The 71445-nt window shown below is 41.7% G+C and overlaps 3 protein-coding genes across 4 annotated transcripts in view; 1 reads left to right on the top strand and 2 right to left on the bottom strand.

The window, feature by feature from the left end:
* sema4ga (sema domain, immunoglobulin domain (Ig), transmembrane domain (TM) and short cytoplasmic domain, (semaphorin) 4Ga) overlaps positions 1 to 15838 on the bottom strand; it is a 26602-nt gene extending 10764 nt beyond the window's left edge. The window contains exons 1-8 of the mRNA XM_069144641.1: positions 15739 to 15838; positions 9591 to 9917; positions 4588 to 4736; positions 2884 to 2946; positions 2664 to 2762; positions 2418 to 2511; positions 2221 to 2334; positions 786 to 940 (exon numbers count right to left, since the gene is read on the bottom strand). Of these exons, the coding sequence (XP_069000742.1) occupies positions 786 to 940; positions 2221 to 2334; positions 2418 to 2511; positions 2664 to 2762; positions 2884 to 2946; positions 4588 to 4736; positions 9591 to 9777 (861 nt within the window). The 5' untranslated portion in view covers positions 9778 to 9917; positions 15739 to 15838. The remainder of the gene's footprint in view (positions 1 to 785; positions 941 to 2220; positions 2335 to 2417; positions 2512 to 2663; positions 2763 to 2883; positions 2947 to 4587; positions 4737 to 9590; positions 9918 to 15738) is intronic.
* A 6502-nt stretch (positions 15839 to 22340) lies between these two features.
* On the bottom strand, positions 22341 to 51452 carry tp53bp2a (tumor protein p53 binding protein, 2a). Its single transcript, XM_069144640.1, has 23 exons — positions 51381 to 51452; positions 50874 to 51029; positions 39988 to 40135; positions 38783 to 38896; positions 37224 to 37294; positions 36372 to 36473; positions 35160 to 35334; positions 34750 to 34931; positions 34476 to 34640; positions 34259 to 34297; positions 32600 to 32647; positions 31264 to 31447; positions 30919 to 30972; positions 29465 to 29515; positions 28484 to 28606; positions 28187 to 28308; positions 27652 to 28060; positions 25705 to 26546; positions 24703 to 24840; positions 24366 to 24499; positions 23955 to 24121; positions 23630 to 23829; positions 22341 to 23530 (listed from the first exon to the last, which is right to left on the bottom strand). The coding sequence occupies exons 2-23, from the start codon at positions 50898 to 50900 to the stop codon at positions 23489 to 23491; spliced, it is 3537 nt and encodes a 1178-aa protein (XP_069000741.1). The 5' UTR covers positions 50901 to 51029; positions 51381 to 51452; the 3' UTR covers positions 22341 to 23488.
* A 1638-nt stretch (positions 51453 to 53090) lies between these two features.
* On the top strand, positions 53091 to 68522 carry LOC138195327 (exportin-5). 2 transcript variants are annotated; one of them, XM_069144638.1, is made up of 33 exons: positions 53093 to 53316; positions 53738 to 53859; positions 53973 to 54045; positions 54138 to 54275; positions 54900 to 55082; positions 55172 to 55198; positions 55289 to 55474; positions 56260 to 56336; positions 56427 to 56471; positions 56597 to 56687; positions 56854 to 56937; positions 57069 to 57194; positions 57278 to 57368; positions 57462 to 57590; positions 57982 to 58097; positions 58215 to 58370; positions 58625 to 58666; positions 58764 to 58853; positions 58949 to 59148; positions 59244 to 59346; positions 60170 to 60351; positions 60481 to 60581; positions 60714 to 60810; positions 60905 to 61041; positions 61229 to 61326; positions 61466 to 61512; positions 62493 to 62605; positions 63339 to 63398; positions 63495 to 63586; positions 63687 to 63794; positions 65450 to 65587; positions 66046 to 66210; positions 66482 to 68522. In XM_069144638.1, the coding sequence occupies exons 1-33, from the start codon at positions 53215 to 53217 to the stop codon at positions 66626 to 66628; spliced, it is 3666 nt and encodes a 1221-aa protein (XP_069000739.1). In that variant the 5' UTR covers positions 53093 to 53214; the 3' UTR covers positions 66629 to 68522. The 2 variants fall into 2 exon arrangements, with proteins under 2 accessions (XP_069000740.1, XP_069000739.1); XM_069144639.1 differs by lacking the exons at positions 63687 to 63794; positions 65450 to 65587; positions 66046 to 66210; positions 66482 to 68522 and having other exon boundaries at positions 53091 to 53316; positions 63339 to 63419; positions 63495 to 63575.
* The last annotated feature ends 2923 nt before the right edge of the window (positions 68523 to 71445 follow it).

Here is a 71445-nt window from a genome sequence, read left to right as displayed (position 1 = left end):
TGAAAAAAACGACAAATAAATTGAACACTGGGCTCGAGGTGGCACACAAGAGGATGTGAACCTCCTGAAGAGCACAACAGATGGTAAGGGGAAGCAATAATGATATCTTCAATAAGGTTATGACTCCCCACCGTAGTCTACAGGTTCGTGTGGAAACACAACACAACACTTATTCCTGATAAAACGGCAAAAAATGTCTGACGGCTTCACAGTTAAAAGCTTTAACTCAAGGCCATGATTCTTTTGAAAATCCAGCAATTGGCATCACCTTGCCTTTTGATATTAACTATTAAATGTATCCAGCATGTGGCAAATTGAGAATGTCACATACGCCGCCACAAGGCATTTCTATTGAGATGAAAACAGAAATGTGTTTCCGCGATTTCAACCCTGTGAGCTGACTTCATTTAAAGGTGCCAAAAGAGAAAAACAACAAGGTTATACCGCTGTACAGCTGGCTCTCGTCACTCTTAACTCCGTCCCGGGCAGCAGAAAATGGAAATCATTCACATGTCAGGCAGCAAGAGGATGCTGAATATTCTGTGTCTCACCTGCAGTCATCCATCCCTCTCACTCTGAGCCACACTGACTCTGCTACCAATTCATCAGCTACACCGTCTGCTCCTTCTAATTACACTGGGGCCTTGTTCTAAATGCATTCCCCATCCAGACCCTCATCTATTACAGTACCTTCATCTATCATCAATTCACTTAATTTAGCCTGATGCAAGCTTTCACTCCCCGTTTCAAAATATCTCCTATGTCTCTTTTTAATCTGCGCTCACCTTACAAACCCGAGCTAGTCGTGCCACCCTGCTGTGGCTGTAGGTTGTTGTCTGCTCCTGGCTCCTCTCGGTGAAGAAGAAGTAGATCTTGTCATCATCGCCGGTCCTGCTGCCCAAACTCTCCCTCACGAGGGCTGAACCCACGAACTCTGCCTCTGCAAAGGGAAGGAAGAGACTCATACTGTGGGTTTTTTTTCCCCCATGTTGAATGTACCCACAAAATCCTTTTCCCCTCATGTGAAGCGTTCAGGTCATCTGCTGACGTAAACCTTTACTACTATGGAACTGGGTACTACAGGAGCTCTGATACCGATGACAACAAAGTATTCTATCGGCATCTCGCCGAAAGGTTAAGTAAGGCGAGGAAAGATGGCGCTGCCAGTAAACATCTAGTACCGAGCAGTTGGCTACTTGTAAGAAGAGAGGGAACGGCGTGGTACCCCGGAGCTCCGGTACAGACGCTGAAAGCAAAAAGATTGTTGAAGCAGAAGATGCTCATATGCTTTAGAAACTTGCACAACATCAGAGTGAGCCAAGTATCTCAATAAGGGTTTGGATCATTTCAACAAAAAAAATATATTATATTCAGTCAGTCAGAATTTTTGCGTATCTGATCAGAATCAGATTTTCGCGATTACATCTTTTACACTACCGCTAATGTCGGCATGCCAACAAGCACACAATGTCAACTCTATCATGCAGGTGTTTAGAAGGTATAATGTTTACCAAGTTGAGTATTTAGATTTTGACCTGATAACGATGCTGGTTAAACAGACAGGGGATTACCAGAATGAAATGTCTAAACCCAATTTCATGCCCAATACATCAATTAGTTGTCAAGATATTTTACTTAGAAACACACGTCAGATCTCCTGGTTTGGCTCGGTTGACTTTACCTTTCACCTTAAACGCTTGCATACATATTTCTCACCCCTCCATGCATTCACCACTGATGCTGCTCATCTTCACACCTCATCTTTCTTTTATAGTTACAGTTTGTTGATTTTACAATAAATCTGAACGTTGGCATTTCAACCCGTCTCGCCTCCCCTCCTCTTTGTCGCATGCGTTGAGCTGGTTTGTGACACTGTACAAAATGTCGTGACGATCTGTGCGGCAACTGTTGGAGTTATTTAAGTCTGGATTTAAGTGTTCAGCTGACAGATTGAGACTAAAAAACAGAATTGTCAGTACAAATAAGTTGTAATGCCTTAGGAATTAAATTGGAGCAATCGGTGGCAGGTGCAATGAAATTTAAATGGATTATTGATCCATTGAAGCTGAAGCAGTACGCACACGTTAAATCCAGAAGAATAGATGACGTGGAAGTTTAAACCGCTGTTAGCTGGTTGTCGAACCAAACTTCTGTCCACTTGTCCCATCCTGCTACCCAAACACGCTGAGGAGCTTTTATCATTCCTGGAGATGAACTCACCATTCAGCCAGCGCGTGGGAGCGTCTTCTGTCTTCAGCGTGGGAGATGGAGAGTTGCGGCGGATATCTGGAAAGCTCCTAAATTCATACTGGGAAGCCGTATACATCTGCTGGTCTGCAGGAAAAACAACTTATCAGGTCACTCGGTTATTAAATGAAACTCTGGATGTGACTGACAAGTGTTTTAATGTGACCTACCAATAATGAGGCCGGTGTAACCTGTTGTCGGACCGTACGGACATTTGTTTTTGCCTTCTTCAGGCTGAGATGACATCACAAACCTCTCCTCATCCTAAACAGGAAAAAAAAAAAAAAAAAAATTAACAGAACACAGTTTTTCCCAGCTGTGCTCGAATCTATACGTCTCAAAAGTTTTGTCCTAAATGCAAACAAACTGTATTTCACCGCAATACAAAGAAATATATGTTTTATGCATGAACATACTATGTATGCACAAAGGGGTCTGAAGGCGTGAGTCCCACACATGTAGAGATGAGTCGAGTTGAACCTCTGGAGGAAGCGGATGTGATTAAAACACTCCGTCTGAAAGAGGAAGAGAAAGATGGAAAAATATATTGTGGTGAGGGAACGAATATTAATACAGAACCGAAAAGGAAAAGATGAAAAGAAAGGACTGAGGGAGAGAGAACAACCAAATACCCACCTTATTGTCTTTTCCCTTGGACAGGCACTGACGTTTTTGCTCGGTGGAGGCCTCCCACTCAATCTATAACACACCAGATAACATACAGTACAGCGAGACAGAAAGAGAACACTAAGAGTTGGCGGTTTTATATCACAGACTTCCATAAATTCCACAGATATGACAGCAGATCAGCACAGTAATATCTTTTTTTGGTTTAATAATTCATAGTTAAGGATTTTTTTCTTTTTCTGAATTCACTGTGTTGCTGAACAGCAGCATGTTTTTTTTTTTTAATTTTATTAGACTCATAAAAAAAAGTAAGTTGATTTGCATTTATTGTGAAGCAGGAGGCAGAGGTGTGGTTGGACAACAGCGTTGTCCACACAAACACGCAATTATACCTCATGACATACTCCACTGCTGTATGAATGTAATTCGCATAACTTAGCTTAGCTTGGTTTAGCTTAATGTCAGGTTGTCACCAGGTAACAAACAAGGTGGCACGACAGGGTGAACAAGGTTTTTAAGTTTCTATTGGTACTTAAACGGACGGACAACTTTAATGATTTTATCCTACAACTTGCAAATATTGAGGACTAGACTCAATAAATCAAAGCAACGCTGCTGGCAATTAGAAAAACACAATGTTGTCACAAGTTGATTTTAAAGTTATTATCCTCACTATTTTAGCTCCTCGTGAACCATTTTTACCGAAAGTAATTCTAAGTCTTTGGTGTTGTGTTTGAAAGGACACGTTTATTGATAACTAAGTGCAGGTAAACCACTTTCAGCAGCTTTCAAATATGATGTCTTCTTCATAAATTTCAGAAGTGATAGTTGTATCAAAGCAAATTTTTTTCCTTTTTCAAAATACCGACAGTTCTGCTTTTATGGATTTCATGACAACTTGACATATGCACATACGTGGTTTCCTGTAAATGCTTCGTGCATGTTCACACCATTTCAAACCAGCGGTGTATTCTGCATCGTGACTGTGGCGGACACAGTCACGATGCAGAATACTGCACACTAATGAGTGGAGATACATTTTTAATGACAACAGCTGAATAAACTCTAGCCGTCGTAAACAGTTTAAAGAATTTGGTTTTGGCATTAAGAAAATAACAACATTATCACTGAAAATAAAAAAAGGGGGCAAATGTCCTTTTAAAATCACCAGGTAATATTAACCTGGGATATTATCATGAATTTGCCTTTTTGACCAAACAAACCGTGTTGGAATGATTAACACGAGAAACCCACAAACTTTGGTGAAAAGAAAAGATTACAGAGTTGAGACAAAACTGGGCACAAAATTATGAACTTTTAAATGTTGCATCTGGCACAGTTGTAAAGCTATTTCTCTGTCAACATGTGTGAATGATATAAATATGAATTCTGTGTCTACTCAAAGTTACATTGGAAAGAAACAGTAGACGATTCTTCACTCTTTTTTTTCCCTCATTAATAAATCAATTTATGCAGCAAGATGCTCCTGTGGTGTGCGAGTTATTGTGTTAAAAATAATACGACTACACACATAAACACACACACAAACATTCAGGAGGGGGTGACAGGGGAATAAATACTTTTGCCTCAAATTGAAATATCGTTGCCTCCAAAGGTTCCTGCTTTGCGGAATGCAAATGAAGCCGTGACGGCGTTAAAGATACGGCAGCGGAGGAACACAACATCCAGCAACACCCAAACAAACAAACTCACGGTGAGAGCAGAGCTGGCTGAGATGTCAGAGGCATTGAGAGCGAACGCAGCCCCCCGGGCCCCGACGTAGAGACGCTCACTGTCAGCCTCCAGCAACATGGTGCTGTAGCTGACTGCAGAGGACTGGAAACGCCTGCAGCCCTGGAGACCTGGGTGAGGAAGAGGAGGAGGAGGAGGAGGAGGAAGAGGAGAGGAGAGAAGAGAAGAAAGGAGAGGAGGAAGGAGAGGAGAAGGTGTTAATGAAGGTGACCTTTTGTAACCCCCTGACACTTCTTCAGCTACATATATTTATGCAAACCAGCTCCTGATAGTCTCATAAAAACACACCACGTACATTGATATGCCACACATGCTCTTTAGTGGCTCAGTCAGCTCTATTACATCGAGTATAATTTACCATTCATTGGAGGATTGGGGAAATTTTGCAGACGGTACTCAAAATTAGTGGAGGGAAAACACCAACGAGGACAACCCGCTTTATCCTTCTTCTGTTCTTGAACTGACTGATCATCTCAGTAACGCGTCCCCTGTGTGATACTGGACAATACAAGTAGTTAAAAAGAGGTGGATCTTTGGTATGGGTACACACATTACCACCTGGCTATATCTCACTGTCCACTGCTGCTACCGATTGTGGTCTGTCTCGATGGGAACAACTGTAGGTTCACAAATAAGCCATTTTAGAGAAAAAGCTTCCTCTGTTCACAATCAGATTTTTTTCAAATACTCCAGTCATTGATTTATTTTCCCTAGTGATTTTTGGACTGATTACTGTTGTGTACATCTCAATACAAGCTGTTTTTTTGTTGTTATCTGGATGTTTATGTGATCATTTGAACAAGTGATAATGAAAAAAAAAAAATCCACCCCGGCTGCTATTCGTACACGATAACATCTCCCTAAATCTCTGTAGAAAGCCGCAGACATCAGGGTGGGGCACATTAAAAGCTCCGGAGTGAGAGCTTTTTAAATTAAACTCGACAGTACGAGAATAAAGGCCGAAACAGAATTTGATCGTCTCTGATGGATTTCTCGCCGTATGATTTTCGAACCCTGGTGAAAAGTGGTAAGAGGGCCTTGTTCTTTGTTTCTGAGGGATTTTGTTGTAAAAGATTCTTTTTTTAGACTGGGAGAGAAAAATCTTTTCTGTTAAACAATAATCATCTATAAAACAATCTTAAAGACATTCTTTTTTTACGTGTTCGACGAGAAAAAAAATAAAAGTCTTTAAGATTGCTTTTCTACTGACATTCCTTTGCTCATTTTCAGTGTTTAAATGATTAGCCAATGGTCGATTAGTTATGAATTAATCTTCAACGATTATGATGATTTTTAAAAAACTAATTCCTCAAACAAAAAGCCTTAAAATGTGCAGGTTTTTGAGTTAGATAGTTTGGTCAACTGAATTTACGAAGAACTAACAACAATTTTAACAACAAATCTTATAATGCATTTTTTGATTAATCAATTAATTGTTTTGTCCATAAAATGCCACAGAACAGTGAACAAGGTGAAAAGTTCACAGGCGTGCTTTGAGCTAAATGCAAATGATAGCATAGCAACATGCTCACAATGAGAATGCTAACACACTGATGTTTGCCCTGGTCATTGTCTTAGTTTAGCCCGTTTGCATGGACACATTTGCTTACGAGCAATAAACACAAAGCACAGCGGAGGGCGATGGAAATATTCCGACTGTTTTGCAGGAATCCGATCATAAACAGAGCACCAGACTGATTATATGAAAAGCGAGAGGTAAGATAGTTAAACATAACAAGAGCGCAGCACAGCATCTGGGCGATGCGTCCGCCGGTTTCACTCAAAACCACAAACGTCAACGTCACCGAAAATTCAAGGTCGTTGGAGCTGAAGACATTTCGGTCTCGACCAAAAGTGTCGGACCGACAGCACACCGCGGAGTCTCGTCACCGGTGTCACCGACAGTACCACTAATATTGAAGCTCCATCATCAGAAGCTTTTCTTAGATGTAGAAACAGCAGCGCTGATCAGACTTCTCATTTCATCTCCAACCGTGGACCGTAACATAATTATGCTTATCTGACACAGCTCTGCTGATAAAGAAGAAAACACAGAACATCAGATTTCAGACCTTCACTGCTTTCGGTGGATTTTTCCAGGCTATATTGGGATCGATCTGTTTGACAGGGCAAGATACTAATAAGGTTCAATGAGACAGACACTCAGCGAGGAGACATATTGTACAGCTCACACTCACTCACTCACTCACTCACCCCATGTCATGAGATGCTGGAGAGTTATGTAACGTCTGAGCATACAATCTATCAGGAGTCCACTTAGCTTGGGTAAACATGACACCACCATCAACACACACACACACACACACACACACACACACACACACACACACGGGCAACCTGTCGGCATTTTACATCCACAACAATATCTCCATTTGATTTGCAGCTCGGTTGTATTTCAAATGTTTTTTTATCAAAATATCCGACGTGACTGTTGCCTTGTAAGTTTTACCATCAGCTGTGATGCAGTTCTGACCACAATAAAGCCACGTAAGCACAAACACGAGCCATTTTTTTTTCATGCCTATCTTTGGGTGCAGTAGCCAAACAGTAAAGGTGTCAGACTTCCTGCATCCTCAGCCAATCCACTTTCCCCTCAAGACTGTATAGTTATCAAGTAAGCTGTCATTAAGATTCCTATCAGCTGCTGCAAAACCTAATCCACTCTGCTCACTTCAGCAGCAGCAGTCGGTTTCCATCCTGAGCTGCTCCGGGCTGATCAGGTGTCTACTTTTCTTCCTTATTCTCAGCCGGAGGACCAAAAGTATTGCGTAAGGGATTTTCGGAACAAAACTTTCCCTACGTGACATGAGTGTCTCATTGTGGTCGAGTCAATGCATTATAGCAGATACAATGCCTGCGTTTCCTCGGTGTAATCCAAGCATTAGGGCACACAATAGCCTCTGTCTGTGCGTGGGAGGAGGGCCTGACAAGCTGAGGTGAGGTAACTCAAAACAAAGCTAGCCGTGAACCTGACGCAGCAGAGGGAAATTTATCTGGGCTACATTATGGTGAAATAACATCCCGGAGTACATTTTAGCCCCAGCTTACGAGACCATGTGCGAAAGGGCACGTCCGAGTTCGCATGTGGGGAAGGAAAAGGTGCGAGCGAGGCGGCGAGAGGAGCCCAGATGAGATTATTTACTGAGCAAACACTTGGGAGGGACCTCAGCTGATCGGCACAGTACACCGTGTTCAGGGACACCCACACCAGCGCACGCACACACTCACTGACCCTCCAGCAAGGCACCGGTCTGTGACGTAACAGCCTTGCATACAAACTCACGTCAGGTCTGTTTACGCTTCAGAACATTCTGACGTGCAAACAATCTGAACCAAAAGAAAGTTAAATCTGCTGACTGTCATAGTGAGGCAAGTTCTAAAAAGAAAAAAACACCAGATAATCAGGGCGTGTACTAAAAACATATTTGGATGTATCATTGGGTTTTTAGTCTCTTTCGCAACCCGCTCTCTCTTTGTTTTGCCAGCTTTTTCACCGTTGAGCCGTTCAAAAAAAACTGAACGCTGAAATTCATCAAATAAATCATCTTTAACAGCCTCCCTTCTAAAAAATGATTCACCTTGTTTCAGGATGGGAGATGTGGGGGAGAGCAAAGTTGCAATGTAGAGAAAACACAATGTGAGTGTGTGTCTGCATGCATGTGTAATTTCTCAACCCCACACAGGTTTGGAGGCATTACCTTCAGGTTGCTAAGGAACACAGAGATTAAAGAGCTTTGAGGTAAGTTTGCATATCGAAGTGCTGCCCATCATGAGAAGGGAAGCAGAAGAAACAAAGACTAGAGCTCAAGGCAAGAAACAAAAGAGGACAGTTCAGCTACGAGAAGTACAAACCAATGAAGAAAAAAAAACAAAAAAAAAACAGTAAAAGAAACAGAGTTTAAGTGCAAAGGTAGAGAGATGGAAGGCTGGAGGAGGGGGAGTGGATGAGAGAGAGTGACGGGGCGGCAGACAAGGAGGTGAGCAGTGTAGGAGGACATGTGGGCTGGACTGAGCACTAACTGATGATTTAAAGAAACTCAAGGTAACAGCGTTGAGAGAGGTTCAATATCAAGAGGAGCGACGGAGGAAAACAAAAGACGAGTAATGACTTTAAGTAGGCGACGTACTGTAAGAACGACAGCTGTTTAAAAGATAGACCGAGAGAAGAGGGATATTGTTCCACTTGATCTAGTAGAAGCAAATTTGGGCACAAGTCAAACTTGACGTGAGAAATTTTCTTTCACACGTCGGCGTATCAACAGACAAAATCCAAGATCAGATCATGCTAAAAAAAGGATGCAAAACGTACAAATGAGGAAGAAAAATTAAATACTGTACATCTTGGGCCATACTACAACAGTTGTCACGGTTACGGTGCTTCTCAACTACATACAGTGGTGTCAGACTCCCTGAATGCTCCGCAGGGATCCGAATGCAAGCACTTCAGTCATCTGCTTCTGTCTCTGCAGCACCTCGGGCTACATGCCATCACTCACAAGGTAGGTAAATAATAATCACAGCAGCGCCATAAAAAATAAAATCATTACAGCTAAAAACAGAGGAGGGAAGTGACGGAGGCAGACGAGTGTATGTTCAAGTCAGTGTGTACACCAAGGTGAGATAAAGCAGGATGAGGGGAAGTGAAAGAGAAGAAGAAAACAAAGGAAACTGGACAAAGACGGATCCTGTGACTGCGGTGTGACAGAAAGAAAGAAAATGAATGAACGCAAAGTGCTTGTAAAAGTCTGTTTTCAAAAACTCAACAGCTTCTACAGCAAAGAGGATTGTTGTTTGTGTGTGGAGCTGTATAAATTCAGAGTTGTGAGTCATCTTCAGGTATTTAAATGCTTAAAAAATGAAAAAAAAATCTGTGTTTGACGGCAGAATCAAACACTTGACAGGAATTAGATTGACCCCCGAACCATATGCGTGTCTGTCCTTACCGCTGCTCAACACGGTGACACGCGGGGTCACATCCAGGTCCAGGGGCGTTCTGAACGGGTAGCCGCCCGCCGCCACCAACAAGCAGCTCAGCAGCAGGAGGAGCTGCACCGCAGAGACCCGAGCTCCCTGCATCTCCGCCGAGCGCCTCGCGGGACGAGCACTCTCCGACCAGGTATACGAAGGCATTCACGCAAACATTCACCCTATGACTCACATACACCCCGACATATATATATATATTTATACACACACACACCAACACACCCACACGCTGAGACAAACACTGGCAGCTTCTTTCACCGTGCTGGAGAGAGGACTGAAGGCACCTGAGGAAAAGAAACACACAGAATGATCGGCGTTAGAAGTCACACCTGCACGAGGAGAAACACAAAGTGACTGAAAATGAAATGGCGAAAAAAAAAAAAAAAGTCAGAAGTTGGAGAAGAAGAAAAGCTGCTGAAACGCACATTAAATAAGCTGATCTGGAGGATTTCACAGGGATGACGACAGAGATATGAAACGGATACAAAGTGAATTTGCTCAATGAAATATTGGGGAAGGAGGTTTGTTTTGTAGATCTGCGAGACTGGGCGGGCTTAACATGTTGCAAAGTCTCGCAGTGTGTAGTTGTGTGAGCAGCAGCTGCCGAGTCCAAACACAAGACTGAAAATATCATTAATCAAACAACGACCGTCAAACAGAGCTACGTGCCGATATCACGAACAAACACTTGAGGATTAAACTGCGATGTGGAGCAATCCAGATCGATAGGGTGTGAAACCAGTTCAAACAGCAGACGTACCTGAGAGGAGCCAAATCCACGAGTGGAAATATGAAATATATGAAATATGATCATCTCTAAGATGCGCGCGTGTGTGTGTGTGTGATATGAATGCCAATTTTGTTCCAGCAGAAGAAGACTCTGTTTTGGAGGAGTGAAAGGAGTGATGGTGAGAGGAGGGGAAGGAGGAGATGTGTGTATGTGTGTGTGTGTGTGTGTGTGTGTGTGTGTGTGTGTGTGTGTCCCATGCACCAGTGCACACAACAACAACTGAGAATACACTGACAGCCACTCTGTGGAGCATCGCCAACCTTTCCCAGTTTTATTTGGGGGTGTGGCGACATCTCTTTTTCTCTCAGTCGTTAGCTGTGTTTCTCTGTCTTTTGAACACACACACACACACACACACACACACACACACACACACACCTTCCAACTGCTCTCCCAGCTCCAAATGGAAACAGTCACACTCTTTAGCGCTTTCCACAAACAAAGCATTTCTTCAGCAACCTAAAGAGCTGAACGTCCAGGGAGCCTGCTTGATCCTTCAGTTACAAGCACATAAACATACACACACAAATGCACACAGCCGAGATACACACACACACACACACACACACACACACACACACACACACACACACACACACACACACACACACACCAGGAAGAAGGGTGAAGCCATTAGCACAAGAGTCTGTGACAACACGCTCCCTGAAAGTCCCAGCCGTCCCTGGGGGCTGACACCATGACAGCGGCTGGCTTGAGCGTTGCATAATGTTACGGACGAACACAGCAGCATGCAGCAGTGGACAAGAGACATACTGCACTCACTGTGATTTTATCAGTAGGTAGTAAAGGTACGACGGGGAATCACAGGCTCAGGTTGCATATATATACGAATACCGTTACAGCCACAGGACATCGGGGCTACCTACGACTTACACAGACTGCTAGTGCTACAGAAAGTTACATAATTATTGCTCTAAGCATGTAACGTCAACTCTAAAAGATAACTGAATGTAACTGAACCCTTTAAACTATGGTGTCTCCAGGTTGGTGGGTGTCATTTATTGTTTTAATATTTTAAATGGACCATTGCCGTGCTTTTGCATGGTTTAGCCGTCTAACAAACTACATTTACAGTACTTCATCGCTGAACATTACCCAAAACAAACAAAGTGAATTTCTAGATTCATTTCTATCTTCCTGCAGGATTCAGTTGGCGTCATCCCGGCAGAGAGATGGGGAAACTTACAGGAGATGTAGGTTAAGTAAAGGTGTGACGGGTTATACATCCCACTGGACATTTATTACGCTTTATTTTCTGAATAAAATTGCGAGGTAATGCACTTGTGAGTAAGGACTGTTTTGAAAAATAGTCTGTGCTGGGCCAGCTCCAAAAAAAAATGATTCTAGTTGTAAATGATGTTGTCAGGAGGAGAGTGAAAGACAATAAAAACAAAAGGTAAACATGAATGTCCAGGAAAAGGTCACATTAATTTGCAAAATCAGCATCTGAAATGTGAGGATTTGGTCTTTTCTAAAAAAAAAAAATAAAAAAAAAGAAATTAGGAAAAGTATTCAACACAATCCCTGATGGCAAATTCATTACTTTGACAAAAAAAGAGTTGGAGGTAAAAGTGAAGTTATGGAGTGATAGATTTCAGGTCTCATATTTCTACCGTCCCTGACACAAAAATTAAAGCAGAAGCTAATGGTTTGGAAATGTAAAGTATACGAGACTTGTATAAATCATGTACAGCCCCTCCCCCCCTCCGCCTCCCCCCGGCCTTCGACACTGAAAGCAGAGATGCTTTTACGAGTTCCTGAAGTGAAGCCATTTGTGAGCTACTGCATTTGCACTAATGTTAACAACATTTACAGGGTTTTATGACTATTTGGCTGCCAGGACTTGGAGACACCAAATTATATCAGTTGTTCGTCTCTCTGAAGACGTGCTGCCTCTCGTGCAGCCTGTCAAACACAGTGTCAACTGCCCTCCCAGTCCTGTCTAAGCTCCTCTTAAAGAGGTGGCAGAGGAGGTGCACCCAGGGGTTCTTTATAAGTCATTTATCTGACTCGTACACACCAAATCACTCAAAATGGGCTGTCATGGTCTAAATCCCTTCAGTCAGTCAGCCAGCCATAGAGGGCCTGACGTGGTCTTATCATCTTTGGAGGAAGTAGGGGTCTATCCACATGGAAATGGAAAAGCGCTTACGACAGAAAGAAAATATGAAGGAGGGGAGCGAAAGGAACAAGCAGGGAGGTAAAATACTTTCAGAAGGTCCAGCAGTGCAGAGGAAAAGCCGGTAAATGTCACGTTCCCAATTCTCTGTTATCTAAAATCAATTATTCCTTCCTTGATCCAAGTACCTCAGACCTCTGGATGTAAAACCTTTAAATTGTTAATTGGCCACTGAGCACACAGTTAAAACTGTGAGAAAATGTAAAGACAGAGATGCTGAAAATAAAATAGTGCGTTTACCACTCCCGACCTCCTAAACTCAGTGCCAGCTCTCTGTCCCGTGACATTCATCCAGGCAAATGGATTTTATCAGGCAATTATAAAGTGTCTTGAAACCTGCGTGAATAGAAGAGACTGGAGCACAGCGGTGACAGCTCCATCAACAGATAACACTTGTCCCAAAGGACTCCAAATTCACTGTTTTTGAGTTGGATGTGTGTGTGTGTGTGTGTGTGTGTGTGTGTGTGTGTGTGTGAGACAAGTGGTAGAAAAGATTACAGTCAAAGCCATTGAGCTGACAGACTGCTTTAAAACACTCTGGTTTCACAGACAGACAAACGGAAGCCAAATGAACTGAACTCCGTTTGTTGGCCGGACTGAAGCTTTATAGTTTGTACAGTCACTTTGTGAATGGAACACTGGGCTCTTTAAACCCACCTTTCACACTGGAGTTATTCTGACAATACGACGCAAGAAACAATGCTGTGTACGGTCAGTGTACGACTGAAGAGCTGTGTGCCATCATTCATAATTGTGCAGTCTAATTTCTGAGACACTTTACGCTCCCCGTCTTCGGTTTAGACGACAGCCCAAAACTGTTTAGAGTCTAAAGTCTGAAATTCATCAATTCGGAGGCTCTAGAGAACCAACAACCATTGCAAATCTCATTTAAGAAGACGACAGGCTCACAGTCAGTTTAGACGTGTTTCAAAATGGTTTAAGGGGAAGAAAACTCTCCAGTCAAGTAAATATTATTTACATCATACACCTCAAAATCCCAAATTTGCCTTAGCGGACTTGAGAATTTCTGATGTGCACAAGAACTGCTGTCGTACAGACGCTCGATTTGATGAATGAAAGAGGAAAAGGGATGCATGTCGGAAAGAACAACCGAGGAGGAAACTCTCTTCCAGGAAAGATAGATGGTGCAAAAACAGCAGAATGACAGTGACGGGTAAATAGAGTGCAAACATACGGCCCCATCCAGACAACGTCTCTTTCAGGGAAGGCTTTGCTTATTTCAGCAAAACAAGGCCAAACTGCATTACAACAGCATGAAGAGTTGGGTGATAAACTAACCTGCCTGTAGTCTAGATGCGTCCCCCCAATTAAAACGTTTGGAGCTTCATGAAATGAAAAATATGACAAGGGAGACCCCGAGTTGTTGAGCAGCTAAAATCCTTTATCAGGCAAGAACAGGCGACATTTCACTTTCAAAACTCCTCAGTTCCAGTTGTTTTTTTTTTTAAAACAAGAGGTGATACAAGCACCTTGGTAAACATACCCCTGTCCCAGCTTCTTTTTTTTTTTAAGTATTCCTGCCATCAATTTCAAAACGAGCTTCCGAAAAACAATACACTTTTCAGTTTCAACATTTGATATGTTGTCTTTGGTCTAATTTCAATTAAATATGGGTTTACAGAATTTGCAAATAATCGTATTCTGTTTTTTTATTTACATTTTACACAGCGTCCCAACTTTTTTTGGGGGGGGGGGAAATGGGCGTGTACTCTCCATGTACACCATAAAGAACTAATTATGGGTCTCTCTTTCGCACGAACATTTAGTATGTTTGCAGTGTTCAAGAGTAGATGCAGCCAGGAGACTAACTAATAGCACTTTTCATGGACAGAGCCTGGAGACTTCACTTTCATAACAGTTTCTCATGGTTGCCCTTTTGGACAGTGTGAGAGGCTGCAGCCAAATACTGAGCCACTCAAGGTTAAAAAAAAAAAAAAAAGCACCGGTGTAGTCATTATAAAAGTACGACTATAAAATGACCAAAACCAACGTTTGAACTAATGCAGCGAAGCCTTCGTTTGAAAGACTGGGTGAAATACAAAGAAAGAGAGCACCGAGGACGCCATCTACGTAACGGACGCACACTTTCTGTTAAATTACCACATCTTTTGCACGGCTATAACAAGCGTTTCCTCCCACTCGTCGTGCCACTCTGGTCATGCATTTTTATGAGCAGATAGATAAGCGGGTTCACCGAGTTCTGCGGGCGTAATGTACTCATTACAAACACCTTCACTGGACAGGAGATGGCTGGTTTACCCATCCTTAAAAGGATCAATCATGCTCCTCAATCCCCTCCGCCAACATCAGTGTGTGTTTACACTTCATTCAGTCTAATTAGAGCTAATCAGCTGACATCTAACAAAGTGTTCTCCATATGAATTACAGGCTCTGTCCACTGATATCTGACAGATTGAAAGTGACTCCACCAGTGCAGCAACAGATGATATATATATATATATATATATATATATATATATATATAAATATATATAGAATATTATAATGCAGCAAGGCACATAATGAGTCACTGGGTGTTTTCAGTTCAGATATCATCCAGTTTTGCACACATTTATGATGTCAGTGATGACGTTTGCTGATATCTTACACCTATTTATGCAGTAATGCAGGTAAGCAAGTCACCAGCAAATATTCAAAAAGCTGCAACGATTGGTCCATTAATTGACGAGCTGATGAGACAGAAAACTGTTTTAAAAGACCAACGAGATGATTGAATAATCGATAAAATAGTCGAGACATTAATAGTAAATCAAAAATAATGTTCTCATGCCACATCGCCTATTTATTTATTTTTTTTTAAATTTAAAGAATATTTATTACAGGCTACAAATGTTTCAGGAAGGCTGTTTGCCTCTGTATGACCAATTGTATGAAATATTTTTGGTAGATAAATACACTCGAAGACACAGAAAAAAAATACACTTTTATGTCACACTAAGAGCCACTGTAGAAATCCTCAAAAGTACCAGAGCAGAATAAAGACATCAAGATTAGCTCACAGTGAACTGAATGTTCTGTAGATTATATATATATATATCTACGCAGTGGTCGTGTAATGTCCCGCGTGTTTTACCTGAATTCGTGTAAATATCTCCGTTTCCTCGAAGTCGAGATAATCCAGCTGGACTTTAGACGCCGGTCTACACTCTCAAACATACAAACAGCCACTGAAACGCACAGTACGAATACTGGCACGACTCGGAGCTCGTCACAGGTGGCCCGCCCTCCCAACACCACGCTCACTTTTGTTTCCTCCTCCAGCCTCTGGATGAGTCCTTCTTTTTTTATTTATTTATTTATTTATTTATTTATTTATTTATTTATTTATTTATTTATTATCATCAGCTCTGATGATGAGACGCTTCCTGGTTCATTGTCCCACTTTTATCCGTTGTATTAAGAGGTCCAGAATGAGCAGGGACTTTTGCGGTAAGAAAGCAAAGTGAAAAAACGTGGGCGACATAAAGCAACCTGTCCCGGTCAATGCTGCAGGGCGGCGTCACACTGACACCTAGCGGGCACAGAGGGATTTACACTCAACCCGGTTATGAACGGCTATAAATATTATTTCAAAACTTTTAAACTTACAAATCACTTGGAAAATTTGATGAATAACCCTTAAAAAGAACTCTGAGGTATTATATATATATATATATATATATATATATATATATATATATATATATATATATATATATATATATATATATACCGTTTCATAACGATGTTTCTGCAGTGTCTGTCTTTATGCAGCCTCTTGACGTCTTTCGTCAGGATAGATCCACCAAGGGTGGCGGCGTGGCTTTATTTGTAAAAGACCATTTGCAATGTTCTGTTACGCTGTCTAAATCAGTCCCCAAACAATTTGAACTGTTACTGTTAAAACTTAAACTATCAGCAAATTTCACTCTGTCTGTAGCTGTTTGCTACAGACCACCCTCTGCTCCAGCATGCACATTAAGAGCTCTCGGTTTACTGTTGGCCCCTCACATTTCCTCTGAGTTTGTCCTTCTGGGTGACCTAAACTGGAATATGATCAACCCCCCTGATTTAGTTACACAGCAATTTGATGCTTTAAACCTCTTTCAAATTGTATCTGAGCCAACCAGACATAATTTGAAATCACCATCGTCTGCCACACTGATCGATATCATTCTCACTAACACTCCATCAAACTACCGATCTGGAGTCTTCAGTCAAGACTTGAGTGACCACTGTGCCATTGCATGCGTTCGCTCCGGCCTCTCTGTCAAACGTCCACCGGTGATTGTGACCAAGCGCTCATTGAAAAACTTTGACAATCAGGCCTTCCTGCATGATGTTTCAGCTGTGTCTTGGGAAAGAATCAATCTTATCCCCTCAGTGGAAGACGCCTGGTCTTATTTCAAAAACACCTTTAGCCGAATCATTGAGAAACACGCCCCATTGAAACAATTCCGGACGAAGAATCGATACAGCCCCTGGTTTAGTCATGATTTGGCGGCTCTGATCCGCCTAAAAAACACCTCATGGCGGAGAGCGAGGTCTTCCCAGTCTGCTGCTGACTGGCTGGCCTTCAGACAATACAGGAATAAGACAACACAGGCGATCAGGAAGGCCAAAATCAGTTATTACAAAGAAGAATTCTCAGCCAGTGGCTCTGACGCCAAGAAATTTTGGAAAACAGTAAAATCCATGGAAAACAAACTTGCTTCTCCGCATCTACCCACTTCTTTGATCTTTGATGACATTGTCGTTACTGATAAACAGCGCATGGCCACACAACTCAACCAACATTTCGTGAACTCGTCTAATTTCCTTGGTGCAGCTGCCCCTGTAACAGATTCACCTAACACCCCTATTTCATCACCCAGCGTTAACAGCTTCTCCCTTCAACCTGTTAAGGTTTCAGAAGTCCTGGATGAGCTCATTAAATTAGATTCAAACAAGTCAGCTGGATCTGATGGGCTTGACCCCGTGTTTTTAAAATCAGCGGCTCATATTATTGCTTCCCCTATTACAAGACTGTTTAACCTATCATTTTATTTGTCTGTTTTCCCCCTTGACTGGAAATCGGCTACGATTCTTCCCCTCTTTAAAGGAGGCTCTGGCTCTGACCCGAACTGCTACAGGCCGATTTCCATCTTGCCCTGTTTGGCCAAAGTCTTAGAGAAACTGGTATATAAACAACTAATTCACTTCATTGATTTAAATCATATTTTGTCTGACCTGCAGTCTGGGTTTAGGAAAGGCCACGGATGTACCACCACTACACTAAAGGTCCTTGATGATGTCATCTCCGCCATGGACAACAAACAGACTTGTGTAGCTGCCTTTATAGATCTAGCCAAGGCTTTTGACTCGGTCAACCATAACATTCTCCTGCATAGACTTACCAGCATTGGCTTGTCCAGTAGATGTTGCAACTGGTTTGCTAGCTACTTGGCTGGTCGTGTCCAGCGGGTGAAGACCGAAAACATCATGTCTGAACCTCTTACCATCTCTAAAGGTGTGCCTCAAGGCTCCATCTTAGGCCCTATTTTGTTCTCCATTTATATTAACGATGTAGCCAAAGCTGCAGGAAATTCCAGGATTCATCTGTATGCTGATGATACCATCTTATATTCAGCTGGTCCTTCACTCCACTCTGCTGTATCCACTCTTCAACTAAGCCTCACCTCCATCCAACAGTCTTTCCACAACCTCCATCTGCTCCTCAACTCTAAAAAAACCAAATGTATGCTGTTTGACCGGAAAAACCTCATCATCCCCAGCCTCCCCAACATCTACAGTGCTGATGGCTCAGAGCTGGAGTTTGTCAGCTCCTACAAATACCTTGGCTTCTGGTTGGACTCATCTCTCTCATTTAATATACATATCAATAACCTTCTGGCTAAAGTCAAAGCTAGACTGGGTTTCCTGTATCGAAACAAGGCCTCCTTCACACACTCTGCCAAACTCACCCTTGTGAAAATGACCATCCTTCCTCTATTTGACTACGGCGATATAATTTATAAAATGGCATCTAAGACCACCCTCAGAAAACTGGACACACTCCACCACTCAGCAATCCGTTTTGCCACAGGTGCCCCCTTCACCACCCACCACTGTGATCTCTACAGACTGGTGGACTGGCCCTCCCTTCACACCAGGCGGCTACAACACTGGCTGCTTTTGGTCTACAAATCCCTTTTGGGAATGACCCCTCGCTACCTCTCAAATCTTCTGCACATCTCGGACAGCAATCGCCATTTAAGATCAAGTGACTTCATTAGGCTCATCGTTCCAAAAGTCCGTACTGTGTTTGGTCATAACGCCTTTCATTTTGCCTCTGCAAATGACTGGAACTCACTTCAAAACACACTCAAACTAACAGCTCTCACCTCTCTCAACATGTTCAAACTAAAGCTGCAGCAAATCATAGTTGACTGCTGTACCTGCTGACCAGCCCTTGCTTTTCTCTCTCTCTCTCTCCCCTCTCTCTTTTTCTCATTTTTATAAAGAAAATCCAGTAATCTGCCTTTCTCATTTTATTTATTTATTTTTATTACTTGTATTGTTTATTTTGGTACATAGTATTTATTCATTTACCCATGTTGTCTTTAGCCTTTTCCTCGTGTTTGTTATACTGTTTTGTATCTGTGCTGTTTGTGTCACTGTGTGGACTGTGCTGACAGGTCATCATTGTAAATGAGAATTGGTTCTCAATTGATTTTACCTGGTTAAATAAAGGTCATATACATATATATTATTGAAACCAGTGTTGCTTTGCTGACAAAAGAGAGAAAAAAAAATATTCAATCAAGTAAACATGCTGCTGCAGCATTTCATTGTCATTTGATGTGACTCTCTAAATTCAATCAATACGTTGTTTATTTTCAAGCCCCCAAAAACTTTGCTCAAATTGGCTTTTCTTGATAATATTGTAGTCAGGAGAAGTGATTTATTGTATTTGTAAGCAGGAGTGGCAAAGTTTCACCAGCAGTTCAGAGTGTCTCTAAACAGAGACACTTCAGAATCAGGACATTGATTATACGGTCTGTAATACAAAATAAAAACCGTTTCATACAGACATAATCATTGGACTAGCCTATATAATGCTGGTTATATTATTGCAAGGTTACATTTGAGTTACAACGTTTATTCCAACTTTAACCAAAGAGATGTTTTAATTTCTCTCAAACAATCGCCTGGTGAGCCGAAATGGTAAACTTAGTAGATATGAGGCAGAATTAGCATTTACTTGGAATAATTTTTTTCAGGCCTCCTAGAAAATGTAAGCTCGGTACATATTATCTTTTCGCTCACTAACTTTGTCTGTCTGCCGTTTGGTGCTGGATACGTAATTTCACGGAGGGGTCTCGCTACCGACTGCTTCTGAAATTGATGCCACGAGGGTGATTGAATTTGGACCAAAACAGTTGAGTCGAAAGAATAAAAAAAAATCTAAATACGGAGCTGAAAGATGCTACAAAATCTCTGGAGAGGTGTGGGGGTTGTTACTGTGAACAGCCCTTTTCATCTACAAATAATAACGTGATCTATAAATGTAGATACTGATTATAGGTGATTAAGTATTCTTTAGTTTGACACATAAATTTTTTTTTTTTTAAAAATCACCCACCAACTGTGATCAGATTGTATTTTCATGTTCAATTTTGACCACAGAAGTGAGAAATATCCTTTTTCCAACCGAATCTTAACTAATTTAAGACTGATGAGGACATCAGAGACAAAACAAGTGAGGTAGGAACCTCTCACGTGAAATACATCTATTCTGTGGGTATTTTTAAAAACTAGTAGAAAAAAATAATCTTTTTTTTAGTTTTTTTTTTATTATATAGACTTTTGAATGATTGAGTTAGCACAGATTTAAAGGTCAGTATCATCTGATATATTCTTACTGCAGGATTAGGATAGCAGATTCTTTGAAAGACAAACAAGTGCAGCCTTTGCTTTGGTTTTTGTTTTTTTTTCAAATGAAAACACTTTTTGGTTGCTTGTGTAAGAATCACATTACTCATATCCAGGCACTGCTATAATTGCAGCTGTGTCCACTTGTCTCTTTATTTGCCTCCCTGTGCTTCTTTTCCAAACTCCTGGGTAGAAATAAGATATTTCACATTTCTAGATGAGGTGAGATTCACGGTGAAACAGACCTCTCTCTTGCCCAGAAAACGTGGAAGTTGTTGTGTACACAGGAGCTCTGTACTTAATGAAGGAGCCTGTGAGGAAAACTGGTTCCATTACTCTCCCCCCGTTTCTTTTTCCAGAGATGCACAGACCCAATGAAATAAGATCGCCAGAAGGGACACACTGGGGGACATTAGTTATTGTACTGCGCAAGGCAACAGTAAACAGATCAGACCTTTATCTGAGTGCACACCCTGCAGTGCTCGTGGAAACACAAAGGGCTCCTGCTAGTGTACTGCAGAGATCAATGACAGCTCCGATTCAAAAAAAAAAGGAAGCGGCAGTTTTCGGTCATGTCACATTTGATCGCTTTTCTCATTTATACAGAACTTTTAATCCATCCTAAATGTATGCATCAATAACGAATGCGGACAGTTGCGTTCAGTGGGCGGTGCTGAGGTTGAATTCAGTCTTTTATCTCAACTCGTTATTATCAATCCAGCAGGGGATTCGTGCAGCGGAGGGATTACGTCTCAAACATCCAGCTCCATTAACCCCGTTCAGCTCACCAGAGAAGAACTTCACTGAAGCCCATGTAGGAAGGAGAGTCACCGATTACCGTGGCAACAGTGGTACCCAAAGAATATGTAGGAATACAGTTTTCTGTGGGTGTTAACAGTCACATCGCAAGATGCAGCGCTTTTCTTCGAGCATGTCCAATTAAATCTGTCAGCTCTGTACCGGCTTTAATAATTGCTCGAAAATGTGGCAATTTTAATTTTGACAATTAGTAGTAATGACTACATCATGTTCGTGCCACGGCGCCATCTGTTGTTCAATATGCAAAGAGAGGGATTAAAGCAAAGGGATTCTGATTTATCTCAAGTTGAAACGGTCAAATAAAGTTGAAACTTTCAAGTTTAATGTTTAAATATCATCTTGTTGATAATTTTCTTTGTCTCGGGTTCTAAATTACTTATTTCAAAAGTAGATTTTACTAATCTGACACCCTGCCAAGAGTCCATTAAGAGGCGACGCTAGTGGCCAAGCACAGAAATGGTTTTGACCTTTTTATAATGTGTTCATATTGCAGTTTGTATGCATTGTTTCTCTCAGGAGTGATTGCAAAGTGTTATTCTAGTTCACTTGTAGTAGGGTTGTGGGGTAGCCACCAGTGCACGTCAAGAATTCACCCCTGAAGAGACTTTTTACTGTGAACAGTTCAAATTAAATTGATGTTTTTCAATAAAGGTCTTTTTTTTTTTATCCATTTCTGCCTGTTGTGGTCAATATAGGCTACTCTTCCCTCTGACAGCGTACAAGACCGAGTTAACAAAGTTTACAACTTTCTCACCCCACAAGCCCCATTTGTTTCATTATAGAGTTTAAGGTTTAACCTTCTGTCCAGCAGAGGGCAGCAAACAGCTTTGTTTTTTTTACACAGCAGTTTGTTTGAATCCGGGGGTGAACACCATTTCTTAACATAGAATTTCACGCATCGACTGTATAGAGAAGATTCCCAACCCCTCCACGCAGTTCAGACACTAGACTAGACTAGATAAACTCAGTACAAAGAATTTTATTGTAAATGTCTGAAATACTACAGTCCACTTGCAGTTATAGATCTGACAAAAGGGCTAAAGAAAGAAGTAACAAAAATAAATACATCTGCATTGACAGATATGTGATGAGTTGAGTTTTGGGATCTGTTAAGTTCCATTGTTTTTCGTTCATATATTTTGCTTTTAAGACATCGTTTAACTTAAGACATATTCCTGACTTACAATATAATATGTCTCCTTCTTATCGACAGCTACAAAAAGTCAAGGTTTCTGGAATTAGCCTTTCCTTTTTACATTTACGGTCCTATCATGGAATGGCTGTAATAAAATATGCATCTCCTTCTCGGTCAAAGGGTCAGTTTTTATAACAAAATAATTCCTACAGTAACATTTCACTAGTTCCTGTGACAGAAATACATGTATACACAGTATCTATGGTATCTCAACCACGTGCCAATGCAGGAGAGCAGACTGGCCTTCTGGGTATCATTGACCACAGATTGAACAGCATGAGATCATTCAATCACCTTTTTTCCTCACTCAACACAGATGATGAGAAACAAGCCCCCACAGATTGTCATGGTAGCAGAGCATTTCAAAAGCATCATCGTCGTCGTCATCATCATCATCATCCACTCATTCACCTCATGCGTTGTAGAGCCATAAGTGTGTTAGAAAATAACCAGTATCCCAGTCAACAAGATTGAAAAGACTATTCAAAAGTGTAAAAATCACTTTCTAGGGATAAAAAAAATACTGCTTGTTCCTTTTACATCCCAAAGTTTGTGTTTCTGTCACTTTAGAAATAGTTTAAGACACTAAATAGAAAAAAAAAAAAAAAAAAACGACAAAACGGGTGGAACAAAGGAAAACTAAGCCATTAGTGTCTTAAGTACACAGTACAGTGAGGCCTGGAAAAGTGCCAGAAAGAGTTGATCCTTCATATTGTTTGGTCTGTCCTCCTCTCTTCATTTCATGTGTCCTTTTCTTCCCCAGTCCGTTAAAGCCTGTTTGTTTGTATATATGTGTGTGTGTGTGTGTGTGTGTGTGTGTGTGTGTGTGTGTGTGTGTGTGTGTGTGTGTGTGTGTGTGTGTGTGTGTGTTTTGCAGAGTTCTGTCAGTGTGGGAATGTGCAGGGATCTTTGTGTTTTAAGCGAGGCTTCTCTGTCTCGGTTTTATTCTGGGGTAGAGCTGTTGGGAGACAACAAGAACACGCGTCAGCACTGCACAGTTGTACTGCCTCTACATAAAAATAAACATACTTGATCATCGCGGCGACTCATGACTCACCCCGAGGAGGTTGCGAGGAATGTAACTTTCAGTGTCACCCATGCGTGCCCACCACCATTCGATCTCATCTTCGTCCTCTCTGCGGACGATGGTCATGCAGTCTCCCTCGCGGAACGAGAGCTCATCGGGGTTCTCCCCAGCGTAGTCCCACAGGCCGTAGACCACGCCCCTGTTCATGATCCCCATCTTCTCTTGCACACCTGAGGAAAGGTGGATGTAAAATCCCACAGAAACATTGTGAGGTTGTTGTTGTTGTTGTTTTTTGTCCGCACAGAAGCGGATGACATTTTGGAAAAAGGAATAATACAAAATGGCTTTTACTGACCGTAAAGGAACTGAGAGCACTGGGTATAGCCCTCCTCCATCTCTTCACATTTATCGGCTGCCGTTTGCATGTCGCTGTAAGTCATAGCAAACACTGCTGCTCCAGACTCTACAAGGAACTTGCACACTTGCACGTTGTTGCAGGATGCAGCACAGTGGAGAGGTGTCCTGAAATAAGGGTCGGTGGGGGCGTTAAAAAGAAGGAGGAGGAGAGCAGGAAATAACGAGAGGAAAAGGGAGCGGGATATTAGAGCCATTCATGACTGCCAGTGGATAACAGTGCCGAACAATCAGAGCAAAGTACACGACATTCATGTTTCTCATACAGCAGGATTTTGTTTTCCACATTCATGTTGAAAAGGTCCAGCGTGTAAACCAACATCAACCGCGTGAGCGGTGGACTTGAACTTACCAGCCGTCACTGTCGGCAGCGTTCACGTTGACGCCAAACTGAACCAAAAACTTGACAATCTCTGTGTGTCCGGCACAGACAGCGTTGTGGAGAGCAGTGATGCCTTCATCGTTGGGCAGACTGGGATCCTCCACCTGAGATCAAGACGTGACAAGTCTTATCAGCAACGAGTCAAATATAGTGACTGCTTTCAGGTATTATTAATCTACGAGACCGTGGTAGATTACCAGCAGCAGAATAAACAGCAACAGAAATATATATATATATTTTTTTTTTTATTAAAATTGAATATATTGCACTTTTTTTTTTTTTTTTTTGGGTGTAGATGATGTCTTACTTCATAGATGATTCTCTGGACCAGGTCGAACTCTCCCTCCAAAGAAGAGTCCAGCAGCAGAGCCAGCGGGTTGAACTTCACTCTCATGCTGTGATCGATGCGTTCAGAAGCAGGTTTGCGCAAATTGGTCCTCTTTCCCTAAAGACATAATCATAATTGTGTATCACACAAATGATCTTCAACAGTCATTACAACACAGACAGGAGAAATGTAAACGGTGAGACTGCTCTCTTCCTGAAGTCTGTCCTGCTCGAGGCGTTCTCTCTCAGTTTGTGCCCAGTCTGGACTGATTGCAGAGGTTTTTCCAGCTCTTAGTACAATGCTCTTCTAGTTAAAGAGCACGTGCTGCAAGAAAATAATTACTTCCACTAAAACCATGATTATGCAACCTGATTAGGAATAACATTGACCAGTAAAAAGGAAAAAAAATGAAATAAAAAGTTCTTTAGTGTGCAATTGGGTCTTAAATGGGAGTGGCGAAAGGAGGGGGGCGGGATGGGGTATTGGTCATTCTGATTGGTTTGTTCTTTTAGAGTAAAACTGCTACTTCACCATCAAACCCGCTTATGAAGTTCTACTAAGCGCTTAAGAATAAGCAAATGTAAACTGGTGTTTCAATTTAACACAAAAAGCGTATAAGCAAATGGGGGTAAATTGGGGTGGATATCCGCTTAGTGTGAGCGGAATCAGGCCTGTTTTCTCCTGGAACAATAGCAGCACTTGATACGGATTTTTCAGTTATACAACATCAGACCAGGTCCTGTTAGTTCCACCGGTGCAGATCACGAGTTACAGTTTCTGCTTTTTCATGACCGGCTAGTCAACAGCAAACAAACGTGTGAGGGGATTTAAAAACACACGTAGCGCAAAAGCGAAGAAGGGTGATCTCTACTGTGGACTGTAGAGACACGGAGACCTTTACATCATCAATGAAACAGCCTTATAAACAGCTGAGAGCGACATTATGGTTGTGGTTCAGCAGTTTAAGATGATGATTCATACCGGTGGCAGAGTGACCTGTCCAGTGACCTCAGGAGCCTTCATGTTAAAGGTGTCCTCTCCCAAGCTGTCCTGCTCTGCTCCACTGGGGTAAGGGGGTGGTGGGTAAGGCGGGAACTCTTCCAGGAAACCTTCTGGAGGCGGAGGAGGCAGGTTGGGAATCATGTCCTCCAAGCCAGCAGGGGGTGGCGGCGGGAAAAGAGCGTCATCAGGCCTGGGGGCTGGGTGGGATGGTGGAGGAGGGGGGATAATGTCCTCTCTTTCTGAAATGGCTGAAGACGGTTTGGTCTGTTCGGCAGAGGCTGGAGTTGGGACGTGAGATGGGAGCTGTCCCCCCTCTTGAGTCTGCCCGGTCTCGGACGGCTGGTTTTCTGCACCACTCAGAGGGCTCGGGCCGTGTGGCCCCACAGATCCATCTGCTGCCTTTTCGGCTTCTCCAGCATAGGTAGGAGTGGTTGGGGTGGTCACAGTGGTCTCCATAGCTGCCAGTGTGGTCTTCTGATAGAGGAGCTTCTGAATGTTGGGCCCCGCAGGACCCTCTGGTTCAGTGATGGAGCTGCGTTTTTTCAGCGGCCTCGGGGCATTGTAGAGCTTCTTTCTCAGAGCTTCCAGGTCGCCGTCACTCTGATGCCTGTAGGGGTTGGAAATGAAGGGAAGCAGCTTGGTAGGGCTGAGGGGCCGGGGGATGCGCTCCGTTTCTGGCTGCGGGGCCTCAGATGGACTGGGGCCCACATTGCTGGCTCCGCCGAGGTCAACTTCAGATTCTGGGGGAAGGAAGCGTTGGTCGAGGTACGGGTTCTCTGGATGTTGGGAGCCTCCAGTGGGGATCACTGGTTTACCGTACACTGCAAACAAATACAGGAAACATTTTAAGACCGCAGAGTCCACAGAGATACGATCTCGTGTTACGCGTTATACGCATCTTTCTCGGCCCAAATTCACTGCCCCTCTCCCTGCTGACTTTTGATACTTGATTGTAACATGTTGGTGCCGTGAAATGGACTTTTAAAACCTGGACAACAAATGACCACTGACAAAAACACCAAGTATCATAACGTGATAATTAGTAGATGGACCTCTGTCATAATACTAATTAGACATTATAGAGATTTATCCTACAAAACCCACCTCTGGTCATGCTGACGCGAGGAAAGGTTTTGTTTATATAAATGTAATACCAGGTCAGTCTACATTACTGTATAATAAATGGCTTGAATGCAATCATATTGGACTTCTCTGTTCGTATCTATCCAGTACAACCAAATTGATCTGCTTTCTGTAATTTGTGTTCTATGTACGGCTTTTATTGCATCTCTATCCGTCAGTGGAGTACGAGGTCTCTAGTGTAATTACCCATTTTATCTTGTTTCGCTTACAGCTATTCATAAAACAATATTGTTTTTATCTTAGAGAGCCCATGTGTAATCCAAAAAAATTTGTCACAGCCGACTTAGAGCAGAAAAAGAAAAAAAATTGTTCCATTTCATTTCCACAATTTAAGTCAGAAACAGCAGGTTTGCCGGTTATCGTGTGTAAAGGGGAGATGGAGCGGATGCCTTAGCCTCCTTCCTCCTGTAGCCTTGTCCTCTGGTCAGTTACGTGCGAGTAACTGCAGCAGATTTGCTTTACAGCGAGTACATCTGAAGTAAAACAAGATCCGAATTTGCTTTACCCTTATTTACATCTAAACCTTTGTGGCGTACCTTTTTTCACTCAAAGGTTCGCCTTCAACTTTTGTTGTGTGCTGTTGTGTGATTCAAACTCTGTCCTCCCTTTTTTTACATGTCAACGATCTAAACACGCTGTGCAACCGAATATTGTTCAAATGCCAGGATGCTCTCAGATGTACAAGTTCGATTAAGCAGTAAGCTTACAGAGTACAAATATCACGTCTTCTCGGTAACACAGTTAAAGGGGCCACATCTAAAGAGTTACCGTGGATATTCTTACCGCTGACAAATCCATTGGGGCGAGTTTGAGTCCTGTTGAGAGTGCCCTGCACACACGGCTGGAAAGGTTTCCCTGAGCCAGGCTGCTGTGTGTACATGGAGTAGATGGAGCTGGCCGCCACGGTCTGCGGCTTAGTCAGGCTGGAGTCTTTGGAGGAGGGCAGCTCTGGAGTAAAGGGCCGTACCGTCGCTGCAGGTGGAGTGTCCTGCTTGGAGGGTAGGGGGAGCGTCTGGCTCTGCGAGGGTGGGAGAGGGCTGCGGCCCTGGGCAGCAGGGGGATGCTGGCCGTGGGGCTTGGCTTTAGGGAAGGTGCCCGTGTTGAGGCCTGGTTTTCCGTAGGGCACGACGCCGGGGCCTTTCGGTTTGGTGGGGACGGGGGGAGGTACCTTGACTGGGGCCTTGGGAGCAGACTGAGTTGAGAGAAGAGAAAGATAGCAGATTAAATACTGGCATGACTTTCTGCTGGTCATAAACAAATCCGTGGGGGATTTCTTTTCCTGTGATAAAATACGGCGTGGGTTTTCATCCCCTCTCACCTGAGCGTCCCTGACCAGGTCATCACTGCTCTGGTTTTTGCGGAGGGAGGCAGCTGGAACCTCCGTTGGCTCAAACATGGAAAATGGACGCACCTTTCTATCCCTCTTCAGCTCTGACTCAGCTAACCAAAGAGCACATGTAGAGGCAGGAATCAGTATCATCTCATGTTCAGACTAAGATTCTATGAAGCAGTAGTTACAGTTTTCGGAGTAACAAGAAGGGACTGCTGCTCAGTTTCTGTGGAAACGCTGCATGTGCACGTAGTGTTATGCAAACATTATGGATAATGTGTGTACCTTGTTCTGCAGTAGAGTTGGAGAGAGAGGTCATTCGTGGCAGTGTTGATGCTGAACCATGACCGTTGGTACTGGATTCTGGACCTGAAGAGCTCCAGTCTGCCAGTTTGGATGGCTGAAGGCCTGGAGGACCGGCAGAGGATCACGCAGGAAGGAAGGCACAAAAAAAAAAAAGAGAGAAAGAGAGGCAGTAGCTTTATAAAATGTAGTAAAGCGTGGGATTTTACACAGAAATAAAAGACAAAACAAAGCACCAATACACACAATGAGAACTCGCTTCAGTCCTTAAGTATGTCGATAAACACAAAGTTCACAGAACTTTGCACTGTACAGTCAAACACAACAAACAACTAAGAATATTTGAAAACAAAACTGCAGATTTGGCAGCATTTTTCCTTCCTCTTTGCTCATCATTTTGTTTGGCTGACTGACTAAGACGCAGCCAGTGGCCATGCATGCTTGCAGACATCCACAGTCAGATGAACTGTAAAAGCATGAGGCTATTGCAACCAGCAAGATTAGCATCACATCAAAGATGGAAAAAAAAACCCAATGATGATTTCCCATCACAGTGCCTGCTGACTGGAGTTAAATGCACCCTCTGAAGAGTAGTTGTACAAATACACCAACAAACGCATATTTTGCAGACAAGACCAGATTGGTTTGGTCACAATCCACAGCATGTCAGTTCAAGTGAAGGTTATGCGTTTGTTCCAACTGACCCATTTAGAGCTGCAGAAGAAGAAAAAAAAAAAAAAAGAAGAAGCTCAACAAGCACGCTTTAACACACAGCAGCAAAACAAGCAAGCGGGACCAAATATCCAGAAAGAAAATGATAAAAAAAATATTTGTATCTTTTTTTTTTTTATCTCTTTCAGTGAAGACAACCGTCATGAAAAATGAACACATCTATACTAAGCTACTGTGAAGCACATATGCGCGCACACACACACACACACACACACAAACACAAGTGTGTACCTTTTCTCTTAGCCCGCAGCTCTTTCAGAGGCTTAAGCAAGAACATGGCTTCTGAGGAAGATGCATTCGAAAGACAAGAAAAACAAAGTAGCCTTAAAGCTCCAGATCTCCCTTTGCCCTAGACATGATGCTGGTTGGGCCTAGACAGAGGCCCAGGCAGCCCCCCCCCCCCGCCCCGCCCTCCCCGAGGGGCCACGCAGAGACCAGCACAACTGTAGGAGCCTGCCTGATACAATGCACAACAACGTCCCTGCTGGGGAAGAACTGGGAATGGGTGTATAGTAAGAGCGTTTTCCTCTGCGTCCCCGCCCATCGCTATTTCTTCTTCTTTCTGTACTGCAAATCCACTCAGCATGCAGAAATAATTGCATGCAACGACACGACAGACTGGATAAAAACCTGTTGGCGTTACTTCCCGGAATTGCATTAAATGGGGGAAACATGGGATGGGTGAGGAGGTTAGAGAGGGAACGAGGGAGGGGGACCCCTTATGCTGTTGTTTTGTAGTGACTAATTTTGGTGCTGCATCATTCATTTTTAATAACATGGTGCACACGGCTGGCGCACTATCCACTGGAGGACTGGTTTAGGGCTGAGAGAGCAACTCGGAGAGAAAGAATTTCTTTGTGGAGGATGGTAAAAAGAGCATCTTTAAACGTTGCTCCTGTTTGTCATCGGACACAAAGCTCTGCAATCCGCTGGTGCAACAACAGATTACTCTGTAGCACCTCTAAAAGTTGACTTAAAAAAAAAACAAAAAAAAACTAAAACTATAGGTGAACTTTATTTGGTCTCTAATTGCAGTGAAAATCATTTATTTTGGAAAATGTACTTTTAAAAGATCAGGTGCTGTGTGCTCGGTGTTTAAAATCAATGTCAAACATGCCCAACTGTCGTCTTCAGATTGTGAATCGGGATTTTGCACCAGTAGTTAGCATTATTTTTAGGTCAGTCATCACTTTTTATGACAACCATCCTGCTACTTTCTGCTAATCAGCAATCTCTCTTTTGTAAATCAATGTCTATTTTGTCGACAAGATGTTTGTTTATGGAGATCAACCAAGCAGAACACAACCACTGCTGAACCTTGAAAGCAGAGCGAAAGAAACTACACTGTGGTTGTATTGCTTTGCAGTCTTGTTTATAACAGGCAGCATCATTTTAAACATCTGCTAATTTCCCCTGGTATAAACTCCCTGCACACACACACACACACACACACACACACACACACACACACACACACACACCGAAGACTATTGAAGTGTGAGCTTATATGAAGAAAAGCACAAAAGAGACACACACTGTGGAAATAAAACACTGGTTCAAAAACCGTTTCACTCACTGCAAACTTTAACAGTTTTCTTCTGAAAGATGTCAGTGGACTGGGCAAAAAGATTGTGATGTTCAGCAATGCTCGGCCACAACACACCACCCAGGAATTAACTAGCTACCTTCTGAGCTCAAAGTGACATCACCACCAGCGGGTGTCCCAGAATCCTCAGCTCCTGCTGGAGGCAGGACAGTGTTGTCACACTTCATCAATTAGGAAAAAAAACCAACAACCACATACCCAAAAAAAAACACAGGGGGAAGTAGCCGAGAACGCCCGAGTAGCGTCGAGGACTCCTTACGATTGATTTCCTCACACATTTATAATCGGGACTTTTTTTTTAACTCAGCAATTGCCACATTTAGCCGGCTAACTAATATGGCAAATGACACAAGGAACAAAGGTGAAGGTCTTAATCACAGTAGGAAAGGAAAAGTCTTGCGTCAAGAGGTGAAGGGTTGCTTACCTGTCCCGGCTTTGCTCTGCGGGTCGTGCGCTGGTAGGGTGGCAGTGCCCTCTGGGTTGGCTGGTTTTACAAGCAGCTCGTGTCTCACTGGGCCCCGGGGCATAGTGGACGACTGGATGTATGGGCCGACCGCTGCCACACGAGACGGACCTGACTGCTGACCGGCTTGGCCATCAGAGGGCAGCTGGAGGACAGGAGGGGGGTATTAATCTACAGGACTGAAAGTCAATAGCAGCCTCTCTAAGGCTGTAATGTTCATTACATCACGAAAAATAAAAAAAAATATATGCTGCTGAATATTAAAAAAAAAATGGAGAGGTAACTTTAATATTTTTTAGAGCCTTTGCACTTCGGGGAATTTTTTTTTGTTGTAAACTTTGGCCAGTGGGTGGCGCCAGAGCTGGACATGTTTTTACCCCAATAAAAAGCATTTATTCTGGCGAGCATTGAAGTGTTTAAAGATTTGTAAGGCAGTCTTCTTCATTGCTTTGCCCGGTGGGTGGTGCTAGAGGAACTTCAGTGAGACACTCACTTTTGAAGTCTCCTGTCATAAAGTGAAATCTGGGACAAGTACAAATGTATACCCACTGGTGGGACTTGATGAAAGGTTGAGAAATCTAAGTATTTAGGATTTGTTCTGTAATGGCCGTAAATGTTTATAAATGTCAGGAATAGGCAACCAGCCAAGAAAGACTGGGTATTTTACTCTGAACCAAAATGTTGGAATGACAGACCAATATCTTCTGAGCCCAGCCTTAAACTACTTAAACTGTTTTTTTGTTACTTCCTTAGCAATCACTGTTCTGGTTACTATTTCATGACTACATTGCTTCAAGAAAACACACAGAAGGCAGTTACTGATGAAAGATTTATCAACTATTTACACCTTCTTATTCTAATAGCCTGGTGTTATTTTATAAAACATATTGCAAAGGAAATGCATTTTCTATATACAGTGACACATGCTGGGATTCATGTGGAATAAAAAGTACAACTAAAATGCTGTTGCTTAATTTGAGACTTAATTATAGAAATCTTCCAGTTTGAAGCCACCATCTTCACCATACATACATAATTATATGCTTTTATACTGTTACTCTTATATTAGTTCAAGTTCTTCAAACTCAACTCCAAGACAAAAACCTATCTATTAAGTTAAGTGTAATATTACAAACTGTCCCTCTAAAACAAAATGAACATGGAACACTTCAAGTAAGCAAAAACAATAAAACGGATACAAAAACTTATGGAATCGGATGAAGGAAGTCAATACTTGAGAGATAAGATTAGAAAGCAAACAGATTCATATATACAGCTCCAATACTAGTTTAGTTACCTGAAGATGAGTGTCTTTTGAAGCCCTCTCTTTACCAGGATAGCCATTCTTGAGAAAACACAAGCACAAACATGCAACAGCAGTTCAAAATACCAAATAATCCTCCTTTTCCAAACTAATATTAGCCTTTTCTCTCTGTGTTTTCCTGAACTGTGTGACTACGATGACTCTCGGCTGGCAGCTCTCAGACTACCTCTCAATGTGGGTATACGTGTTTGTTGGGTGATGTCAGCCAGCCGCTTGCTGTTTGGTTGGAGGAGAAAGCAGCTTGGATGGAGTGTGTCTTTGTGCTGGTGTGTAAATGGCTCACTCATTATGATTCTAGGCAGGGTCCGGGTAAATCACCTCCTCACTGGGACCTTTTCAGGCCTTCATTGCGAAAACACACACATGCGCACAAACACACACACACACACACACGCATGCAAACACACATGCAAACACCTTTCTCTGTGCAAAATCAGTGGAATATGAAAGGAGAATTTGGGCTGCTTTAAAGTAGGGCACAAGTTGCTCATTTATCTGAAAGGCTTCTAGCCAAGCTTCAAGGGGACATGTTAAATCTCCATTGTAACATTCATTATTTACGTTGTAACTTAAAGGCCACTTTAGATCTGGTACACTGCATTTACTTAGTAAACATTGCATGTTAAACACTCATGAGGCTCTTTTTTTGTATCTACAACATTGAAAAAAACAAAGTCATGAATCAGTATGAAAATAATAAAAAAAACACTTTTGGGGTTAATTGGTTGAATTTTAATTTGGTTGAAAGAAGGAAAGTTAATGCTGAAGGCTTATAAAACACCCTAATTATGTCTGGGAAGAAAAGAACCTGATTAGGAAAACATAATTAGAGCTGCATAGAGGACAGAGAAAATGACTCATGTAATTCAAGAAGGTGAAAACATAATATCATCCGTGATCCAATCTGGATGATTATGTTTTATTTTTGGCCACCGTCACATCCTCGCTCTACCTCCACACACATTTAACCTCAAGCAGTGAATATGTAAATTTGTCTTCCTCACAGTTTGTTTTTTAGACGAATCTGTTGACTCTTATTTACAGTCCCATGGCAACCTGTGTACAAAACAACTCTTGGAGACGAGAAAGAGGAGCAGTGGAGCAGCAAGACAGCAGGCAGCGAGCTCAGAACCAAAACATGAATGCTCACTAGGGCTACGTTAAGAACAGGATGATTCAGCCTGCTGAGTTCCACTATGTGTCGAATCCTGTCGTGTATTTTTATTATAAAATGTGTTTTGAAAAGCCAATGTTTTTTTTTTTTTTTTTTTTTTTAGTGGGATGGTAGTTTGCCTTTAAAAAGACTGGTTATTCAGCTTTTGTTTTGCCCTAAAAAAAAGATAACATCTCCACTGACATCTCTGCCCGTCTGCGTCGGTCTGCACTCATTACTCCTCCCCCCAGCTCCAGCACTTGTTTCTGCCAAATGGGACTGAAAACACAGCCGAGTGAAGAAGTGGGAGCGCAAACGCAAATGCAACCCTGCTACATGATCAGAACAATGATCCGTCCCCACCAGCTATCTCAGAAAGGAGATCAAAGATCGGAAAAAGACAGATAGGACATGATTCCTTCGAGGGAGGAGGATCACGTGGCTTTCCCACAGAGGACGGCAAGTTTGAGGAGCCTTACATTGGCATGGCTGAGCTCTGAATGCCAGGGGATCTGAGGCTTCCGGAGGTAAAGAGAGATACAAACAGCCCTTGTTAGAAGGCCACGAGGGGGAGTTGTGATCAAAAGCATTTCCACCAGTTTTTAGCAGACATGACTATTGGTATTCTGACAAAATGTGATTCAAAGTAATCATAAAGGGAATGTTGCTATGTTATTGTGATGAAGTGATACTTACAGGCAAGTTCTCTTTCTGCTGCAGGGCTGCCTTCTTCTTCCACAGCCGATCTCGGAGCTCATTGATCCGTTTGTCCATAGAGACAACCTCCAGGTTGCGCTTGTTCAGGCTCTCCCTCTGCTGCTGCAACTTTGAGTTCTGATCCTGGTTGAGCTTGTTCCTCAGCTGACCACCAAGATGGCCAAGACAAGGACGAAAGAAGAGTTTGTCTGACTTTAGCGCTCATTTAAAACAAATATTATCTTTGTAGCGCGATTGTTGTATTTCTGCACACCTGTAGCTCCTTGTAAAGGCGGTCTAGTTCAGCCACCGAGCTCTGGTTGTCATGGAAGTTGTCCATTTTGCCATTTTTGAGCAACTCCAGCTGTCGGCTGAGGTCCTCTACCTTGGACGCGGCCATCACTAGTTCTCTCTGCTTCTGCTGGAACAGGTTATTCATTTGTTCTATCTCCTCCACTGGAGAGAGAGAGAGAGAGAGAGAGAGAGAAGGTGTGTGACGATGATGGACAGGTGAGAAGAAAAGGAGAGATAAATGATATAATGAAGACAGGAAGTCGCAGAAATACACGGTGTCTAAATCTATTTCAAAGCGAATCCTCCACGGTTCCACACGATATCATAGCCGTCACAATATTCTGAGCCCTCATAAATCCATTCCTGATTTCACAAAGTCGATGAGCTCACCCAGTTTGCCGTTGCTGAGACGTTTCTGCTCCACCTGCCCCTTGAGGGCCCGAACCTTCTTGAGTCGAGTTTCTTGATTTTCAATGTTCTCTCGGAGGCGCTGGAGCTTCTCCTGCTCAGAAGCCTGCTGCTGCTGACGCTGCTCCTGCTGCTTCAGGTAGCGCAGCCGCTGCTCCTGCATCCAAAAAGAGAGGAAAATGAAAGCACAAAGCACGAGTTAAAAAAACAAAACACAATTGAACAAACAAAGGTGAGGTAAGACACTGCACTATGAAGTCCCTTAAGATGTTTGGGGGCAAATAGTACAAATAGTTTTAAGAGTTTTATTTCTTCCTGTTCCTGTAAACAGTAATACATTTTATATAAAATGTTTGGTTAAATAAGGGTTAAAAAAAAACCTAAAAAAACACTGAAACTCAACAGTGTTAAACTTTCAATATCAGTCATCAGTCTTGACCAGTGACGTGGTGTGCTGTAAACCTCACAGAGCTCTCTAAAAGAGGTTCCACGTAGAGCGCAGCGTCTATCTGCAACTGTTCAGGAGATCCGTGCTGAGGGTAATGCCTGTTTGTTTACATGGCCGCTTGGAAGTCACATTCCTTGACTTGCTGCCTTGTCCTCAGGCACACACCGTGCTCGGAGCTGAATGCTAAAGTGTCTGAAGGATATAGGCTGCAGCCCGTAGGACTTATTTAAGGAGGGAAACAAAGAGAAAATCACCAAGTAAGCTTTTAAAGCTATATGTGTATGTCTGGTATCTGCAGAACAGCAACATTTTAAGGAGCTCACTCAAGTATTTCATTACATCACGCCTTTATTGTGTCAAATGTCTTTCTCGCAGTTGCTCACTAATAAATCCTGTGCACGAGAAAAGACATCTTCAAATACCAGACAATCCCTGTGCAGTGAGAACTCAAGGCATGAAGCCGTCTCAGACTTCTCGAATGATAAACACTACACCCGCAGCCATCTACAACTCAACTCGCCTGTCTATCACAACCTCCACATGCGCTCTCAGGATTGTGAAAGACTTGTTTTAGGGCCTCTGTTTTGTATATCAACTCCCCATTTTTTCATCATTAAAAACATCTTTTTAGTCTTATTTTTCTGGCCCTCTAGCTTTTACTTTTGTCTCCACCACTTCATTTCTTGTATTCCCAAATCTCTCTACCGGACCCTATCAGCTCTTTCATCTGGCACTTCTTTATGCACCTTGGAAGCGAGGAGTTGCTGTTGAGCATCTATCTGTTGCTGCTGTCTGGTCGCCATCTCTTGTAGCTCGGCCAACGTCATGTCCATCCGGGGTGTTGCCACCTGGGCGGCATAAACAGATGGACAAAGGATACAAAAAAGAAAAAAGAAAAAAGAAAAAAGAAGTTATCCTTGTGTTCTTATACAAGCGGAGGGCATTTCATTCAAAGTCATTCAAAGTCTAATACAAGACCACCGAGTAGCCTTGAAGTCATAAATTAAAAGCTTGGAGATCTTAATGTAGCATTGAAATCCCTTTACTTTCATATTCAAACCTCAAAAGAAGACCAATGAGAGCCTTTTTGTGACGTCAGAATTTATAGTGCAATATTGTTTTCCAGGGGATGACATTCTCACCTCAAAATTATATTACAATCATGTCCATGTTATGATGCACTGATGAATTTTGAAATTTGCATTTATGCATTGCAGGATGCGTGAATTGAATTGAATTAATCCGTACCCCTGGGCACATCATCAAGCCAGCTTGTCAAGTATAAAAAAAAACAACAAACAAAGTCTCAGAATTTATGTTATACTTAATATATGACCCACATTTTTACAACGAGGAAAAAAATAGAAATGTCTTTGTGGTTATGCATCAAAACATGAGCCATGGGCCTGAACTGTAATATTGTTGTTGTTTAAATGAGGTGGCCTTGTGAGGTCATAACACATGACTTCTGTACTTCTTTGTGAATTAAAATCATAAAATAATTGAGTGTGCAAAGTTATGGATAAGCTGCCGTCAATGCTAAGCATTCTTATGGAAAACATTTCAACCAGCTGTCTAAAAAGATGTTAAGTACTCACCCCATTCTCCATCCTTCTGTCTGGGGGACCCTTCACTCCATTTCTCTTCGGCTCTGAGCCTCTTGACCCTCCTGAGTAACCAACATGATGGAAGACTTTATCAGACATCACAATCTCCTACAGAGCTTCATCCAAGGTGACTTTTTAGTCCAAAACAAGAAAGAGCACACCGTGCAAACCGTTGGCCTTTACAGACAGCCGTGAAAAATGACTGGAGCTTCCTCTTGCCGTTTTGCCTGCCAGTGTCTTTGACAAACGAACATGCACACTTGGGTGCACAGGTTTCTTTGGACTTGCTGTTGAGGGGCATGCGCATTAATAGAAGGCCAGAAAAACACAGACTGGCTGGTCCTGAATGATCTTAGCTCCTCCGGGAAACAACTGGGATCAGTGCTCTTTGTGACTTGCAATAATCTCGGGGTTTAACCTAATACATAATCGTCTGTGGGTGGGTCTACAGACGATTGTGTGTCCACTGTGTGTGTGTGTGTGCGCGTGCGTGCGCTTTTCTGTGTACATGAATTTATATCCAACCATGCTACTGCCATTTGTCAGGGGTCTGGCAATCCAGATCCTGTCCTCAAAGCATTGGTCCGTGACCAAAGCCCTTTAGCTTGCATAATGGTTTTAGATAACCCTCGACATACAATACACATGCTAAAAAGAGGCTGGTTAGAGTGAACGTAATACAAGCATACAAGCTCAAAAATTGACATTAGTAGCGAGGTTACTCAGCTACTCAGTTTAGTAGAGAATACAATTGATCCTGTGATGTGATAAAAAAAAAAATAGAACGAGCCGGCACAGAATAACGGATCAACATTTAACTGACTTCATACTACGGGCAGGACTGAGTGCCACAGTATTCCCATAACTTACATGAAACAGGGAACCAAATGAACCTGTCATTAATTTAAAAAAAATTAAAAAAAATACTGCAACAAAAAAAAGGTAACATAGGTCTGTGTTCAAAGACTGAGTTGAGCTAAGCTAATGGTGTGGGAAAACAAGAGCAGGCTGAGATAACAGGAAGGGAAAACAGCCATCTAATGCCTGGGCCAGACTCAAGCTGTGAGGGGTAAAAGGGCTTAGTTACGCAACTGGGGGCTGAGATGATAGTGCACGACCAAAATACTAGAATTTTCTGTGGTCCTAAGAAAACTGAAAAGTAACAGGCTTATGACGATGTGACTGGGACACCCTCCTTTCAGCCTGGCCTCCAACAGTATGGCTAAATAAGGCTTGTTCAAGGATTTGAGGCCAGCTAATATAAAACCCTTTCCCAGATAAGGGCAGTCTTAAAAGAACTATTTCCAAACCTCTGCAGTGGAGACAGGAGAGGTGGTCTGACCCAACCGCAGCTTTGAACAGGCTGTTTATGCAAATTTCATTTGATGAGTGAATGTGTGTATATTTAAAAGCTTCAGGCATCTCTGGAGTTTACTATGGCGTTTACACATGACTTTTGTGTGAGACAAGTGACCATAGAAACCCCCTTGCTCCTATTTCATGATGCGTTATATGTTTGGATGGGCTGTCAATTGCAAATAAACACTTACCCGATTCCCTGCTAGGTGCTCGGTTGTGGCGCAGAAAGAAGCGCACCTCTGCCCTGTGCTGCCCCCATCGTTGGAGCACATCCAGCATCCTCTCCCCATCGCCTACAGCTCTCTCTGCAGATGGCATACATACCAAATCAGCCCTCAGGTGTGAGGTTTAAAACACACCCATAAAGTCAGTATTAAAACATTTTGATTACGTGAAGCGAAACAAGGTTAAAACATGTGACGGTAACAATGGAGATCAGGTGTGCATGTGCTGTTTGCTTTTTGAAATCTGTCCAACCTAAACTGGAAGGTGATTGACTTCATTAACACAGTCTGCATCTAGTTGAACCTTTTAAGCAATGACTTCAGAGAAAACAACAAGATGTTGTCAAATAGTCAGGCGGGCACTAAGCCAAAGCTCATCAACTATTCCTCGGACAATTCCCTCAACAGGCTTAAGACCATTTCATTACATGAATGGACTGACACCTTGCAGTTAAGTAGAGGCCCATGAAATTGATATGCCATGATTGATCATAATGGCAGGACAGAAAAATAAATCTCATACATAATGTAAAGTTTATTAATAACTTTACATCTCAATTTGCTGCAAAATGTCATTGTTTTGTTTTCATGGAGTATCAAATGTGGCCTGGAGTGAATGGCTGCGAAATGAGACAATCTTTTCAGTATTCAGCAATCTTTTTTCAGACTGCTTGTGGAAGTACTCAAACACAATAATTGGCACTTTCCTCACGCTTACGGTAGCGTCACCATGGAAACAACCATAAAGCCTGGCTCCTTGAGTTCTGATTTTGAATACTTCTCGACTCTTAGAAATGGAGAAAAGGGAAGGAGGCACGAAATCTCTATTCCCCCCCTGAACCTCCTTCCACCTGAGAGATGTGAGAGATGTCAAGGTGCTTGTGTTTGTTACAGGGATTATGGGCTCTGTGCCATTTGCATAGCAGACTCAAAAGAGATAAACCCATTAAAAAAATTTAAAAAAAAAAAATCAAGCAGATGACCACACAGCTAATCTCCATGCATTGTCTACTTCAGAAAAAGCAATTTCCATCTAAATAAAGGAAGAGGACAACACAAGTGTCGACACACTGACTTCTGTCCTTTGGGAGATTTCACTAACAAACCAAAAATCACGTGTTCTGCATGGTGTGTAGAAGGATGAAGATAACATGGAGTACACTGGCACTCACCAGATCCTCGCCACATCTCAGACAGGTGGCAGTCTGTTTCCCCTGGCTCCTTGCACAACTCCACCACATCCCGGCACAGCGTCTCCGGGGTAACGGGAACCTCAGTAAAATGCTGGTCATTGTTACTGAGGTATACAGTCAGGAACATCTGAGGACAGCGGGAGAGGGAGAGAGAGCGCCAGGCAGAATTAGATAGAGATAATAAGTTAAATAAAAACACAACAAAGAAGAGCCTGGTGGAGCTAGCGGAAGTAAAGTGAACACCACTATTCTCTGTAATTGGTGTCTGATTTCCCTATGGGTCCGTGTGTTTGTGTGGGTGTGTGTTTGTTTAATATGTGTGCTTCACTGATAGCAGTATCTGTTTCCCAGGCCCCATTCCTCTATGTCAACAGACAAATCAGAGGGCAGCTCCTAGAATTTAATTTCATCCCACACCATCTAGCTGCTAACTAGTGCTGTCACCACTGTGAGAGATCCTTCTATCCACGCACACGTGCACACGCACACGCACACACACACACACTAAATACCCTGGCCAAGTGCTCTGAAGCAGCAGACCAGTGAGGATTCTGGAGAAGCTGGATTGGTATGTCAGTGTGTGACTGACAGACGCTCGAGAGTAGTTTACGACCATCTAAATAGAAAATGGGCAACGTCAATGAAGCCATCTCTGATAGAAGTGGAACGTAAAAAGCCTTCAGCTACTGAAGCCGAGCAGAAAATTGAGCCGTCTATCAGCGAGGCTCCCCAATGCACACATTCATATCACTCTCAAATCAGTATTTATGCAGGAAGTCATTTGTTTTTATCATTATAACAGGCACCAAGAGCCCAGTATAATTAAGTAGCTCTGAGTCGAGTCAAACCAAACCCTTAACAGTAAATTTAAAAATACACATCAGGAAATGTCAGTGGGATACTTTAAAACCAACACAAACACTGTCAGTAAACATAAATGCAAAAAAAAAAAAAAAAAAAAAAAAAAAAAAAAAAAATCAGGGTCTCTGCGCTTAAGAGGCTTTTAGGGCTTTGCTGGAATAGGCTCCCATTCATAATCTGATCACACAATAGGAGTGAGCGCTTTGATAAGGCTGTAATAAAACCAATATTACAACAGAGGTGCTCGAGGGCATGGCATGACTTGAACTTACTGAACCGTTTTGTTGCAACCTCAGGTTTTGGCGTTGTGTCACGCCTTCACAGAGACTTCAGTAATGGTGAAATAGATAAGCAGCAGCCCAAGACCTTAAATATCCTACAGACTGTATAATTGTCAAAATAGTATCGTTGTACACGTTCTGAACCTCCAGGTTAGACTGTTAGGGTTTTTCTGTTCTGGGCAACGGTGAATGGCCGTGCCTACAGGGGCCAATGGCGGGAACATCAGGTCAGTGGGGTCACGAGCACAAAGGGCTTGAGGGGTTGAGCACACAAGAGCAGCTGCAGCCACGGTGCAGAAACAAAAGTATCTGGGTTGCTCTTTAACAGTGGGGTGCACTGAGGAAAAGTGCAACAGCCTTAAAAGATAAGAGGCTTTATCCCCCTATTCTTCTTTAAATGACGCTTGCCGAGTGAGTGGGCGCGTGACACGTTTACTCTGAAAACACTCCTGAGCAATATACAACCAGAAAAGGTTTTGTGGGGTTTGCTTTTTTTCATGGTGATGAAGTGAAGGTGGAAGCAAAGAGGTGGTGGTCTGACTCAGAGGACCAGACTCAACTGGATTGTTCCATACAGATGTAAATGAAAGATCCCCATCAACAGAGCGAAACAGCCGTGAGTCATCCTGTTCAGTAATCTACGGTGCACAGAGCTGTAAACAGATATTGCCCTTCCTAACCCAACAGCTCTGTGGTGAAAGACCACGCTGGAGAACAAAACTCAAATCAGGGCGTGTTTTAACACCGTCTGCTATTCTGAATAGTTTTAAGTGTTTCTGGTATCTAGGAGACAACTGACTAAAATCCCTTAACATAACAAATGACAGTCGGAGCTGGTAATTAAAAGAAACCATTAACTGGCATCAAATCCATGCAGCCTGCCCAGAGCAAGGACTCCAAATAAGCCATTCAGAGATCAGCACAGAGAAGCTGACATCATCACAACTTCCCAGTAATGGAAGACATTCAAATGACCCTGTTAATATTTGGAAAGCGAGAGAGAGAGAGAGAGAGAGAGAGAGAGAGAGAGAGAGAGAGAGAGAGAGAGAGAGAGAGAGAGAGAGAGAGAGAGAGAGAGAGAGAGAGAGATGACTGACACAGAGTGAGGAGATGAAACCGGTGATGGGACGGGAATTTAGTCTTGGAGGTGGCAACGTGTGGACCGAGAGCCAATTCTCTCTAGCACTAAAGTTAATGATCCGGGTCCCCCAGTACCCACTCCGAGCATCCATCTGGATGAGTTGACACTTTGCTGCTGACTTTCATCCACCCAGCGCAGGTGGTCACTGCTTTTTATGGGCTACGATATCACGTACATGCGCCATATGTACACAATTAAGCCAATCGAACCACTTTTCATATTCATACTGCTTGGGAACTTTAAAAAAAAAAAAAAGCTAATTAAGTTTTGGGAATTTTTAAGGTCTGAAAATGATAGACCCTGTTTGACTTTCCAATGTCAGACCAGTGTGTGTGAACATGACGACTTGACATGGAATTTTTCATGCACAAAATGTGATACACAGTAAATTACTTTCAGAAAAGTCTTCCTGTAATATGTGGTTTACTCCATAAATGTACAGCCATAGTGCCGAGCTTCTGATAGCTGAAGAGGAATACTTCCAGGTGAGAAGAGTTCTCCGACTCGCTGTTTTGACTCGGCCAAACAAATCGAGAGTTCATTAATTATTCACAGATACAACAGCAAGTAAAATCAAACAGCTCAATAACAGCCTGACAGGCCAATTACATAATAGACAAACAGCAGCTCAGCAGCTAACCACAAAGCCTCGCTATAGATAGCGTTATTCGACGAGGGAGCGGAGCAGCATCAGTTTAAAAATTGAAGATAACGGTTGACAGAAATGTGCTATATTTCCCTTCTGCCTATCAGGTGTGGAGCGGATGACAGGAGCAATTGCTGAACTGCACTTCCTTCCTATCTGAGACGGGGCGAAGAGATGGCCCTGGGGAAGGAGAGGGGACAAGCTGCCTCTGCTGCAGTGGTTCACTATTATAGCAATAGATTTCTAATTCCATCATAGCATGAGCCGAGTCTAAGCCGTCTCCCAGGGTCTGAGACTGGTGTGACAGCTCACAATTGCAAACTGACAATTATAGCCAACGCAAACAATTGCGACCAATAATACTGCAGCCTGCACTGTAGATATTTCACAAAACAGAGCTGCTTTAAGGCTGGGTCATTGGGGCTATATTTCAGGGATTAAATTAATCCGATACGAAAATATAGCCTTTAACAGTCAACTGGCTGAGTATTACAATAGTAAGCTTAAATTCAAAAGCCTGCAGCTCGGCTACAGCCACTATACCTTAGGATAGTATAACAGTACAGAGGGTATGCCTTTCCTTGATCAGATTTACGTGCTCAGTACCTGGTTTAATCCAAAAAGGCTGTTACTGTAATGACGTGGGCAGAACAAAATCCTATACAGTCTTGGGGGTTAATTGAACAAGATTAAGACCATCTGTTTGAGACACAATAATACAGATAGGACTGTGTGTGTGTGTGTGCGCGTGTCTCTCAGAGATGAAAGGCTGTAACATCAAACCCACAGACAAAAGAGAGTGTAATAAGAACACATCCAAGAGTAGGAGAGAAGGGCTGCAGCTGGCAGCACTTGACCTGCCCTGTTGAAAAGGGCTCCGACGTTAGGAAAGAGAAACTGGGGAGAGAAAAAATACAAAGCGACATACTGGAGAAGTTGTTCTGGGTTATAGCGTGGAACGCGGCTTCTTTGTCAGCGAGTCCATCCCGTGTGAAGTTAAATAAGCTGCAGTGCCCGTGGGGCGGTGCAGGGCTATTCTGTGAAATACTGTAGAGTGAAGATATCGGCTATAAAGTCCACAGATGCTGATTTTGCCCTTTGCTGAGTAATTTGGATCCCTTCTCCCCTTAGAGCCGGGCCCTAAAGCAGATGCTATTGATTGCGGACCCAAACAGGCTTTTCAAGCCTCTCCAGTTGTTTAGACAGCGGCCTCCGCGATGACTTGAGTTTAAACATCAACACTGTATCTGTCGCCAATTACAGAAAGGAATGCTGCGCTGGTTTGCGCGCGTGTGAGACTCCCACTGATCGTTCAGATAAGGTAGGTGTAGTACGCAGCAACAAAACTGGTGCACGTAAACACAGCGGGAGGGCAGGAGGCATTTTGTTGTCTCGATTCAAATGTGCTCGGACACGTCAAAAGAAAATAATGTAACCAAAATGATCCTTTGATAATTTGTGCGTGATAACTTGACTTCAAATAGTCCTAAAAGGAGATCAATCCTTGAAAATACACACTCTTCTCATGAGGGTCAAATGTACTGCCCTCCTCTATCAAGATCATTGTCCAAATGCGATTAGTCACATATTGAGTTAAGAGTGATCAAAACTGTCTGCCACTGCAGTTTCCCATTTCCAGGAATAAACTAATCACAGAGGATTGTACTACAATAGAATTAGTCTGCAACATCAGAGCAAATAGCAAACGAAAGCCCATCCCAGTCACAGAGAATTCACATCAGTCCAACTAAAAAACACCCACATCAACATCCGAGATCATTCATTATCTTAGTTTGGTCCAATTAAATGCCCTTGCTGATGTTCCCTGTTGCTGCAGCAAGTAACTGATGTTTGTTCAGCAGGTCCAGTACCTCACTTTGTTTTAGTCCTCAATGTTTCGCTCTTGAAAGGCAGAAATTTGCTAATGAGTGTTTTTCATCTGCACAATACAGTTTGAACTGGAACTGCAACAACATCATTTTCACCGCTGATTACTGGTCAACTGGTTTATTGTTCAGAATAAACAGTAAACATGCCAACAAAGAATTACAAACTCACACTTCAAATTGCTGGAGCCTAAATCTAAAAATAGTCTTTTGATTGCCCAACCAGGAAACAAAAGAGCCAAATATAATTCATCTAATTGGGTTCAATATAAAGAAAACACTCATCTACTCATAGGTCAACCATTTGATGTTTTCTTCAAGCAGTAGCATTAAATCACATTATTTTTGCCAATCCACTTACTGAGTTAACTATTTTAGTACTATTTTAACTGCAACTTTTCACTGTCGACTGTTTGGGAACAAGTTACCTCTCTCTGTAGTCGAGAGCACAGAACATATCTTCAATTTAGCCCAAGATAGAAGAGCACACTATCCCTGCCTCGGAGGAGAATAGATGTAGTCAGAACAGATAAGGTAAAATGTCAGAAGGACTTGATATGATACACTGAGATTGACGACCATTCGTACTCAACGTCTGAAGCCTCGGGGTGGATGGACGGAAAAGAGGACAGAGCGAGGCAGGGTGACAGCAGCAGGACATAACAGCGGTCATATCTTCCACCGCGCCCGGGGAAGGTTTGTCACCTTGCTCCTGCTGGCCTTTCTGTCCACACACACGTTCAATTACAGATATTGCTGTGGTAAGCGAACCAGTCAACTAGGTCTTGTTGAGGGAGTCACCTCTGAATCTAATTACCACAAGTTTGTAAGACACTGCAGCAGCATCTTCCTGCGAGTGTGTGTGCCTTGGCCCTCCCGGCCACAGCTTCAAAAGTTGACACAGTTCCAGCATAGCAGTCCTTCAAAAAGGCGAGGCAGCAGAAAACTCCCTAATGGCTTAATGCATTATTTCTCTTCATCTCTCTTTCACTCTCTCTCTTTCTCTATGCTGCATTAGGTGGATGAAGAGGGCGGAGGGGTGGTGGGGGTAGGGGCGGGGGTAGGGGTGGGTGGGTGGGTGGGAGGAAGGTCGAGGGTGACAAACAGCGGAAGGTGTACGGCACACACAGTCACCTCATTCAGCCGCAACATTTAGAAAAACCAAGCAGCTTTTACAACACACTTAAGCTGCAGCAATCTGTGACTCTTCAATCACCACAACCTCTTCTCTCTGTCTGCACTGCAGTGCTCAGCCAATCACTTCACGATCTGGGCTCTTCCACTCCTCCATCCCTGGACTATGTGGTTGTGCTTATCTCGGAGATAAGGGAAATGGGAATTAAAATTAAGCAGAAGGGAAAGGATGTTTCCTTTTTTTTTTTTTTTTAAGCCCTCTTGACTGTTAGAGGAATTTTTCCCCGAGACACACGAGGCCACAGCGGCCTCAATGTTATAACAAAATAAATAAATAAACAGACTAAAATGATTAAAAGTGCTACTTAAATAAATGACTGAAAACTGTAGCTTTCCCAAAATAATGAAGACAGCTGGTCTATTGTACAAGAATTTACTGTATGCAAAATAATCCTTTATCAACCCTTATTTTCATGTGGGAACCTAATCGTCAAGGGGTAGCGATTCAAAATGAGAAAGACACGCTAATTGGCTTCCTAAAAAATGCACACTGAATGATGTCTTTGTGGTGTTTAATCTGTCATATGCAAAAGAGACCTCGGTGAAGCAGGCGAGTGAATGACTGTAGGGAGTACAAAAGCCCTATTTCACAGCAGGAACTTTACCACACCTGGGTACAAAATTTGTTCCTGGGCAATAGTTTCTGTCCCCAACAAAAGTCCCTGCAGCAGCAGTATTACTCAAACGGCAGCAAAGTCTGGTTGTCAGCAGCAGAAAAATGTAGACTTTGAGTCTTTAAATGTTTAATACAATGACTATCCACTCGGATATCACGGTTGCACATCAGTAAATTAAAAAGATAAATGCAACAAGTGTATTTCTGTGAGATTACATACATTTTTGCCATTTTACGCTGTATTTGTAACAGGTCACAATATTTGAAAAGATTCATAATATCATTGAAAAAAATAAATAGATTAATATCCGAAAAAATGCCGACACAATAAGTAAAAATACCGTAAACTTGTAACCTGTATTATAAACTCGTTGCCTCCCCCCCGACCCAACCCCAAGGTCGTTAAATGTGACCAAATCTTAATCTATACAATAACTAGGATGAAATAGGAAGATTTTGCTTTCCCCAATGCTCCCAGGTAATTCCATTATCAATATCTCTACGTACAGTAAGCGTTCGCCCCACCACTGATTCAGCAAAAGTGAATGTTTTCACTCCCATGCAAAAAAAACAACAACATTGCTGCTTGTTGTTAGGGCTGTCACAATCATGGCATTTTTGTCAACTATTAATTGTCATACAAATAATTGCGATTAATTTGATTGTCTTTTTCTGGTCACTTTATGAAACTTTTATAGTATGAGCCTAATAGTTTAATAATATACTTACACCTCGTGAAGAAGAGGAGACGATTTTTGGCATTGAACATGGGAAGAAATCCATAAATCGTAAGTAAACAAGGGAACTAACAGAAAAGAAATTGCTGACAATGACGGGTACCAACAGTCAAAATGAACAATGTACTATGGTGGCTCTAATTCTTCACTCATGTGCCATTAAACAATCACAGAAGAAGGCGGCTCCATGAAATTACATCATTTAAAGAGTGCCAATCAAAACTTAATTGGTTGAAACCAACGTGGACATAATGGTGGAAATCTGACATTTCTGTTTTATCCAGATGAACGGAAATGATTATGTAAAATGATTGCGGTCAGCACAAATATACAATCATGTGATTGAGTAACAATGGTGATAGGCCTACCTGTTATCAGGTGGAGGGAGAGGTGGGGTGGGGGGTGGAGTGTTGGAGCTGCAGCCAGGATTGTATAAAGCAGTCTTTGATCACCGACTATAGCCTGAGCCGTGTTCTTCATGACCAGACAAGTAGTTCAACCTAAGACGATGCTAACATGTCTTCACTGTGTGAAAGTGGCTCCTTCTGGAATTGCATCACTTTAAAAGTAGAATTCTTCTTTTTCATGGATTAATCACAGATGAGTCACTCAATATTCCAAAGTAGTAAATTAACACCTGCTCAAGTGAGTTAAATATTTCTTGCTCTGCTCTCTGATGAGTAAATCAACCTCTTTTACAAAATGTTACTGATGATATTACACGGACAAACAACTTGAATCTTGGAAACACAGTGTCATTACAAGTCCGCTTCTCTCACCAGCTAATACAGCCTTCCTGATGAGTCCTCTTCTGGAGGAAAAAAAAAAAAAAAAAAAAGTCAAAACACCACACTTGAATGTCCTTGTCGACTGGTCATGTGCCGGTTTATTTACGTCACCGCCACAACTCTCCCACAGAGTAAACACGAAGGCTGTGGTGGCCAGGAGAAAGCCTACTCAGGTTTCTGTTGACACACACAGCAAAATCAGACTTCCCAGAGCAGCACCTCCCTTTCCCACCGTCATGCCGCCAACACAAAGTCCAGCAACTGCAACAGTTGTTGCAGTGTAACCAAGACAATGTGTGCGGTCAAAGACATAATGTGGGCCAGGCACACTACAGTACATCTGCTTAAAAATCGACACAGAAAGCAACTTGTGTCATGGGAGAGGAATGAGGATGTGATGTGGGATTTGTGACTGCACCATTTGCAAACCAAAATCCTACAGTAACCTTTCCGCCACTTTTTTTTTCTCCCCCCTTTGCGTTTCAGCTGTTTTTTCTGTTGTCCAGATTGTCTATTGAATTACATTTTAATCTCGACAAAAAAGTATGCCAAGATAACAAAGAGGCTAATAAACCAGCAGGGAATTCAAGCCTGAATGTGCCATTAATACGTGTCTGCAGAACAATAGCTGGTTTCATTAGACATAACCGTAAATCAGGGGTAAATGAGCTGTACGATGTCATGGTTTCCATAAAGGGTGAGCATCCCTTATCAGGGTGCTGCCACAAGCAAAGGCGCGCACACACACACACACAATGTGCTCTCCACAACGCGCTGTTAAAGAGTCCCTGCAGCTCATTGTGCTCAGGAAACAGTGACCCCCTATTTACCATCCCGGCCAGCAATTATGACACTACAGTCTCACTACCCACCCCCCAACCTCCTCCGACCCCGCCCCTCCCCAAGCTCCTGGCCTGCACAAGCAGGGTTACGGGCGACTAGTGTAATTTATAAAGACAATACCTCGCATCAGACATGGCAACACAGAGGCCACTTTGTGTTTATCAGGCGAACACCAGGAGCTGCATCTCATTCAAACACACGTACAGATTCTGGGGCGACGGAACTGGAGGAGAGGGCGCCATGACTACGGGCGCATTTGGCCAGTAAAGAAACAGCTCCTGTATGCGAGGAGGGTGGAAATGGATATCGGTGCCCATGAGAACTGAGCTTGGTGACAACGAATGACGAATGTGCCAGCAGCAGACTGAGGTCACTCACCAGACAGGTGTCATCCAAATACGACTCTGTCTGCACAGCTAAGATGATTAATTCACTGATTTTAATGGAAGCACAAGTCTGAAGAGAGAAGGGTAATATTAGATTAACCCGAGTATACTTACATACAGCAGTACACAAGATTTTTCAATAAATGTTAACATCCTTGGGGGGGAAAAAGAAAAAAAAAAGTGTAACTGTGTGTTGCACAGCATGTGATTTAAGATCATTTGTCACTAAAGACACAACGAAACAGAATTACACAGAAAAGCTGAGGGAAATCCTAAATACAACTATAATAACATTACAATAATGTTCCTCTAAACTAAATATTGCAAAAAAAAAAAAAAAAAAAGGTACCGTAAATTCTGAAACAATTCGTTTATTATGCAACAAGAGCTATCTTGATAAATGAATAATCATTTCGGTCAGGTTACCAAGTCGAAATGACAAACGCGGGGATGAAAATCTGTTACCTCGGGTTCAAGCAACGGCACTTCTCAATTACTTTCAACATGTTATTCAATCAATAGTCAATGAAATAATTTACATATTGATTGTGGGAAAATGTGTCAGCTGCAGCTCTGTTGCCCAGGACACTTTCAGGTAAATAATTTGTAGTGATAAAAAAAACTTCAGCAAGGTTAAATGTTTACTAAAAAACCAATCCGGCCGTGACTTCTTTGACTTTTGCTCTTTTACCAGCAAAGTCACAAGAGAGAAATACAAGTCGCTATTTCTATTTGTTGGGAAGGTTATTTCTCTACAGGGAGCGCATGCAGACTGCCAGCAGCCCTCTACACACACACACACACACACACACACACACACACACACACACACACACACACACATCAAAGAAGTGCTGAGAGATGAAGCCTTGCACTGCAGCAAAAGCAATAGACCTCTGATGATGATGATGATGGTGAAGATGATGGTGATGACATGGCAGGAGTCCAAGGTGAGGTTAGCCTCGTGCCAGCAAGACTTGGCCAGTGCCTTTTGCTCTTTGTGTATCCTGGGCAGGATGGAGGAAGGGCACAGCCGAGCAGAGTGGGCGAATAAATAAATAAATGTACCTGCGTTAAAGTTAATGGTCATCTTTCCAGGTGGATGTCCCGACTGGATATATGGGTAATAACGAGGGTATTTTTTTAAATTTATTTATTTATTTTACGCAAGGGGGGGTTTATATGTCTGCGTGGAATATCCCGTACAGCAAATAAATTACAGTATAAATCACAAGCAAACGATCTACACTCACAGCTGGTAAACTTCCCAGCAGGCAAGCCCGTCTACGGCACAAACTACCAACCGCATCAACTCGCCACGTCAATTTAAATGCCCAGGTCATTCACAACGGGGAGCACCGGCGCGTTGATACGGCACCGACGAAACAAGACGTATCACCCGAGACAGAGAGAGAGAGGACGATGTTAGAACTTGTAGATATATATATAAATATATATATACGTGAGTGAATGAAACAAAACTCACCGGCATCATTTTAGCTTCGTACCGCATTTAGCAAAGCAACGACGGCACGAATCCCCGCTGGCAGTTTCGACGGAAGCGGAGAGACTGGCGTAAATCCCGGAGCCTTTAACCCGCGACGGGCAAGGCTTTACTTTCTCCTGCTCGTGGCGTCCCGTCCTGCATTCAACAACAACAACAGCACAATCGTTAGATTTAACGACTTCGACAGAAAACGCTCCCTCTCCCTAAAAAAAACAAAAAAAACAAACAAACTAAAATACACTAAATCGAGCTGCATCCCGTGTCGCGGACCTGTTGCTACAAATAACAAGGCCTTCACGACAAAAGTTTCCGTTGTAGTTGCGCGAGCATCGCTTTAGAACTTTCCAACGGCTACAAAAAAAAAAAAAAAACCCTCAAACGACTTGTGAGTAAAATGCAAATAAGACATATCGTTTAATATACGAAGGATTTATTTTTTTATTATTATTTATTTTTAAAAAAAATGTTTTTCGAGCTTTTACTTACCAGAGGACGCGTAGGTAATTCGCTCGAAACACCCGTTGACTGACAGCGTTGCTCGAGAGCTCGCAGCCTATCCCAGAGTGACGTAGTGAGAGGAAACTCATTCCACTTTGGAAATCAAGCTCCGCCCCCACACCCCCACCGGCTGGGCCTGTCCGGTGTAAATACGAAACCGGGCCTCTGTTGGGGGTCTGAGAAACCGGGTTGTTGTTTTTTTGTTTTTTTTACTACAGGTCACAGGCTCCAGGTCGACAATCATTCAGCTGGAGAACCAGATTCCCAGCAGCAAATTAAACTAACAATAGGTAGCGTTTAATCTTTGGTTGAATTGGGGAAAAAGTAAGAGGTCTCACTCTGCTTGTATTTTACAAGTTGGAATGTAATGTTAAAGGTGGTGGTGGTGGGTGGAGTTATGGGAAGCAGTTTAATCATGCGTCACAGAGGTTCCCAATCAAATCAGACGTTTTACCAAATTAAACTTCCCAAGTACACTTCCCACTGCAAATAACGACATTTTGTTTTCATAACATAAAATTCAGTGATACAATATCCTCAAAAAGGCGAAATAACAACGACATAAGACTACTGTTACGAAAATAATGAAAACAAAATTATTAACCAGAGTGCTCACAAAAATCCCTCAAAACCAGCATGGGGAAACTACATACCAGGGATTTTATTGGCCAATATTGGCCTATCACAGATGATCAGTATTACCATATATGTTGGCGCTATCAGCCAATATGAAAACTTTTTAAAACTACTTGTACTGTTGAGTTGGAGGTATAGAGTTGTAACTGAGACCCCCACCAGCTCATTTTTGTCCTGCTTGCGAGTTAATCATAAATAATAGAGATTTAAAATAGCCTAATTCGACAAGTCATAATTTCAATCAAAGGTGATAGGTTTAATGTTTTTAATAACAGAAATTTAAATCAAATCTCAAAACAAAGCTCCAGTTCCTCTGAAGATATTTACTCTGCCAATCCAAAAAGTTTCGTCTGATTCTTTCATTTACAAGAATCAGAGGAGAATTGTTTACAGTGGCAACATAAACATGCATCTGTTGGTGATTGAATAAATTAGACTTTTAACCATTTTTCCATGCTGGAATGACTGTAATTCAGTAAAGCAACTGCGTGTTAATGAAAGAAGAAGGCATTGTATTATGAAAGTATTTAATTTTAAATGAATTAATGAGATATCATGAAATAAACACTCACATTAATACATTGAAATGTAAATATTATTTTGTGAAATAACTGGATTCGACGAAAGGCAAGGGGGCAGTGACGGCTAACAATGCCAGTGTCATAAAATCATTATTAACCAACATAAAACAAAAAAACTTTGAAAAAAAAAAAAGCCATTTGAAAAAAAAAAAAAAAATCTGAAATAAAATGTCATTTCCATAAATAGATGATGAGATGAAAGTTTTAATCATGTATTTAACATTTTCACAATCTTGACTCATGAATTTATTAATATAATAATGTGTACGTATGAAAAAAACAACATGGATACTTTTCACAGTTCCACATTTATTCAAAGCCAGACGTTTTCTTTTTAAGTGAGAAGTGAGTTCTCTCGCACATAGACGATCTTTTAAAAAAAAAAAAAAAAAAAAAAAAAAAAAAAAAGACTACAACTCCCAGAATCCCCGTCGGTACGTCGAGCCAAATCAACTAGCAGCACAAGCACATTTTGCACACGTTGGTTCCTCCCTGCGCGCACGCAGCTCACTGTCGTGCAGGTTGGTTTTTGCATAAGGGAGCTCCTCGCCTTCGTCTCAGCGGTGTTGCCAGACGCTTTTTTTTTTTTTTTTTTACCTGAAGTCATGGCTGACCAGGTGGCTGCCATGTGTGACCAGCTCGTGAAGGCTGTGAACGTGATCATGGACGCGGAAACGAGCCAAATTTACCGACTGGAGGCCCTGAAGGTAGCGTCGATGTAGCTGCTAGTTAGCCCAGCTTTACATATATCGGTGCTGCTGTGGAAGTAAAATCACGTGCGTTCATAGAAACGATAACCTCCGGTGGTAACGCTGATGGACCTGCGGGATCGGTGTTTGGAAGACGGTGCTCGTGAATTTATGAAAAGGTTTAACTCACGCTGTGTGTGGCTGCAGGCAGCGGTGTGCTTAGCTCCAATGGCTAGTTAGTAGGTTAGCTTCACGCTCTTCGGGTATTTATTGGGAATTTTCTGAGGGAGCTGCTGCTGTTTATGCCACACGTGCACGGCACCGTTAGGTTCATTCAAGTGTTATTTGTTTTAAACCTTTATAACTTTCAGTTGATCAAATTGTCTAAAATAACTGCTTTTTTATTTTATTTATTTGTTTATTTTTTTAATCACTACAGTTCTGTGAAGAGTTTAAAGAGTCGAGCTCCTTCTGTGTCCCATGTGGCTTACAATTAGCTGCCAAAGCCCAGCCTGCTGTAGTGAGACACTTTGGTTTGCAAATCCTGGAGCATGTCATCAAGTGAGTGGAACATGACTAACATAAATCCAATTTATAAAATTAAAAAAAAAAAAAAAAAAAAAAATCACATTATAAAAGCTGCATCACTGATGGAAAGCTTAATTTTCTTACAGATTCCGATGGAACAACATGGAACAAGCGGAGAAAGTCCAGTTGAAGGAGTGCGCCATGCAGCTGTTAGCTACTGTAAGTGTGATAATTAATCTTGTTTTATGGTTTAAACATAAACCGGCACAGTCGTTGACACTTACCTTGTGCCTGTTACCGGGCGTCCTCAGGGTACCCATCCCATCCTGGAGGAGGAGAGCCACATCAAAGATGGCCTGTCCCGAATCGTGGTAGAAATGATAAAGAGAGAATGGCCTCAACACTGGCCAGACATGCTGAAAGAGATGGAGGCTCTCACTAACCAAGGGGTGAGTAACTCACACGGAGCAGGAAACTGTCTGTTACTGGATCTTACTTGTTTCCTTGGCCAGAGGGGATTCAATTTGAATATGATTATGTCATAATTTGCATGAAAATAAGTACCAGGTGAGGATTAATCATGTTCATTTTCATGTGGCTTGATCATGTAAGCTTGGTCAAGACTGGGGTACATATTGACATCTCTCAATTATGAACTTGCACATCTTTTCCACTTCATTATTTTATCAATGCAAATATGGTTTTCCCAACCATTAGGCAAGACGAGCCAAATCATTTTGGATCGCATCAAATTAACTAAAGGACTTTTTTTCAGACTCAATGGTTGAATTTGTTCCCTGAAGGATGTCTTTATGTTATCTGCCCTGCATTCTCAAAATTTGTTGAAAAGTTTTACCGACATATGATTATCATATTGGTCGAAAATGTTGTTAAATTGCATACTTGGAAAAACAGGGAGAACCCTCATAAGCCCCTTCCAATTACGTGCTCCTAAGCCTTCCGCAAACTTACTGGCAAAGTAAGCTCTTTCTTGACTTTTCGGAGCAGATATTTTAACGAATGGATGCACCCTGTTAAATGTAAGTTCATAAAGTAAACGGCGTTTGTCATAGGAGGCACAGACGGAGCTTGTCATGTTGATCCTCCTGAGGCTGGCAGAGGATGTCATCACCTTCCAGACTTTGCCCACTCAGAGACGCAGAGACATCCAGCAGACACTCACTCAAAACATGGAGAGCATCTTCAGTTTCATGATGGCCATTCTGCATATTAATGTCGAGGACTATCGTAAACTGGTCAGTGAGGTCTACACATTATTATTCATATTGCTGAAAGTCGAAATTAAATGACTTCAGTCGTCTAACTTGTGTTTTCCTTTGTCTAGAAAGGGTCACCCGGACATGAACTGCAGGTGAGAAAACATCACTGCATCGCTGCACCTCTTATATCACAACTTGTTCACTTTGATCACTCTGGTGTCTTCGTCTCTTTGCACGCACAGGCTAGAGGTCACTGTCGAGTTGCTGTGGCGACGCTGAATACACTCGCAGGTTACATAGACTGGGTGTCCCTGGTGCACATCACCACCGGAAACTGTCATCTGCTGGAGATGTTGTGTCTGCTGCTGAGCGAAGCGGAGCTGCAGCTGGAGGCAGCAGAGTGTCTCCTCATTGCTATGAGCCGAAAGGTGAGTTGAAGAGAAAACGCATGAAGCTTTTTTTTACGGGACACTATTATGCCTCTGTTTGTCAAGTAATTACCACTACAGATTTTGATTTACTTTGTCAGAGCTGGATCACGATGGGGAAAAGTGGTGCAGCTTAACTGTGATCAAGAGCAATAGCACCACCATGTGGCCGTTTGTATCACATTTGTTTTAGCTCTACTCCTGAACTGAGATGTGTGATAAGAAAAAGTGTTTTTCTCTGAATTCCTGCTGCCTTAGACCAATTTTGCAGGGGTTTTTTTTTTAATACAATTTTTTTACAGCATTGCACATCTACAAATTTAATCAAGTTGATGCTCTGAATATATTAAAGCCCTCAATATTTGAAGTTTTGTATGGCTTGCGGATATACATTCATGTAACTGTGGTTTATTTCGCATGAATTTGCCCATGACTCAGGCAACCACATTCAAATGGCAAGTGCACATGCATAGCAAGCTTTAAGCTTCCCCCTGCTCTGTGCACTTCAAGGTGCTGTGCTCCGTTAGTGTGCAACCAGAGCAATCCCTCACCAGCTGATCAGCATAACTGTGTCACTGTGTGTATTGGGAGTCTGATCCAGATGGAAGTATTTCATTATTAAAATAACTGCTGAAAATAATTCAGAGAATGCGCAGCTGCGGTTGAAGTATGTGCTCGGAGTTGTTTCTAATTGGACGATGAAACTGTGATTGTTTACTGTGGACATTTACATTAAACTTTACAATAACAGGCCACATGACATCTCCTTTGTCCTTCCGCCACAGGGCAAGCTGGAGGAGAGGAAGCCGTTCATGCTGCTGTTCGATGACGTGGCCATTCACTACATCCTCTCTGCAGCCCAGTGAGTGCAACTTCGCCTCCCCATCGTCACTCTGTACAGACTTCGACCCAACATTTTGACTGCTATATAACGGTTTGTGGTTGGTTACAGGTCAGCAGATGGACTGGCGATATGCAAGAAATCCTCTGATTCACAGTAAGTCAATGTGACATGCAGTCTCTGTCCACTGTGGACCATGAAAACAGATGAGAAGTGATTTTAAAAACATAGGGGTAGGTTTATTCAACACGTTTGGCTGTGTCCTTTATGTTTACCTTCAGAGCAGTGGAGGTGGTGGAGCGGCGTTACATCTTTCTGAAGAGGCTCTGTCAGGTCCTGTGTGCCCTCGGAGGCCAGCTCTGCTCATTAGTGGTGAGTTCGGCCTAATTTTGCCACACAGTATTTTTCGTGTGACCACGATCTTTTATCCAGGCTTGATTCGCACAGCTGTGTTGTGGTCAGTCCCTCTTTTTTTCCTAGCGGCTCAGACTTTCTCATTACGACCAATGAGTGGGAAATAATCCTGTTCTCTCCACAGGGTTCAGATGTAGAGGTTGAAGTGCCAGCAAATCTCAGCAAGTACTTGGAAGCCTTGTTGGCCTTCACTACACATTCTAGTCAGGTGAGATGATGTCTTTATTTTGTATTTCTTTTTTGATGGCCTTAACTTAAGGTTTTGTCCTTTTAACCCCTCTGAACTGTATAAAAGTTAAGAGTTTGAAGAATGTACACCTTCCCTCCTCTTTTCTGCAGTTTTTGAAGTCGTCCACTGTGTCGACGTGGAGTGCTTTGTTCAGACACGAAACTCTGTCCAAGGACGCGGTTGTGGGGGAGATGGCCATCAAATACATCCGAACATCTATGACCAACCTCGTCAAGGTGAGACATTGGCGTCAGTGATGTTATTCAGTGTGAATGGAAGCTCAGCCGGGTGTAAAGAGATGTTTTCTTTCTCTTTCCAGACTGGCTTTCCTTCGAGGAACGACAACCCGAGTTGCGAGTACTCGCGTGTGGACTTTGACAGCGACGAGGACTTCCACTCTTTCTTTTTTTGTAAGTGTCACAGATTCAGTTTCATTTCGCTTCTGATTAGTACGTTAATTTTATCCCTTGATGTTTTTCACGTTGTGTTTTTGTGCTTCAAAGCTTTTCGAGGGCAGCAGGGAGAAGTTTTGAGGATTGCATGTCGGATCGTTCCTCTCGAAGCGTTCCAGATAGCAGCAGAATGGTTACAGTATCAGATTGCCAGCCCAATTAATACTGGAGATACCACATGTAAGTGTTCTCACTCTGGACACATTGAAACTGTATTAGAGAGGAAAACTGAAAACTCTTTATAGATATTTTTACTTTCTCTGCTTGAAGGGATTTTTAAGCGCATTGTTGGTGGATTTGTGTGATTTTTAACATGTAAATGGGGTTGGGAAACAGTTACTTACATTTAATACATCAAGCTCCACGGCCCATTCTGGTCTTACAAATATATTTATATAGTGATACTGGGACATGCATGCATAAGTAAAGCAGAATTTTGAATGTTTGTGATCATTCTCTTTTAAGGGCTTTGTTACACTAAATAAAAAAACAAATCGTAAATGTTAATATGTCGTAAATGTTAATACGCCGTAAATGAACACTTTTTTTTCCCTCTTTGCACCCTCTCTAGCTAAGACTGCAGAGGGCCTGTGCTCCCTCCTGTCTCCATCAGTGGTCCAGTGGGATGCAATGACAGTCTTCATGGAGTGCGTGGCCTCACAGATCTGTAAAAATCTGGAAGAGGAGGTAACACAATTCATTTTCAGTCACAGAACAACATTTTTCTTTTTTTTTAAACACAAAAAAAACCAACTAGTTGTACTAACGTGACGGTTTGACCTCCTTCTGCTTCTCATTGTGCAGAAGTTGCCCATCGACCAGAGCATGGAGCTGCTGCGTGCCGTGCTCAACTACGACACCAAAGACCCGCTCATCTTGTCCTGCGTGCTCACCAACGTCTCCGCCCTCTTCCCTTTTGCCATACACAGACCACACTTCCTGCCACAGGTTCTCAGCAAGGTCAGCCGAGTTGTTATTGATCACTAAACATCATTTATGTATATCGATAAGACCCGTGTTATCGTAAATACCTGCTGACACGGGTGGTGTGTAGTAGTTTCATGATGGTTCACAGGATGGTTTCCTGTGTGGCAAATGTCAATTCCCTTGCTTATGTTGCCGTACCAATAATTTTAAATACTCTTTATAGCGGTTTATCTTCGTAACTGGTGATTTACATTGACCTCGCAGCATTTGTCGTTTTGTGCTTGCAGCTCTTTAAAGCCATCACATTTGAGGTTGATCATGACAAAAAGGTAGGTTGCTTATACAGTACCAAATATTGGCCTTTTTCTTCAACCGTCATATCCAACATAAAAAATTTCAAGGAAAATCTGTAACTGATGTCTGCAGGCGCCTCGGACTCGAGCTGTGAAGAACGTGAGGAGACACGCCTGTTCTTCCATCATAAAGATTTGCCGGGATTACCCAAAGTTTATCCTGGTAATAATCTCTCCGCTCCAGTTAAAGTAAAATGTGGTTACATAGATGAGAGAAATGTGTAAAATAATCACTTCATTTATTCGTTTCTTCCCCAGCCTTGTTTTGACATGTTTTACAATCACGTGAAGAAGCTGTTTTTGAGCGAGGCTGCGCTGACTCACATGGAGAAATGTGCGCTGATGGAAGCTCTGGTTCTCACCAGCAACCAGTTTAAAGACTTTGAGAAGCAGAAGGCTTTTCTAGACGAACTCATGGCCCCCGTGGTTGCAGAGTGGACCTCGGACGACATGAGGCGGTGCGTTTGAATTCTCCGTTTCCCTCAAATTTGAACATTATGTGCGTTTTGATGTCATGACGAGTGATCGCCTTCGTTCTTCTTTTGTGTTTCAGTGCGCTTTCGGACCCGGCCATGTTCATCTCATTTGTTGGAGCTGATCAGGTGGTCACAGAGGACAGTAAGGATGCAGATAAAGCGGGCCTCAATAGGTGGCGAGTAAGTGTACAGTTGTAAACGGAGTTGGCCCTTATTTCATTCTTACTTTTAAGTTTAATGCTTGATTTATTTATTTGTATTTTTCCTACTCTGAACGGCCAAATTTGCAAATATTGTGGAAAAAAAAATTCCCAGTATTAATTTTTTTTTGCAGCTTTTCGCACCAAGTTAACCACAGAATAGACATTTTTCACTGCAGACAGCTTGACTTGTCATTGCAGGCAAAGCACAAGTGAATTAATAACACCATGGGTCCATTAAGTGTTCCAGTGAGTCATGACGGGGAACCATCTTGCACAAAAGCAGCACCTCACCTAAGTGGGAGGCAGCCGTGATTAATTCACCTGCGCTTTCCCTAATAACTAAAGATGTCTGGTGTGTAAAAGGTGTATGTCATAGATACAGTGAAATCATGAAGTTTAAGGATGCCATAGATATGTATATATTTTGCGACGCGTTTGGTGAGCACTCACCCGGTGTGTCACTCGTGATGCTTATTTCTGTTTTCAAAGATTAAAATCTTATGGGAGTAGTGTTAGTTTTGCAGGTATTTGATCATTAATTAGAATATTGGACAAATGTGTTTTTTCTTTTACCTGTTTACATGAGCATTTTAAGGCAGTCTGTTGACTAGGTGTTGAAATATTAATATTATAAAGTCTGGACCAAGTGGACTTGCCAACAAGCAACATTGCCTGTAGGCAGCTGTAACATTGTTACATGTAACTACTAACCCGTTTCCGCAAAAGTTGGCATGCTGTGTGTCTTTTGAATTTGATGCCAGCTTGGTTGCATTCATCCCTCATTTTTGATCTTCCTCTAGTTGAGTTTCTGTCTGTATGCCATGCTGGGAGTGGTGAAGCGGGCGCGCTGGCCTGCGGACCTGGAGGAAGCCAAGGCCGGGGCCTTCGTGGTGGGCTACACCCCCGCTGGAGCGCCCATCTACAGAAACCCTTGCACGGCCCAGTTTCTGCTTTTGCTGCCCAACCTACTGGCGCTGATCAAGTACGCCTGTGGAACGACGCTGTTCCTCCTACTTGTTATATCGAAAGCTTGTTTTCAGCCCCCCCTCCTTCCCCCCAATACCGATGCGCCGATCTGTGACTTGTCTCTTTTGTTCACTCCTCACTGTAGGACTCACAACAGTCTGTTCATGCCGGAGAACATGGCTCGTCTCAATGACAGCTTCTCCAGAGCTCATGAGCTGATGGATGCAGAGAGAAACATGGTTCTTGGTAAGAGTAGCTTTCAGCACATGCCTTTTTTTTTTTTTTTTTTTTCTTTCTTTCTTTTCTTTTTTCTCGTAGTGAGCGGTTTTCTGATTCTAAGATTGTGGTTGGGCCCTCTCAATATGTGCTTTTCTCCAGGTCTCACTCAGCCTCTTCTGGATATTTATGACTCTCCTGTTTATAAATCCAGCCTGGAGCGCATGCAGGGATTTCTCACAACATTATATGACAACTGGTGAGAACTGTGTTATTGCAGTTGCATGGTTTATACCTCCCATGTTGTACACACTTAACTTCTACCTCCTCTTCCTATCTCTTTCCCTCTGCAGCTTCCAAGTCCTGGGAAATGCAGGTCTGTCCCTGCAGCAGGAATTCTACAGCATTGAGAGGTTGGCTGAAGAAATCGCTGGCTCCGCCTTTGTCTCCCTGGACGACGTGCCTGACCACAGACTTCGCCCGATGATTCATATCCTTTTTCTTCCCGTTTCTCTTATCGCCACGCTTCGGGCATACGTTTAGTGATGCACATTTGTGTGCAAGCTCCTTTTTTTTGGTTTTTTTCCCGGCACTCACTTTTGAATGACACAACCCTTGCATGAACAAAGCTGAGCTACTTCTTTATGGGGACATTGAAGTTTCCTTAACTACGGTACGGGTGTTTGTGAGGCAGGTGGTGCTATCGTGTCCTCAGGAGTACTACGACAGTCTTCTCTGCCCTCTGCTGGGCCCTCTGTTCGCCTACATGCTGCAGGTCAGGATCTTCGCACGTTCCAGTCTCTTAACACTTGTTGTTGTTCTTGACATTAGATTCACTTAATTCACTTTATTCGCGTTATTAACGCCATAGTTGTATTTGTTGCTAAATGCCATGGCCTTGCTTTACATTACAGCGACTCAACGTCAAGTGGCAGGTCATCAACCAGAGGACGTCTGTCAAGTAAGTTGTGCGATTAGTGTTTGCATCTGTATTTTTGTGTATAGTTCAGCCACTCTGGCATTCTGCATGTTTTTATGAGATTTAAATAAAAAGCTTGATTTTTTTTTTTTTTTTACAGTGGCTTTTCTCAAAAATTGCAATGCAATATTTGCACTTGACTTTTTTTTTTTTTTTTTGGAGTTGCAATTGAAGGGAAAAAGTGATTCTTTTCTTAAATTGAAGTCATATATCACTACTTCTTATGGTAATAAGCACACTGCTCATCACAAAAAATATCTTCTCATCTTTTTATCTTCTGAACTAAAAGAACAACATGGCTCAGAATTACTGACTGAATTCCAGAGTCAAAAAAGTGATGTTGCCTACATCTTGTTTTTGTTTTTTTTAACAACATTAATAAAACACATAGTGTATGCACATGAAGGAAGTGCAAGGGCTTACAACTGGAAGGGTGTATAAAACTCATGTAATTCAACACATACTGTATGCATGACAATTGGTAGTCTAATTCTAATGACTAGACTACATTTCACATAAAACTGTTGAAAACCCTTGCTGACTGTTATTGAGGAGTTATTTTTGTACATAAAGCAAGTTTTGTTTGGACAGACTTACTTTGTACCGTAAAACCTTCACTAGAGCTTCTGTTGAGTACTTTTAACGCAGAGAAATAACGAGAATCTTTCAAAATTGCAAGCTCATGCAAATATTGCGGAGATGGCTTCTGGAGGGATTAATAAAACATCACTGATTTGAAAACAGTTCACACCAACTACAGCTTTTTGTTCATCTGAAGAACAACAGAACATTCTGACATCAAAAAAATATCTAATAATCACTATTCCTTTGACTCTTTATTCAGTTCAGAAAAAAAAAACATGTCTAAGAACTCTGTAGAATATCCTGCAAGTAGCTCTTTGATGGCTCAGCGTGTCCTGGGATTAGATATGGGGGACGTAACCAGATTGTTTTGTCTTTAGTGGTGAGGAAGAGGAGGAGGAGGAGGTGGTGTGTCAGGAGAGCCAGGTGACGCAGGAGATGTTGGAGGAGCAGCTCGTGCGCCTGCTCAACAGGGAGGTGCTGGATCTTCTCTGTAAGTTGCAGCGTCTCATGAACTAAGAGAATTATTATTTGACAACATACACGGGTGTCTGCGGTAAAACTTCAGACAATATTGCACTACTTGAAAATGAATATTTATACAAGCCACAACGTAAACGGATGATCCTATTTTGAAATCAAATGCAGGTAACGGTTTGTCAGTGGACGTCGTGTTAACTAGCGTTACGTCGAGTCCTGTGCGGCAGCCACTTTGCATTAGTTGGCCAACATGCAGCTCAAGGATAAAATATTCATTGCAAATGTGAGTTATATTAATTACACTGATGCTACAATAGTTTTATGATCGCAATGTTAAGTCCCTGTCTCAATTTACCATAAAGTGAAGGCTTATTAATCCTGCTAATGCACTGCAGTCACATGGTAAAGTTGTGTCTCTGCCAGTAACAGGAGCTGCAAATAGTTGCAGAACACATTCGGAATATTTCGGCCATAATTCCAAGATGTTTTGACAAAAAAGCTGAAGGTTTGTTGCGGGTTTAAAACTATTTGCCCTCACCACGCACTGTCCAATAAATAAAACAAACACTGGGCTGTGAGGGTGGTTTGATATTTTGAATTGAGAAGTTACTAAAAAAAAAAAAAATCTACGGTGTGAGACTTTTCAGGATTTAGCAGACAACTGCATGGTCAGCTTTTACTCCAACACTGGGGGGGAATTGAGTAATCACAGGGTCCTAATACTGCTCTCCTTCGCCTGCTTTTAGCCGTGACCTGTATTTCCAGAAAAGTGTCTGAACCTGCAGCAATTAAGGAGGAAGTCGACGGTAAGAGTCAAATTTAAAAAGGTAAATCTGTCGGGTGATTTTTTTTTGGTCTGGTTTTTGTTGTTGCATAATTTTGCCTGAAATTTGCTCTCGCAGAGGAAGACATGATGATGGATTCGGGGCAGACGGTGACGAACGCACAGGCCACAGAGCTGACTGAGCTGGGGAAATATCTGCTGAAACACGAGGTCAGCCCAAGACACATCACACAACAATCAGGAGGACGGCACAGTAAATGATGCATATAAACTTATTATGTCTCCCTTTTTTTTTTTTTTTTTCTCCCAGAACATCTACATGTCCATGTTGACGCTGACCTTCACCTCGCTGTCGTGGAAGGACGCCACTTATTGTCACCGCACTGCTTCCATCGTCTGCTGGACCCTTCTGCGGCAGGTAGCGTGCTTAATTCAACATATTGATAAAAGCCTGCATTACTTTTCTTTATTTTGTTGTTTTTTTTGTTAAATACACTTTGATGTCACCTTCTCCTTCTAAACACAAGTTGACTGGTTAGATTTTATGTTTCTGTTACTGCCAAGTTAATAAATATAACCTTCCCAGCATTCAATTAAAAACTATTGAAATTTTGCAATCAAGTAATACTAACCGACATAATCAATATACTTTTCATGTGACAATGTGGAGCACAATACAGCAATTAGAAAAACTAGACACATCGAGTTTAACACATCACCCCAAAAAGTATAACAAAAATCTGATCAAAATGATAGTTATACATTTGAAAATAGAGCAAATGCTAAATACATTATCGACCTAGTATATACAATGTTTTCAATCACAGTAGCATGGTAGTCACCTTTGTGACTTTTTTTTTTTTTTTTCCCTGTTTGTAACCAATTTGTTATAAGATTGGTTGCTTTTGCGAGTGCTTTAGAAGCAAGCGGTGTAAACGGCCTCAGAATAAACGAATCATAACGCACAGAATCATGCTTATTGTAATGAAGGGCTCTTTGTTGAGCTGCAGTGTGGCTCAGTGGTGTGTTTTTAATAGTTTTTGGACAACACTGGAGGTCTGCGGTGCAGAGTATTAAGTTACCTCAGGTTTTGAATACACGGGCAATACTTGTTGGCAGATCAGTTCAATGTTACGTTTCGGGCCTGATTTACTAACATGTCAAATAAAAGGTACTTAATTGCATGTTTATTCCAAAAGTTTGCACATTTATTTTGCACTCATTTTTGCGTTGTTGATGTCGGATGCAAATCGCTCTATTTAAATGAGGTATTTGCGTGTGTTGGTGATTCCAGCCGTTCTAACAGAACGATCGCAAAAGGAAATGATCCCGTTGAAATTAATAAATATAACCAGAACAAAACGCTATACAAGAAATTATCAGCGAGGAAGCCAATGCCGAGGGAATAACAAAAAGATCAACAGATTAAATTATAAGAAGGCAAGATATTAGGCGACAAATACAAGCATGGGTTTGTGACATCACAAACTTAAGGAAGTCCAAATAGCACATTTGCTGAAAACAGGCTGTGTGCGTTTCTCTGTGGACAGTATTTGTATACCTTTTGCATCTTTATTTGCTTTATCATCAAAAATATAGATCTGATTTTAAACAATATGGGACCTTTTAATGATCTTTGTTTACATTTAAGAAAGTATAGATAATCACAATATTTGAATTTTTCTGGATGTGGTTTGAGAAATGTATTATTTAGGCACCTTGGTACTGCACTTTGTGCAGACCTGGTGAGATCACACCCTTTTGTTAAAGCTTTTGAATTGTCCTTTAATACTCTATATACAGATATAATCTTCTCGTGTAATCCATTTCAACTTTGGCTCCTTTTCTGACCTCTTAATGTCCTTGTGTCCATCTTTAATGTACCATTCCAAGGCTTGTCAATTATTGTCTGATACTCCCCATCTGTGACGCTGTGAAAGGTAGCTTAAATAACTCTAAATTTCTAAAGTCCCCCCCCCTGCCCTCCACCATATATATATGTATATATATATATATATATATATATATATACACACACACACACACACACACATCCTGTCTTTGTCTCTTCAGGTCGTAGGGGGTAATCTTCTTCCTGAAGCAGTCACGTGGTTCTTCACCAGTGTTCTCAGGGGCCTTCAGGTTCACGGGCAGCACGAGGTCTGCAACTCCACCCTCTCTCAGCTGGCCATGCTCATCTACGAAAACCTGGTGAGGCTGATGGAGTGACTGTTCTTTGTCAGTTTTCCCTCTCAAGAGAAATAAAACTCTCCCATGACTGCTACCAATGATTATTTTCAGTACTGATTTATGTGCCCGTTATGTACTTAATTGTTTTAACTGCAGAATGTCAACATTTTTTAATTATCCCTGATCAAATTGCTTATTTTATCCAAGAGAAAAAAATTAACACATTTGCAAAGTTGGGATCCTATATATTTAATATTTTGTATTTTAGCATGAAAAAACCTTGAAATAACATGAATTCTCACAGTTGTTTCTGATTAAGTGATATAGTACTGTCTTAGGGTAAAGCGGAGTTGACTTTTATGTTGAGTCTTTTGGTTTTAAGGGTATAATATATTCCCATATTTGAAGTTTCATCTGTGGGAATTGCTGAGTGCATCTTTTAATCTATGTGCATACATCTGCCTGTCCATCTGTGTTAGCGGCCTCGCTACATGGAGCTGAAAGCCGTGATGGCACAGATCCCAAACATCAGCATGGAGGCTCTGGGCCAGTATGATCACAGGCTCCTGGACCCCGGTGCTCAAAAGTTTGGAGAGAAGAAGAGGAGAGACCAGTTCAAGAAGCTCATCGCAGGAACTGTTGGGGTAATGCCGCACCCAGCCACTAGGGAGCAGCGCTCCTCCAGTATATCTGGCTGTGGACCCGTTCGTCACAAGTGACCCCAAGGCACTGGTCTAATAGTGCAAGTCATTACTCAGCAGTGTGATTCTGGCTCTGTTGTAAATCTTCTGTGCTCAGAAGCCAAAAAAAAAGAAGTGTAGCAGCTCAACAGGGCTGTACAGTCTAATGAAATTCTTTCTTGCAGGTCTTGGGTGGCTCGGTTTAACCTCTCCTCTCCTTGTCCCCCGCCAACAGAAAGCTCTGTGCCAGCAGTTCAGGAAGGAGGTTCATATCCGGAATCTTCCATCGCTCTTTAAAAAGCCGAAGCCAGACAAGGATGTACTGGGCAGCGAATCATTGGGGCTGGCAGCTCTCTTCACCCCCGAGAATAATTCCCTGTAGGAAAACGTCGGGCTTCAAGTGGACTTCATACTGACTGACGACGGGAGTTGTGTGTCTACAAACCAGGGTTTCCCTCACCACCCTCCAGCCGGGGCGGCGCTACCGAACATATCTGTCAACACTCCTGTATTTCAATAGGTCAGCTTTTCTTTTAACCCTTATTGTGCCGTTAATGTGCCACATCTTTTTTTTACTAGTGTTACACACGGGATACCTTTTAAATCCGTTTGTAGACTTCTCCTCTATTCCCTTGTGCATACTATTAAAGGAGGTATATAAGATACGAAAATTAGATGTCAGATTAAAGAAGGGTCTTTTGTCAATCTTCACATGGCAGAGTAACCATCATTATTTACTCTGCTGCAGAAGCTTTATTGTCCCACAAACTACCATAAAATAGGACGTCTCTGCTTTTTCACATTTTTATTTTGTGCCTTTTTCATTTTAAGGGGCTGTATTCAACCGTTGCCCAACATCAAGCACGCCTTCGATTTATGGAACTCTGTACTCAAACTGAGAGCCGAGCTGCGGTTTTATATTCAGCATAGTAATAGGCATCTAATGATACCTAAACAAGCAAAGCCAGTAGAGCAAATAGCTGCGGAGGCAGCTTAAGATACTGCGACTGAAAAAGTATTATTTATGTGGTTTGTGAAGATTTAGAAACCTTTTCTTTTTTTTTTACCAAGAGAAAAAAAAAAAAAAATCTTAATTTCAGAGGTTAGTGTTGGCAGATATGTTCTGTGACCATGCTGCTGCTGTCAAAGCTGTTGTATCTCGGGTTGAAAACAAAAAGAAAAATCTAGGACAAATCCTGTTGCACAATTATCTACCGCTATTTCTTTTTGACTGGACGAGCTTGAATGCGGTTTCTGATTGTGAAGGATGTTAATCACGGTACCTCAGGTGCGACGTTCCTCATGATGGGGTGAAGTTACTTTATCTAAATCTACCCTAAGAGAAGATTAAAACAAAAACAGCTGGATTATGTTTTCGTGAATGGTTATTGTAGATTTAAATATGAACAGCAGCTTGTCTGTTTTGCGGATATTACACAGCTGGTTAAAGCAATGATGGTTTGCATTTTGCTCATTCTTCATATCGGCACAACTTACACGGCCCAAGCACCGTTTGGAATTGCTTATTTAATGCAGAGCACATATCATACTTCAAGTAATGCAACCACATCTTGTGCCAAAACACTCATTTTGGATTTGTGACCAGACAATTGTGTCTGACAAATCGTACATATAACTTAAAGACTATTTAAGAGTGAAATAAACAACTAATGTTTAGCTTAATCCAAGTCTTTCTGTTGTTTTCTCGTTGTTCAGTTGTTGATGATATTCTGTTTTTCACGTGTTTTTATTTTTGTTTGTTTTTTGTAATGGTTTTGCCAGCAAGGAAAGAAAAAAAAAAAAAAAAAAAAAGATGAACCAGCACTACATTCCTTCATTGTCCAAGGGATTGTTTTTAAACATAATTTGTTGGATGTATTTTGCTCTTATGGAGCTGTAACAGCGGAGAGTTTTTTTGTTTTTGTTTTTTTTAACTATTTGTGTAGATTCAGACCAAAATAGATGGGAGTGGATTGAGTCTCCTCTAAATGGATTTAGGCGGGTTTGTTTATCAGATGCTGTTTTACTGAAAAAAGGTTGACATACTTGGAAAGGAATAGAAACAATTATGAAATCTGATTTTTTTTTTTTTTTTTTTTTTTTTTCAAATAAATTGATTTCCCTGTCTTTGTGATGATTGTCTGTTCACATGTTGCCATTTTTAAAAATGCTTGTTCGACACTAAAATGTTCTGTACAAAGGAGAAAAAGGCTTTTTAAAAGTGTAGTGTGGTTTATATTTTTGTTGTTTTAAATAAAAAAAGAAAATTACTTCTATTGGCCTAAAATCTTTTAATATTTTTTATTTATAACAAGTATTTATTTGTTAATTACTACATATGGACATTTTGGGTTTTGTATTATGCCTCATATTAAACATTTTGCAGAAGGACCAATACAAAAACAGCTTTAAATATTGACATGAAATCCAGAAAGAAAAAAGTTCCAACAATGTGGAAAAAAATAAGACCTTGAACCTTAATATTTATTGATTATCTGCTTGTGCATAGAGATGTTCATACTAATACTGACCGATCTGTAGTTTTTGAATTAATTATAGGATTTCAAATAATTTAATTGTGAAGTCAATGTTTCACACTGAAGATTGTTCCCTAAACATATTCTCGTTCTTCCTTCCAATTAAATTTTTCATCATATATATACACAATTAACATATTTCTAATGTTAAGACATTGTTTATTAAAGTACAAAATGTTATTGCTCAGCACGGTAGTAAAAGATCAATCAATCAATCAAATACTTTATTTATCTCTCACGGTGCAATTCATGGAAAGTGAGAACAACTACAGCACTCAATACAACACGCAATACATCAATTAATAAATACTAGAAAGAGGTCAGGGCATTTCCTCTTCCTCCTCCTCCTACTTGGACGTTATTTAATCATTTGAGTTTTGACATTTTTACAAGCTTGTATTTTTAGTGATGTTACACCCACATTTTTCCATGGTCTTCTATAGTCAGTCAATTTTTGACAAAAAAAAAAAAAAAGATATTTTAAAAAAAATGTTTGAATACGTTTCAATATAATTTGTTTTTCTGAATCAAATGATTCTGTCTTTATACACATTTGGAACACGTTATCGGTGGTAATAGATGCTGATAATTCTTCAGAGTGCCAGTATTTCAATTGATCAATCTCTAGACGAGTATACGTGTTGGTAAGTATATCATGAAGAAATACTGTTTTAGGGGAAGACTTCGGAATCATCCACAAAAGCAACTTGGTTTTAGAGTCAGTGAAAGCAGTTCACCCTCCGGTCACTGGGGGGGGCGCTAATGAAACGTTTGACGAGTAGTACGAGGAGTGCAAAGAAGAATGGTGTCAAATCATGGCTGCTTATCTCTGGTACGTCCTGAGTTTTGCTATAAATAAGATATGCGGAGAACGAACACATTAGTGCATGTCGCTGTAATATCTACGGTTCAAATGCAGTCCTTTGTACCTCGAAATGTTCACACTACCAAACCCCTAAAAGTTCGTTTTATAAACATTTGTACGTTTGTGGTTTTAACTAATTTGGTACACGAATACTGCAATTCCCTGTTTCACCATATAAACATGTAGTCAAGTGTTTTAAGTACAGTACACGTTTATTCCTTAATACCTGCGTTTTTACATTACTTTAAGTTACTTCTCCTTTCAGACTAAGAGGCAAACGCTGTGGGGATTTTCACTCTACTTTTTTTGATTTTGCAAACAAAAAGTATGACAAGTTTTTGATGCTTTGCTCTAGATTAAACTAACAATGTAAGAGTTCAAAAAGCAGTAAATGAGCTCCACCTAAACTACCCACAACATCAAAATACTGCTTTCTTGTCCATTCATCAATAATAATGATCCAATACAGTTCTAATTCTGCCTCTTGTATACTTATCATTTTAATAACTTATCAACATTTGACCTATAATAGCCTACGTGTTCTTTTACTTAATTCAAAGTTATAATGCTAGACTTTTACTTGTAATTGAGTATTTCTATAGCGTAGTATTGCTACTTTTACTTAAATGAGTGATCTGCAGGGGATTCAGTAGCCTTTTTTTTTAAGTCGCGTCATAAAGTTTTAAATGGATTGATTCCTCATGTTTGGGGTAAATGTACAGTTAGGAAATACATATTTTTTCCAGATAGCTGATTTACAAATTTAGCAGGTCCGCCAGATATGTATATACATATGCATCATATGAAAATACTCAAGTCAAGTATAAGTACCTCAGAATTCTACTTGCTGTACATACAGTAGTCAAGTTAATTTTATTTATGTGGTGCATTTAAAAACAACAAGAGTTGCCAAAAGGGCTTCACATCAAACAAAGACCTGAAACATTTAAGCCATTAATGACAAAATAATTAATAAAATCAAAGGAAATTCTTACATCTTTTCAGATGTAAGAAATTGCTGCTTGTCTTTGTCATATATGATACTGAAACCTGTCTTATGCAGTGTGAATTTATCACGAGATTCTGTTTTAAAATGTTCGAGTTTTTGATAGACGAGGCAATTAATAGAGAAAATAATCAGCAGATTAATCTATAATCAAAATAATGATCAGTTACAGCACCATTAAAATCATTCCTGCTGTCCATACTGGCCTTGAAGAGATCCTCTCCTACTGTGAAAAAAAAACTTGCACCCACCTTCAGTATGCTGTCTCCCACCCACACTACACACAATCACGAGGTTTTGGATTACCAATGCTTTCAAGCACAACAAAGAAATATCTTTTATGTTTTTTTTGTTTTTTTTTTTAAATGAAAATCCAAGAACGCTGCACTGGCTTTCTTCCCACTTATCCTGATTTTCCTTCGTGTCTTCTAGGACCCATTACCCACCCAGCAGCACCGAGCTCCTACTGCTTTGCCCCATCACTGCTCCCTGGCTGCAAAATTCTCTCATCAGTGTGACTCTGCAAATACGAGCCAAAGACTTTCCTCAACATTTGTCTGCAACAAACACACGACCACGATGTATCATATGATAATATTTACAAAGACACAAAATCTGCACTTTTAACACAAAGCAGGAGTGGATGAAAACAGTCCAATTTTGTTGATCACATATATGATATTTTGTTATCCATAATATAAACATATTGTGTTATTATACTATGTATAGAGTTATATATAAACTCTCAGATGTTATTAAATTTAGCGACTGCCATTAGACAGCCTATAAAC

Source organism: Embiotoca jacksoni, unplaced genomic scaffold (assembly GCF_022577435.1).
Source record: "Embiotoca jacksoni isolate LCO1_2020_lvr unplaced genomic scaffold, fEmbJac1.0.p SCAF_12, whole genome shotgun sequence".
NCBI lineage: Eukaryota > Metazoa > Chordata > Actinopteri > Embiotocidae > Embiotoca > Embiotoca jacksoni.
This window is presented reverse-complemented; position numbering and strand designations above follow the sequence as displayed.

Coding starts and splice junctions, on each gene's coding strand:
- LOC138195327 (XM_069144638.1), top strand. CDS start 53,215: ATGGCTGACCAGGTGGCTGCCATGTGTGACCAGCTCGTGAAGGCTGTG. Junction 59,149..59,243: donor ACCTCGGACGACATGAGGCG/GTGCGTTTGAAT, acceptor TTTGTGTTTCAG/TGCGCTTTCGGACCCGGCCA. Junction 63,795..65,449: donor GCTGGACCCTTCTGCGGCAG/GTAGCGTGCTTA, acceptor TTGTCTCTTCAG/GTCGTAGGGGGTAATCTTCT.
- tp53bp2a (XM_069144640.1), bottom strand. CDS start 50,900: ATGCGGTACGAAGCTAAAATGATGCCG. Junction 38,897..39,987: donor TGAGATGTGGCGAGGATCTG/GTGAGTGCCAGT, acceptor TGCCATCTGCAG/AGAGAGCTGTAGGCGATGGG. Junction 35,335..36,371: donor AGCAACTCCTCGCTTCCAAG/GTGCATAAAGAA, acceptor TTTTGGATGCAG/GAGCAGCGGCTGCGCTACCT.